Source organism: Triticum urartu, chromosome 3 (assembly GCF_003073215.2).
Source record: "Triticum urartu cultivar G1812 chromosome 3, Tu2.1, whole genome shotgun sequence".
In the NCBI taxonomy this organism is placed as follows: domain Eukaryota; kingdom Viridiplantae; phylum Streptophyta; class Magnoliopsida; order Poales; family Poaceae; genus Triticum; species Triticum urartu.
This window is the reverse complement of record NC_053024.1, coordinates 619,108,080-619,180,168: the sequence shown is the minus strand read 5'-3', so window position 1 is coordinate 619,180,168 and position 72,089 is coordinate 619,108,080.

The window sequence follows — 72,089 nt, the reverse complement described above, 5'->3', positions numbered from 1 at the left end:
ACAGAAACTGGCACTGGGCTCTGGGTTAATAGGTTAGTCCCAAAAATAATATAGAAGTGTATAATAAAGCCCATAAACATCCAAAACAGATAATATAATAGCATGGAACAATAAAAAATTATAGATACGTTGGAGACGTATCAGCATCCCCAAGCTTAATTCCTGCTCGTCCTCGAGTAGGTAAATGATAAAAACAAAATTTTTGATGTGGAATGCTACCTAACATATTTCTCTAAGTAATTCTCTTCATTTGGGCATGAATGTTCAGATCCATAAGATTCAAGACAAAATTTAATATTGACATAAAAATAATAATACTTCAAGCATACTAACTAAGCAATCATGTCTTCTCAAAATAACATGGCCAAACAAAGTTCATCCCTACAAAATCATATAGTTTGGTCATGCTCCATTTTCGTCACACAAGAATGCTCTCATCATGAACAACCCCGATGACAAGCCAAGCAATTGTTTCATACTTTAGTAATCTCAAACTTTTTAAACCTTCACGCAATACATGAGCGCGAGCCATGGATATAACACTATGGTGGAATAGAATATAATGAGGGGGTTATGTGGAGAAGACAAAAAGGAGAAAGTCTCACATCGACGCGACTAATCAATGGGCTAGGGAGATGCCCATCAATTGATGTCAATGCAAGGAGTAGGGACTGCCATGCAACGGATGCACTAGAGCTATAATGTATGAAAGCTCAACAAAAGAAACTAAGTGGGTGTGCATCCAACTTGCTTGCTCATGAAGACCTAGGGCACTTGAGGAGGCCCATTGTTGGAATATACAAGCCAAGTTCTATAATGCAAAATTCCCACTAGTATATGAAAGTGACAAAACAAGATACTCTCTTTCATAAAGATCATGGTGCTACTTTGAAGCACAAGTGTGGAAAAAGGATAGTAGCATTGTCCCTTTTATTTTTTTATTTTTTATTTGGCCTTTCCTTTTTTTATTTGGCCTTTCTTTTTTATTTGGCCTTTATTTGGCCTTTCTTTTTTTCTATTTTTTGGGACAATGCTCTATGAATGATGATCATCACACTTCTATTTACTTACAACTCAAGAATTACAACTCGATACTTAGAACAAAATATGACTCTATATGAATGCCTCTGACGGTGTACCGGGATTGCAATGAATCAAGTGTGACATGTATGAAAAATTATGAACGGTGGCTTTGCCACAAATACGATGTCAACTACATGATCATGCAAAGCAATATGACAATGATGATGCGTGTCATAATAAGCAGAACAGTGGAAAGTTGCATGGCAATATATCTCGGAATGGCTATGGAAATGCCATAATATGTAGGTATGGTGGCTGTTTTGAGGAAGATATAAGGAGGTTTATGTGTGATAGAGCATATCATATCACGGGGTTTGGATGCACTGGCAAAGTTTGCACCAACTCTCAATGTGAGAAAGGGCAATGCACGGTACCGAAGAGGCTAGCAATGATGGAAGGGTAAGAGTGCGTATAATCCATGGACTCAACATTAGTCATAAAGAACTCACATACTTATTGCAAAAATCTACAAGTCATCAAAAACCAAGCACTACGCGCATGCTCCTAGGGGGATAGATTGGTAGGAAAAGACCATCGCTCGTCCCCGACCGCCACTCATAAGGAGGACAATCAAAGAACACCTCATGTTTCAAATTTGTTACACAATGTTTACCATACGTGCATGCTACGGGACTTGCAAACTTCAACACAAGTATTCCTCAAATTCACAACTACCCAACTAGCACAACTTCGATATCACTATCTCCATATCTCAAAACAATCATCAAGTATCAAACTTCTCTTAGTATTCAATGCACTTATATGAAAGTTTTTATTATATCCCTCTTGGATGCCCATCATATTAGGACTAATTTCATAACCAAAGCAAATTACCATGCTGTTCTAAATACTCTCAAAATAATATAAGTGAAGCATGAGAGTTCACCTATTTCTACAAAATAAAACCACCACCATGCTCTAAAAAGATATAAGTGAAGCACTAGAGCAAATGACAAACTACTCCGAAAGATATAAGTGAAGATCAATGAGTAGTCGAACAATTATGCAACTATATGAAGACTCTCTAACATTTAATAATTTCATATCTTGGTATTTTATTCAAACAGCAAGCAAAAATAAAATGACGCTCCAAGCAAAACACATATCATGTGGCGAATAAAAATATAGCTCCAAGTAAAGTTACCGATGGACGAAGACGAAAGAGGGGATGCCTTCTGGGGCATCCCCAAGCTTAGGCTCTTGGTTGTCCTTGAATATTACCTTGGGGTGCCTTGGGAATCCCCAAGCTTAGGCTCTTGCCACTCCTTATTCCATAGTCCATCGAATCTTTACCCAAAACTTGAAAACTTCACAACACAAAACTTAACAGAAAACTCGTAAGCTCCGTTAGTATAAGAAAGAAAATCACCATCATAAGGTACTGTAATGAACTCATTATCAATTCATATTGGTGTAATATCTACTGTATTCCAACTTCTCTATGGTTCATACCCTCCGATACTACTCATAGATTCATCAAAATAAACAAACAACACGATGAAAACAGAATCTGTCAAAAACAGAACAGTCTGTAGTAATCTGTAGGTTTCGACCACTTCTGGAACTCATAAAATTCTCAAATAAATTGGTGGACCTGAGGAATTTGTCTATTAATCATCTGAAAAAATAATTAACTAAATATCACTTCCCAAATAAAATGGCAGCAATTCTCGTGAGCGCTAAAGTTTCTGTTTTTTACAGCAAAATCAAAAAGACTTCACCCAAGTCTTCCCAAAGGTTCTACTTGGCACAACCACTAATTAAAACATAAAACCACATCTAAACAGAATATAGATGAATTATTTATTACTAAACAGGAACAAAAAGCAAGGAACAAAAATAAAATTGGGTTGCCTCCCAACAAGCGCTATCGTTTAACGCCCCTAGCTAGGCATGATGATTTCAACGATGCTCACATAAAAGATAAGAACTGAAACATAAAGAGAGCATCATAAAGAATATGACTAGAATATTTAATTCTAACCCACTTTCTATGCATAGGGATTTTGTGAGCAAACAACTTGTGGGAACAAGAATCAACTTGCATAGGAAAGCAAAACAAGCATAACTTCAAAATTTTAAGCACATAGAGAGGAAACTTGATATTATTGCAATTCCTACAAGCATATATTCCTCCCTCATAATAATTTTCAGTAGCATCATGAGTGAATTCAACAATATAACTAGCACCTAAAGCATTCTTTTCATGATCTACAAGCATAGAAAATTTACTACTCTCCACATAAGCAAGATTCTTCTCATTCAGAATAGTGGAAGTATCATAAGAAACTCGAATACTATAAATTGTTTCCACATTAAAAGAGTAATGTTCAGAAAAAGGGTAATCATAATCATGACAAGTTTTATAAATATAATCATCACTACTTTTTATAGCATATGTATCATCACAATAATTATCATAAGTAGCAACTTTGTTCTCATCATAATCGATTGAAACCTCTTCCAAGATAGTGGAATCATTACTAAATAAAGTCATGACCTCTCCAAATCCACTTTCATAATTATCACAATGAGATTCAACATCCTCCAAAATAGTGGGATTACTACTTCCTAAAGTTGACACTCTTCCTGAGGGAGTCCTGGATTAGGGGGTCTCCGGACAGCCAGACTATATCCTTTGGCCGGACTGTTGGACTATGAAGATACAAGATTGAAGACTTCTTCTCGTGTCCGGATAGGACTCTACTTGGCGTGGAAGGCAAGCTAGGCAGTACGGATATGGATATATCCTCCTTTGTAACCGACCTTGTGTAACCCTAGCCCCCTCCGGTGTCTATATAAACCGAAGGGTTTTAGTCCGTAGGACAACAGACAATCATACCATAGGCTAGCTTCTAGGGTTTAGCCTCTCCGATATCGTGGTAGATCAACTCTTGTAATACTCATATCATCAATAATAAATCAAGCAGGACGTAGGGTTTTACCTCCATCAAGAGGGCCCGAACCTGGGTAAAACATCATGTTCCCTGCCTCCTGTTACCATCTGCCTTAGACGCACAGTTCGGGACCCCCTACCCGAGATCCGCCGGTTTTGACACCGACATTGGTGCTTTCATTGAGAGTTCCTCTATGTCGTCGCCATTAGGCTTGATGGCTCCTACGATCATCGATAGCGATGCAGTCTAAGGTGAGACTTTTCTCCCCGGACAGATCTTTGTGTTCGGTGGCTTCGCACTGCGGGCCAACTCGCTTGGCCATCTGGAGCAGATCGAAAGTTACGCCCCTGGCCACCAGGTCAGGTTTGGAAGCTTAAACTACATGGCCGATATCCGCGGAGACTTGATCTTCGACGGATTCGAGCCCCTGCCTTGTGTGTCACGCGGTCACGATGAGTACGATTTAGCTCTACCATCGGACCGTATTCAGGAGATCGCACCGGCAGCCGCTCTGAGCCTCAATTCGGAGCTAGTTGCGCCATCCATGGACGGGTGGATAGACCCCGTCACGGAGGCCGTATCCTCAGCGGCGATCGAGCCGAATATCGACCTTACCCTTCACGAGAGCCGTGTTGCCAAACTGCCGGATCCTTCTCCGGCCACAGACTCCGAACCGCCTACGCCTGTTCCTGTCGAATCCGATTGGGCGCCGATCATGGAGTTTACCTCCGCGGATATTTTTCAGCACTCGCCCTTTGGAGACATACTGAACTCATTAAGGTCTCTCTCCTTGTCAGGAGAGTCCTGGCCGAACTATGTCCGGCAGGATTGGGACGCGGATGACAAAGAAATTCGCCGCCCACCCACCACCCACTTAGTAGCCACTGTCGACGACTTAACCGACATGCTCGACTTCGACTCCGAAGACATCGACGGTATGGACAACGATGCGGGAGACGAAGAGGAACCACTGCCCACAGGGCACTGGACAACCACCTCATCATACGATATATACATGGTGGACACACCCAAAGAAGGCAATGGCGACGAGACAACGGAGGATGACCCCTCCAAAAAGCAACCCAAGCGCCAGTGTCAGCGGCGCCGCTCTAAGTACCGCCAAGGCAAAAGTGGTGATATCGGCACCGGAGATAATAGCACTCCGGACAGTGCCGAAGACAACAACAATCCCCTCCAGCAAGATTTAGAGCAGGAGGATGGATGAGCCAGCCCTCCTGAGAGAGCGGCAGATGGAGAGGCGGAGGATGATAATTACATGCCCCCCTCCGAAGATGAGGCAAGCCTCGAGGATGACGAATTCGTTGTGCCAGAGGATCCCGTCGAACAAGAGCGCTTCAAGTGCCGGCTTATAGCCACGGCAAATAGCCTTAAGAAAAAGCAGCAGCAGCTTCAAGCTGATCAAGATTTGCTAGCTGACGGATGGACTGAAGTCCTGGCGGCCGAGGAATATAAACTCGAACGCCCCTCCAAGAGTTACCCAAATTGCAGGTTGCTACTCCGACTGGAGGAGGAAGCACCATCCCCGGTGTATGACACGGCTGATCGGCCACCTCGTGGCCGCGACAGAGAGGCATTCCAGCCAAAAGCTCAGCCCGCACCCCGGCGCCATTCAAATAAAAAGGCATGGGGAAATACGCCAGACCTGCGGGACGTATTAGAGGACAAAGCAAAACACGCAAGATCGATCTACGGATCACGAGGGCGCGCCACTATGCGAGACGATAATCGTCACGCCAGATACAGTAAAAGTAAGTCCGGCCGGGCCAAACATAGCGGGCAAGACTCATTCGAGCTGCATCGCGACATAGCCCAGTACAGAGGCGCCGCACACCCCTTATGCTTCATAGACGAAGTAATGGATCATCAAATCTCAGAGGGTTTCAAACCTGTAAATATAGAATCATATGACGGCACAACAGATCCTGCGGTATGGATCGAGGATTTCCTCCTGCACATCCACATGGCCCGCGGTGATGACCTACACGACATCAAATACCTCCCACTCAAACTCAAAGGACCAGCTCGGCATTGGCTCAACAGCTTGCCAGCAGAGTCCATTGGCTGTTGGGAAGATCTGGAAGCTGCATTCCTCGACAACTTTCAGGGCACTTATGTGCGACCCCCAGATGCCGATGACTTGGGCCACATAATTCAGCAGCCAGAGGAATCAACCAGACAATTCTGGACACGGTTCCTAACAAAGAAAAATCAAATCATCGACTGTCCGGATGCAGAGGCCCTAGCAGCTTTTAAGCATAACATCCGCGACGAGTGGCTCGCCCGGCACCTTGGCCAGGAAAAGCCGAAATCTATGGCAGCCCTCACGACACTCATGACCCGCTTTTGTGCGGGAGAAGATAGCTGGCTGGCTCGCAGCAATAACATATCAAAGAACCATGGTACTTCGGATACCAAGGATGGCAATGGCAGGTCACGTCGCAGCAAACATAAGCGCCGCATTAACAGCGACAATACCGAGGATACGACAGTCAATGCCGGATTCAAAGGCTCTAAACCCGGTCAGCGAAAAAAGCCATTAAAAAGAAGCACTCCAGGCCCGTCCAGTTTGGACCGTATACTTGATCGCTCATGCCAAATACACGGCACCCTCGACAAGCCAGCCAACCACACCAACAGGGATTGTTGGGTGTTCAAGCAGGCTGGCAAGTTAAATGCCGAAAACAAAGATAAGGGGTCACATAGCGATGACGAGGAGGAGCCCCGGCAGCCGAACACCGGAGGACAGAAGAGGTTCCCCCCACAAGTGCAGACGGTGAACATGATATAAGCAACCCACATCCCCAAGAGGGAGCGGAAGCATGCGCTCAGGGACGTATATGCGTTGGAGCCAGTCGCCCCAAAGTTCAACCCATGGTCCTCCTGTCCGATCACCTTCAATCGAAGGGACCACCCCACTAGTATCCGTCATGGCGGATTCGCCGCACTGGTCCTAGACCCAATCATTGATGGATTTCACCTCACTCGAGTCCTTATGGATGGCGGCAGCAGCCTGAACCTGCTTTACCAGGACACAGTGCGCAAAATGGGCATAGACCCCTCAAGGATCAAACCCACAAAAACGACCTTTAAAGGCGTCATACCAGGTGTAGAGGCCCTATGAGAACCTGGAATTAACTTCCGGATCCTCCTGTGTATATTTGTCAACCCCAGGATCATTATTGACAACACAGTGAAATGATATCATTGCAGAATACGTAAATGTATTACAAGTAGTATATTTGTCACAAGACATACCTAGTGAAATGTCTCATGACATTTATTACAATCATAAAACAACGGAAAGTACAAATGCGCAGCGACTCCATCTCAGCCACAGGCAGTCGATGTAGTCCACGTGACCTCACTTCTACGGATCGCCATAGTAATCGTAGTCATCACCTTCGTCTTCATGCAACTCTGTTGTCAATAAAATTATTGCCATGAGTACATTACGTACTCAACATGCCTCCCACGGGGAAGGACCTAATAGCTACATGTGGCTTCAAAGGAAGGCTGTATGGCTCATTTGCATAAAGCTAATTTTGTTTGATAAATAAAGTAGTTGGATAAAAGCAGTTTTTGATGAAAACATGTTTTATCTCTAGAATAACTTTCTTCAAGTGAGGATCCTCGATCAACTCACACTCTTCATAGGTTTCAGGAATAGGGGTAAAGAGGGAATAAGCAAGACAGATCCTGTACGTCAAGAAAGATTCATGCGCTGTCCTTGACTGTGGACACGACTATTCGAATAGTTTTACACTCTGCAGAGGTTGTACACTTTACTCACATGACACAATCCCGACTTGTTGCCACTAGCCGTCGCTAGCGTAGTACACCATCTGGTATACCGGCAGGGAGATTGTGATGAGGTCTTTGGACTAGATCCCCCATAGATGTGACATGCCCACCGGGTCTGGCGCACGGAACTGAGAGTACGTCCTCAAACCGGTCCTCCCATCTGTGCCGAGGATACTCCTCACAAGGTAGCTATCCCATCTGCGGTACGGCAACATCGACACCTAAGGCTGACTAGCTTACTTGACCAAGCCAGTGCCCATATAGCATGTGGCTGTACTGTTATCACAATCTTCAAATCCAAGACTTATTATGCCTTAAGCAGCACGGACGACTGATTGCCCCCTTCAACTCATGAAGGGTGGCCAATCGCTCCTTCAATCCTTGATTCAGCTGTGGCCCGTGCCAGTATTCAGATGGTAAGTTTCACCCAGAGTAGAAGAGGATAGAGAAGGTCAACAAGGGCCAACAGGCCTAGCTCAGCGTTAAGTTTCAACTATCAATGACTCAGAGATCATTCAACAAGGCACCTATAGGGTGATAAGCATGGCTAAGCATTTCTACTCTACGGGAACCTTATATTTCTACTCAGGTGTCAAGTAAATAGGCGACAATCGGATCAAGGTAATGTGTCAATCGACACACTAGCTATGAGAATTAAAATAGCATGCACAATAGTAACAATAAAACTCAATGCAATTTCGTAAATCATAGGATAAGTATGATCAAAGAAGAAGGCATGCCTTCGTTGTTGAGTCCTTCAGTAACCTGTTATGTCCATGTCCAACATTGATATCGTCACTCCCTACTCATCGGAATGATAGCAAAAGACAAACAATAAATACCAAAGCAAAAGTAAATCCAAATAACATCCAAAGCAAATTAAGAGTGGATGGATAGCGAGATATCGATCAAATGGAGATTCTGAAATGAGATAGCATGATAGGGAGGTAAGTAGAGAATCAGCGTGTGACAAGGTTTAGGTTGACACAACTATGGAAGGCTTGGCGATCAAGACTAACGCTCTAGTATGAACTGGTAGCGCCCACTACACATCTTGAAAACTATATAACAAACACAATGGCATCAACACACATGAAAAGGAACCATCCCTTGCATAATACACAATCATAATCATGGCATGATAAAGGTAAAAGTTAATAATAAATATTTAGATAGAATCGGGATGTTACAGATCTACCCCCCTTAAAAGAAATCTCGTCCCCGAGATTCAGGCTGACTAAAGAAAATGGGTTTGGGTAAGCTTCGTCTTCGACGCAATTTCTTCACAAGTCCTTATGCATCCATGGTCAATTCTAAACTTCGTGATCGACAACTTTGAGGTCTGGAATTAACTTCTGTGAGAACCTGGAATTAACTTCCGGATCCTCCTGTGTAACATCCCGATTCTCAGAATGTTTAAGATTTTTTTCCAAAAATTAGGGTGAGAAAATTTCATTTGTTTTATTTGTTAAGAAAGCTTAAATTGAACTTTTATAATTTGGAGGATTTAATTTGACCTAATGCAAACTTAAATTTAAATTGAGTTTGTCCTTCTCTTTTAGTTGGGTTTTGCTTTTCTCCCTTCAGCATATTAAATTATGCACAGATGTATTTGGAACTTCTTTTGAATTTGTTAGCTTCTATTCCTTTTCTAGATTTTCCTAAGAAGGAAAATATATTTAATTTCTTTTCCCAAACGCTAGGCAATATCCAACGCCCAATCTACCTTCTCTTATTCCTCTCACCCATATGGACCCAGCCCATCTCTTTTATTTTTCTTTCTCCATATCTCTTGGACTATAGCGCAACAACTCCCTCTCTAATTCCCTCCTCCCTCATGGGCCTGGCCCGACCTGGCCCATCACTCCCAACCGAACGAACCTCTCTTCTCGTTTCTCTGTTCTCTGTACGTTCACAACTCAGGGAAAGAGGAAACATCAACAGCCAGGTACTTAAGAGACACATCCCTCAGTAATTCCCATCAATCCCATCTTTTCCAAAACTGAAGCCATCATATTCAGCGCCTCCACCTTCTCTTCCATTCCCGTAGCAACCCCTCCCCTCTTCCTTTCCCCTGTCTCCAAGGCAACTTCATGAACTTTGAAGCTCCATGGACACCGATGCTCGATCCCGATGACTCGGACCATCTCTACTCGAATCCTTGTGTCATAAACTCCTCCACGCCATGATTCCATTCAGGGAAGAAGGAACAAGATCCGTCAACCACACACGAAGAATTCTGCATGTCCGCGTACACTGTTCATCAAGTTCGTCGCACCGTTCTGTCAAACTCGGTGAGCCTCTATCAAATTCCTTTTGCACGCGTGCTTGTCATCACCTAGTGTATCCCATAGACATCATGATTCAACCTATCTCTATCGTTGGCCGCGTGTGTCCGAAACCAAGATCGATTGGTGGCAATGACATATCTTTTTTGTTTTCTGTTCGTCAGATGGTCTTGAGGTCAACATATGAAATGATAGTTTTGGTCATAGGAACTCGGCGGTATATTTAGATTGTCGTTGTAATAGGTGTGTTGTGGGGTGGTTTTAATCATAGTTGTTTTGGGTAAAATTCAAGTGAGTTTCTTGTTTGGTTAACTTTTGTGTTAATATGCTTTTTTATTGCATGTTCATGACATGTCTAGAAGTTACTCCTAAATATTTCATAATGTTAGGAGTGCATGCTAATCATCTCATATATTTTACAGAGAGTGTCATGTGATTTCTTAGACGTATTTGTAGGATTATTTAATTTGTCAAATATAGTATGATCTTGATGGTATTTTTCTTCGGTGCGTGCGTAGTCCTATGATGTCTCTTTACAATTCTTTGCAAATTCTTACCATGTGTGCGAGTTGATTGGTGTATCGGATTATTATTGTTCGTAAATGCTTGTCGGGTGTTACTATTTTAATTAGATTTGGAGCATTGATAGGTGATCGTATTGTTATCATTTAAATAATGCCTAGTACTGTTTATGGTTCTATGTTGAGAATGCGTACAGATTTTTGGTGAATTGTCTCCATGCTTAGGACTTTGTATGATTATTCTAAGCTTTGTATGATTTCTTTAATTATTAAAGACTTCATGTTTTCTTATTTTCTTATTGTTTAGCATGAAGATATCTTAGATATGGTTTACATTTTCATTTCCGTCCATGTCACATGTTCGTTTTATTGGTTTGAAAGCATGGCTGCCTCTGATAGTTATTAGGCATCATTTGTAGGTGTTTTGCATAGTTTTCTTTATACTAGATGTCAAATAAAATGACTTGTTGTTTGGAAATGAGTGCATTATAGTTTGTTGTGTAAAATATTTGGTGAACTTTTCATTAGAATGCAATTTTCATTGTTTTTTATATCCATAGGAGTCGCTCCTAATTATTTCTTAATGTTAGGATTAAAATACACTTTACTAGATTTATTTTACTTTTGTTAAATTGTTGAAATAGTTGTACATTGTTTTGGCTTCATAATTTGTGGCAGTATGTATTCTTTATTCTATGCATGCGCACTAATTTTGAGTTGTTGTAATGTTTATTCCTTGTATTTTTATCTAGATTTTGTATGAGTGACTAGATATTGTTGATGTGTTGTTTAATTATTGTAATTCTAATAGCATGCAAATATGTTAGCTATGGCTTCTAGAATCATTCTCATATATGTTGCATGTGTGATCTAGGGATTAAAGTCATGCCATGCTCTAGGATGATGTTCATGATGATATTTTTGTTTCGTGCGGTAGGAAGTCATATGTCATGCCAATATATATACTAGGTTGTTGCGATTTATTACCATATGTATGTAAGATTATTCTATGCTTTGCTTGATTTATTACGGAATAGTTCATGTTTGATCATTTTCATTTATTTTGTTTAGCATGGCGATGACTTAAATATGGTTTACGTTTTCATTTTCAATCATGTCACATGTTCGTTATATTGATTTGAGATCATGACACCTCTTGTTTTTTTTGTTATCCAAGATTATATGGATAGTTGATTTATGATATGGTTCATATATAGTTGTATTGCTATACATAATTTATTCTTATGGCATATAACCTTGTTTATTACTTTTGATAATTGTTTGGTGTGTGTTTATTTATCTTAGTTTATTGCCATGCCATGTTAACAATTGCTTCAAGTAGAATGCTTGTTTAATTGTCTCCTACCATGCATGTGTTATAGCATTGCTAGTATGGACTACCGTGTGATTGCACATATGGTTAGCCTTCATTGAGATGATTCACATGATACTAGTTTGTTGACCTCGTACTTTCTTTTATTAAATAACTTCTTGCTTGACCAGTACCGTGTCATGTTGTTGTGATTGCATAACTAGATTGCATAGCATGTGTGTACCAATTCACATTTAGTATGATGCCTAGTTGTTTATTTATGTATTGCAAGTGTTGGATGTGCTAAATAGAAATGCATGTTGTTTTGTTACTCATGCTAGTATGGTACAATGCCTGATGTTTGCGATGGCATGATCTAGTTGTTTACTTGCCTGCATGCTTGGTATGCTTCCTTAGTGTGCTTGTCCATCATAAATGTCATGCTAGTGTTGTGTGATAATATCATGCTTGATATTTAGGCTAGTTGTTATCAACCAAGTTGCGTTATTGTTGTACTTGTGTTGATCTTATATGTTTGACTTGTCTCACATTAGTATTATGAGTGTTGTATACTTGTTGCAATAGCTCATCTCATGTTTATGATAGTTTACCTTTCATGTTAGTTGAGATGTGTCTTCCTTGTATACTTAGATGCATAGTTTGCTCTATTATTTAAGCATGAAGTGGTAACCTTATTCTATTGGTTACTTGAGTATTACTTGTTCTTTAGTAGTAGTAAGACCATGTCCTAGTTTAGCATCTTCTCATGATAACTTGCATGTTTGATGCTTGTGTTGTTAGTTAAGAAATCTTTATAATTCTTCCCTCACATGCCTTGTATCGAACATGTCCTATTATTCAGTTGTTTAATAAGCTTTCGCCATAGTAATGGTTTAGCTATTGTTATAGAGATGCTTACTAATAGTTGTTATGATTGGGGGTTTAGTCTTTGCTTGTTGTTAACCATTATAAATATTTGGATCCATCCCAATATTTACTTGTGGTTGATTATTAATCTTAATCATATAATGTCTAGGATAGTTGTTCATCCTTTTGTTCTATTTGTTATATAGTTTCTTGCTAATTGTTTGATATAATTGATCCTATTATATTTTAATAATGTTTTAGGGCTAAACCTAGATCATTTCAAATCATGTTGTTGAATGATGTTTGAGTGCTTAACTAGTATGGCTTATAATGTTGGTTTGGTTGTCATATAGAATACTTCCTTTTGAGTTATTATAGTTGTTGTTGTTGTTTATATTTGCTTTCTAATTAATAACCATTGTAAATATTTAGATTCTATCTAAATATTTATTATGGTTAACTTTTACCTTTATCATGCCATGATTATGATTGTTTAGTATGCAAGGGATGGTTCCTTTTCATGTGTGTTGATGCCATTGTGTTTGTTATATAGTTTTCAAGATGTGTAGTGGGCACTACCAGTTCATACTAGAGCGTTAGTCTTGATCGCCAAGCCTTCCATAGTTGTGTCAACCTAAACCTTGTCACACGCTGATTCCTCTCTACTTACCTCCCTATCATGCTATCTCATTTCAGAATCTCCATCTGATCGATATCTCGTTATCCATCCACTCTTAATTTGCTTTGGATGTTATTTGGATTTACTTTTGCTTTGGTATTTATTGTTTGTCTTTTGCTATCGTTCCGACGAGTAGGGAGTGACAATATCGATGTTGGACATGGACATAACAGGTTACTGAAGGACTCAACAATGAAGGCATGCCTTCTTCTTTGATCATACTTATCCTATGATTTACGAAATTGCATTGAGTTTTATTGTTACTATTGTGCATGCTATTTTAATTCTCATAGCTAGCGTGTCGATTGACACATTACCTTGATCCGATTGTTGCCTATTTACTTGACACCCGAGTAGAAATATAAGGTTCCCGTAGAGTAGAAATGCTTAGCCATGCTTATCACCCTATAGGTGCCTTGTTGAATGATCTCTGATTCATTGACATTTGAAACTTAATGCTGAGCTAGGCCTGCTGGCCCTTGTTGACCTTCTCTATCCTCTTCTACTCTGGGTGAAACTTACCATCTGAATACTGGCACGTGCGACAGCTGAATCAAGGATTGAAGGAGCGATTGGCCGCCCTTCATGAGTTGAAGGGGGCAATCAGTTGTCCGTGCCGCTTAAGGCCTAATAAGTCTTGGATTTGAAGATTGTGATAACAGTATATCCACATGCTATATGGGCACTGGCTTGGTCAAGTAAGCTAGTCAGCCTTAGGTGTTGATGTCGCCGTACCGCAGATGGGATAGCTACCTTGCGAGGAGTATCCTCGGCACAGATGGGGGGACCGGTTTGAGGACGTACTCTCAGTTCCGTGCGCCAGACCCGATGGGCATGTCACATCTTTGGGGGATCTAGTCCAAAGACCTCGTCACAATCTCCCTGCCAGTATAACAGATGGTGTACTACGCTAGCGATGGCTAGTGGCAACAAGTCGGGATTGTGTTGTGTGGGTAAAGTGTACAACCTCTACAGAGTGTAAAACTATTCGAATAGCCGTGTCCACGATCAAGGACAGTGCATGAACGTACAGGATCTATCTTGCTTATTCCCTCTTTGCCCCTATCCTTGAAACCTATGAAGAGTGTGAGTTGATCGAGGATCCTCACTTGAAGAAAGTTATTCTGGAGATAAAACAGGTTTTCATCAAAAACTGCTTTTATCCAACTGCTTTATTTGTCAAACAAAATGCTTTATGCAAATGAGCCATACAGCCTTCCTTTGAAGCCACATGTAGCTATTAGGTCGTTCCCCGTGGGAGGCATGTTGAGTACATAATGTACTCATGGCAATAATTTTGTTGACAGCAGAGTTGCATGAAGACGAAGGTGATGACTATGATTACTATGGCGATCCGTAGAAGTGAGGTCACATGGACTACATCGACTGCCTGTGGCTGAGATGGAGTCGCTACGCATTTGTACTTTCCGTTGTTTTCTGATTGTAATAAATGTCATGAGACATTTCACTAGGTATGTCTTGTGACAAATATACTACTTGTAATACATTTACGTATTCTGCAATGATATCATTTCACTGTGTTGTCAACAATGATCCTGGGGTTGACAAATATACATAGGAGGATCCAGAAGTTAATTCTAGGTTCTCACAGAAGTGGTATCAGAGCCGATGTCGACCTAGTCGCATGGCCTTAGTTAGAAATGAAAAGCCTTAGAGACTATTTTCATAAGAAAAACTATTGTTAAAAATATTCTCGTAGTCTTCTCCTTCACTATTTCTCTTCTTGACTTATCTTATTCAAGAAAAGTTTAAAATCTACTTCTCTACCTTGTTCTTATAGTATGACACCCTTTCCAGCCCTTGGTGTTGAAAAGTCAGAAGTGTCTCAAGACATGCCAAGAATTTCATACTTCAACCCCTGAAGCTCTGAGTAGCAACATTTTTCCAAGAGAAGACACTTTGAGACCTCAAGAAGGCAACAATCGTCGATCATGCTCCAATTGTCAACATCAAAGATTTGCCCAAAGAATTATTGTGACCAACCATATAGGATTAGGTTGGTTAACACCCCTGTAGTGATAGAAATAGTAGTTTGTAGACTCAAAACCTTTCTTATGTGAGTATTGTCTGCATATTTTTGGTGTTTTCCTATGCAGTGATACTAAAACCCTATTTGCCAAAAGAGTTGCTTTTGAGTTTTATTTGGATAGCTTCAAGACTATATGGGTGTTATTTTTTATTTATCTTTTGGGGTATCTCTGCCTTGTGTAGGACTCTTCTACTCCTCTTATGCTCTTTTCCTCTTCTCTATAAACCCCGAAGGACATTTTGAGAGGAAAGAAGTTGCAACATCATGCTTAGAGGTCTACTATAAATGTGAACCCCATGGAAAACATCTTTTAAGGGGGGTAGTAGACGACGATGCGTGGTGAGATCAAAGAATTGAAGACCTTCATTTGTAAAGAAGACGAAGATTTGAAAACTTTCAATACATGTACTATAAGTTCAACCTGAAGGAAGAATGAGTGAGTCCGGACGCACCGAAGCTTGACAAAAAGAAGAAGGCCACGACCGAAGAATGTTCATCCACTCACAGAAGCTATGTGGTTACCATCACGAAGATCGAATGACTGTTTCTAAGGCTTGGAAAGCTAAAGATAGTATCAACAAGAGAAGTATCTCCACCCAAAGACCTCGTCACAATCTCCCTACCGGTATACCAGATGGTGTACTACGCTAGCGACGGCTAGTGGCAACAAGTCGGGATTGTGTCGTGTGGGTAAAGTGTACAACCTCTGCAGAGTGTGGAACTATTCGAATAGCCGTGTCCACGGTCAAGGACAACACATGAATCTTTCTTGACGTACAGGATCTGTCTTGCTTATTCCCTCTTTTCCCCTATTCTTGAAACCTATGAAGAGTGTGAGTTGATCGAGGATCCTCACTTGAAGAAAGTTATTCTGGAGATAAAACAGGTTTTCATCAAAAACTGCTTTTATCCAACTGCTTTATTTGTCAAACAAAATGCTTTATGCAAATGAGCCATACAACCTTCCTTTGAAGCCACATGTAGCTATTAGGTCCTTCCCCGTGGGAGGCATGTTGAGTACATAATGTACTCATGGCAATAATTTTGTTGACAACAGAGTTGCATGAAGACGAAGGTGATGACTATGATTACTATGGCGATCCGTAGAAGTGAGGTCACGTGGACTACATCGACTGCCTGTGGCTGAGATGGAGTCGCTACGCATTTGTACTTTCCGTTGTTTTCTGATTGTAATAAATGTCATGAGACATTTCACTAGGTATGTCTTGTGAAAAATATACTACTTGTAATACATTTACATATTCTGCAATGATATCATTTCACTGTGCTGTCAACAATGATCCCGGGGTTGACAAATATACACAGGAGGATCCGGAAGTTAATTCCAGGTTCTCACAGAAGTGGTATCAGAGCCTAGTCACACTGGAAGTGGTCTTCGGATCTCCGGATAACTTCCGAAGCGAAGAGTTAATCTTCGACATAGTCTCGTTCCACAGTGGCTATCATGCACTGCTCGGGGAACCGCATTTGCAAGATTCAATGCGGTACCGCATTATGCATATCTCAAGATCAAGATGCCAGGACCACGTGGGGTCATCACAGTCAATGGAAACACAGAGCGCTCTCTCCGCACGGAGGAGCATACTGCGGCCTTCGCAGCAGAACTCGCAAAGCAGCCTCTTAAGGCAATCCACTAGTTCGGTGATCAAGGACCCGGACACCTTCAAGCGCGCCTGGAGTAATCGACAACTAGACCGCCTAGCATGTTTCGAGCTCGCATAGCAATGTGGCCCCCACCTCGGTCCCAGCCAAACGGCGAAATCCATGCCACACGTACATAATTATGCATTAAAAATACCATGGGCACAGGCGGGGAGGGGGGCATGACTACCACACGCTCCAAGACGCGGCTTAAACCACACTAGGGGCTTCCCACTTTGTTATTTTTCTCTTTCAGGACTTTAATCTCCAGAAACCCTGTCCGGCAGCATGATTGTCGAACACATGATGCAGCAACCAAGGAGGCAGAGAGCTACGTCACACCACGGAACTCCTAGGTGGAATGATAACGGGTGAAATACTTGCTTTAATACTATTCCTCAGCTCGCCCTTGGAAGGGACATGTCAAATAGTCCTACTTTTTGCTTATCGCACTACTTGTATCATTCTGCTTTAACGCACCTTTTTGAATAAAACAATGCATAGCATTAAGACTATTATTGCATTCTTCCTTTACATATATATGTTCATTCATGACATCTAGCACCCGTACACTCTGGTACGGCCAATAGCCAGGGGCTTAAGCATACCCCATAATGCGGCGTGAGAAGTCCAAACACTTTCGACAGTGCGGCACCCCGAACTTATAGCATTATATGCATCAGCTCCGAATCATGTCTTGGGTCAATAGTTGGGTTTGCCCGGCTCCCATGTTTTGGTACCTTACGTTCCGCTATATCGGCTAAGGTAGCACTAGGAGAACTACTGCGATTGTGCCCCGGTTCTGCTGGGCTAAGCACCTTAGTAGAGAAAGCTAAAACTGACTGTCATGATAAGGCGAGAGACTGGTCGCTGTTCGAGAGGTTTCAAGTCCCTAAAGACTTATGCCGCTTAGAGCGAGGAGTCAGCCCTGTCCGGCTTAAAGCGTGTATCACGCCCTGAATTCGGCCTTCCGAATACTAGGGGCTTCGACGAAATTTAAAATTATAGAATTCTATGGCTAAGTGAGAGTGATAACGCATTATAGTCTGATTGCCTTGTTCGTTGTGCTGAGCACCTCCCTCGAAGGACCCAACAATGGGAACAAGAGTGCTCAGGTTTATCCCGAACACCCCAGCACTCATGGCGTGGGGGCATAAGCCGACGACTAGCCATGTCTCAGATTTGATAAACAGCCGAACAGAAGGCAATATTTTAAATTCAAACAAGCGTTGCATAACGCATATGAACAAGTTTTCATAATACAGGATTACACGAGCAAGTTTACTCAAATATTACATCTTTCGTACACTCGTCCGCTACGAGATGGGCACCCTTCAGGACACCCTCATAGTACATCTCGGGGTGGCGATGCTCCTTGCCCGCAGGCGGCCCTTCCTTCACCAGCTTCATGGCGTCCATCTTGGCCCATTGCACCTTGACACGGGCGAAAGCCCGGCGTGCGCCTTCGATGCAGACGGACCGCTTAATAACTTCCAGCCGTGGGCAGGCATCCACAAGCCGCCTCACCAGGCTGAAGTTGCTGTTGGGAAGGGCATCGCCAGGCCACATCCGGACTATAAAGCCCTTCATGGCCTGTTCGGCCGCCTTGTGTAGCTCGACCAGTTGCTTCAGCTGGTCGCTCAGAGGCATCGGGTGTTCGGTCCCAGTATATTGAGACCAGAATAGCTTCTCCGTTGAGCTTCCCTCCTCGGCCTGGTAAAACTGTGCGACATCTGACACGCTGCGGGGCAAATCTACGAATGCTCCTGGAGAGCTCCGAACTCGGGTAAGTAACAAGTAATTTACTTTCACATGCTTGCTTTGCATATTGAATGCCTTACCCGCTGCTATCTTCTTCATCGCATCAATCTCCTGAAGGGCCTTTTAGGCCTCAGCCTTGGCATTCTTTACGCTCTTGAGGGCCGCGGCAAGCTCGGACTCTCGCGTCTTCAAGTCAAGCTCCAACGCCTCGTGCTTCATCACGAGAGCGTGGAGCTCTTGCTGCACCTCGCCCACCCGTGCCTCCTGCCTTTCCCGCTTGGTGCACTCCTTAGCCGCTTTGTTTTCGGCCTTGGATAGCGCTTGCTTCAGGGTCGCCACCTTGGTCGTGGCCCCTAGCAAATTTACGATGATCCTGTCATTTTGCAATCGCATTCTTTTTATATATATATCCATAGACTAGGTACTACTTACCTTTGTTCTCCTCGAGCTGCCTCTTGGAAAGGCTGAGCTCTTCCTTGGACCCTTCGAGGTCCTGCTTCAATGAGGCAACCTCCGCAGTCAGTGCGGCAGAGGCCAGCAGCGAAGCCTGCATACACATATAGACATACTTATATTAGACTCCTGCGATATTGTTTGATCCTCTGTTCGGCTTTTCTTTGTGAACACCGAATAGAGCATCAGGGGCTACTGTCTATGCGGTAATATTTTTTCTATATTTCAAATACTTACCTCAAAGCCTGTTAGAAGGCTGGCACAGGCTTCAGTCAGTCCACTCTTGCGGACTGAACCTTCTGGATCACCGCACTCATAATAGTGCGATGCTCTTCATCGATGGAAGTGCTGCGAAGCGCTCCCAGCAGATTGTCCGGTGCCCCTGGATGGGCAGGGGGCACCGGCACAGGCGTCTTGCCCCTTTTAGAAGGAGGCCGCCTGCCCGATTCCGGAACCACTGGAGGTTCCGGCGCGGTGTTCGGCTGAGGGCCAAACTCGGAGCCCTCGGGAGCCTTTCTCCCTCTGCTCCTGGAGTCCGGAAGGTCGCCTTGAGGCGCCTCCGGGATTGTCTCCCCTCGACCCGGTGCCTCTTGAGACAATACCTCGGCATTGTCCGTAGGGCAAGGGGAGGTGGAGGTCGCAAGTGGATCGCTATCCATGTCCGACGAGTCCAAGGAGCCGCCCGACGAAGATGCGTCGATACGGGCTTGGGGCGGTCTGCATAATCATATTCGGCGTTAGGAGAAGCAGTGTGACAAAGGTATGCTATGAGTTACTTTGGTATCCGAATACTTATGACTTCACCAGGGGCTTGGCCCTGAGAAGCCACTCGTCTTCGCCTTCGGTGGCGGTGGTGGAGTAGTCCGGAAGGAGGGTTCCCCCCTTCTTGGACCCTTCAGCCCCCCCCGGTCGGGGCGGCCTTCCTTTTCTTGTCTCCCCCGACTGGAGGGGGAGCATCTTCATCTTCCTCCTCGTCTTCGGGGGAGGAGTGCGTCGCGGAGTTATCGGACGATGAGTCCGATAACACCTGGCGTCGGGAACTCTTTCGGGTTCCCTTGGCCTTCTTGGTCTTCTCCAGCACCTTGTAGGGAGCCGGAGTCAGCATCTCCGTCAGGAGAGCGTCCGTGGTGTCTTTGGGCAGAGGGGCCGGACAGTTAATCTGCCCCGACGTCTCCACCCAGTCCTGTCAAAGGCATGGAGCTCAGACCCCGCACATGGTTAAGCTAGGGGAAATAAATATCCTACCGGATGTATAGAACTCACCGAATGCGCTAGACGCTTCGTGCTTAGCCCGCGGTCCTCGGTGGGAGAGGGAGGGACCTCGGCGCCCTTGAACAACACCCTCCAGACGTCCTTGTGCGTCGTGTCGAAGAGCTCGCTCAGAGTCTGGTGCTGGGCCGGGTCGAACTCCCACAAGTTGAAATCCCATTGTTGACACGGGAGGATTCGGCGGATGAGCATGACCTGGACTATGTTGACAAGCTTGAGCTTCTTGCTTTCCATATTCCGGATACATTTCTGGAGTCCATCCAGCTCCACCGATGAACCCCAGGATAGGCCCTTCTCTTTCCAAGAGGTGAGCCGTGTGGGGATTCCAGATCAAAACTCAGGGGCCGCCACCCAGTTGGTGTCGCGCGGCTCGGTGATGTAGAACCACACCGATTGCCACCCCTTTATGGTCTCCACGAAGGAGCCTTCAAGCCATATAACATTGGGCATCTTGCCCACCATGGCTCCGCCGCATTCTGCTTGTTGGCCCCCCACCACCTTCGGCTTGATATTGAAGGTCTTCAGCCACATGCCGAAGTGGGGCCGGATGCGGAGGAAAGCCTCACACACGACGATGAACGCCGAAATGTTGAGGATGAAGTTCGGGGCCAGATAATGGAAGTCCAGCCCGTAGTAGAACATGAGACCGCAGACAAATGGATGGAGGGGAAACCCCAGTCCACGGAGGAAGTGGTGGAGGAAAACTACCCTCTCGTGAGGTTCCAGGGTAGGAATGGTCTGCCCCGCAGCGGGCAGCCGATGCGCGATATTCGCGGCTAAGTATCCGGCTCCGCGCAGCTTTTTGATGTGACCCTCCGTGACGGAGGAAGCCATCCACTTGCCTCCCGCTCCGGACATGTTTGGAGAAGGTTGAGGAGAAGTATGTGGACTTGGGCGTTAGAGCTCGAGTGCGCAAGAATGGATGAGCAAGGAGGAAGAAGGCGTGGGTAGAAAAACGTTAAACCTTATCCCTTTATAAGGGCGGCCGAAACTATGCGCCCCCACTAGCCTGGTAAAACTCGCTTATCCCCCAAGCGTCGTAATTGATGGCGCGGTTGGGTTACCCACGCCCGTATTGATGAGAATTCGTAATAAGGGGGACACGATCTGTGCTTTGACAAGACGTGTCAAGAAACTGCCACGCGTTATGTACGGGGCTAGTTAAAGGAAACGGTTTGAATAATCACCGGGCCATGGCATAATGTCATGTTGCCAAAACGTGTCAGCAGATTAAATTTATGGAAATATTATTCTCTCTACGGTGGTATGTGGAACTTATTTTGCAGGGTCAGACACTATCCTTGTATTCAGATTCTTCCGTGGTGTATTCGGAGGAGGAACCCGCCTTGCAATGCCGAAGACAACACTGCGCGCCGGACTCATCGTCATTGAAGCCTGGTTCAGGGGCTACTGAGGGAGTCCTGGATTAGGGGGTCTCCGGACAGCCGGACTATATCCTTTGGCCGGACTGTTGGACTATGAAGATACAAGATTGAAGACTTCGACTCGTGTCCGGATAGGACTCTACTTGGCGTGGAAGGCAAGCTAGGCAGTACGGATATGGATATCTCCTCCTTTGTAACCGACCTTGTGTAACCCTAGCCCCCTCCGGTGTCTATATAAACTGGAGGGTTTTAGTCCATAGGACAACAGACAATCATACCATAGGCTAGCTTCTAGGGTTTAGCCTCTCCGATCTCGTGGTAGATCAACTCTTGTAATATTCATATCATCAAGAATAAATCAAGCAGGACGTAGGGTTTTACCTCCGTCAAGAGGGCCTGAACCTAGGTAAAACATCGTGTTCCCTGCCTCCTGTTACCATATGCCTTAGACGCACAGTTCGGGACCCCCTACCTGAGATCCGCCGGTTTTGACACCGACACTTCCAAACCCACTTTCATCAATATAATCATCATAAGTAGGAGGCATGCTATCATTATAAAAAATTTGCATATCAAAACTTGGGAGACTACAAATATCATCTTCATTAAACATAGCTTCCCCAAGCTTGGGACTAGCATTAATTGCAGCAAATATATTCTCAAAAACATCATCTTCATCAAACATAGCATCCCCAAGCTTGGGCCTTTTCATATCATAAGCATAATCACTTTCATCATCAATAGTATGGATAACACAAATAGTATAGCAATTTTCATACTCTTTCAAGCAAGTGCCAAAAAGATTTTCAAGATCATAAGAAGTATCATTATCTTCCACAATTATATTTTCATGAGGCACAACTGTAATGGGAGCAGCATTATTTGGGAGAGATATCTTTTTACCTCCCTTCCTTTTTCTTTTCTTCTTCTTCTCCACACCATGTGTGGGTTCAATCCTCTTTTTGGAGCTCCTTATTAATGAGATTGGTTGAATAGAAGGCTCCTCCTTGTTACCTGATTCATCATAAGAAATAATAGGAGGATATTGGGAAGTCTCTTCCCTTTCATTAGTATTCTCTTCATCCTCTATTTGTTTTATTTTCTTTATGTAGTTGGCAATATAAGGATTTTCAATACAATTCACCGCACAATACATATAAATTTCTTCTAGATGAAAATTAAGAACTCTATAAAGGGCAAATTATGGAATAACCTTAGTTATACGTTTCATTTCTTCATAACCCAAGAGCAAACTAAGTTCATTATGATGTGCAAGAGAAATCAAGTCATCACAATTTTTGGACACGATACGATCATGAAACAATTTGCATTGGGTCCTGAAATGATCATGTTCATTGCAAAGTTCACAAGTACGGCTAAGAAAATTTAAATTTTCAGCACAAACATCTAGCCTTTCTTGCAACAATTTACTTTATAAATGCTTATGCCTCTTGCAATATCTATCTTCCCTATTTGGTGTGTACTTGCAAACCGAATGCACTCCACAAAAATTGACATGTTTATAGGAGACATTTTCATCATAAATAGTGCAATCATCATTAGTACCATGGATATTCAAGGAGTTCATACTAACAACATTGCAATCATGCTCATCATTCAAAGATTTAGTGCCAAACATTTTATAGACTTCTTCCTCTAGCACTTGAGCACAATTTTCCTTCCCATCATACTCACAAAAGATATTAAAAAGATGAAGCGTATGAGGCAAACTCAATTCCATATTTTTTTGTAGTTTTATTTTATAAACTAGACTAGTGCTAAAACAAGAAAGAAAAAGATTTGATTGCGAGATCTAAAGATATACCTTCAAGCGCTAACCTCCCCGGCAATGGCGCCAGAAAAGAGCTTGATGTCTACTACACAACCTTCTTCTTGTAGACGTTGTTGGGCCTCCAAGTGCAGAGGTTTGTAGGACAGTAGCAAATTTCCCTCAAGTGGATGACCTAAGGTTTATCAATCTGTAGGAGGCGTAGGATGAAGATGGTCTCTCTCAAGCAACCCTGCAACCAAATAACAAAGAGTCTCTTGTGTCCCCAACACACCCAATACAATGGTAAATTGTATAGGTGCACTAGTTCGGCGAAGAGATGGTGATACAAGTGGTATATGGATAGTAGATAAAGGTTTTTGTATTCTGAAAATACAAAAACAGCAAGGTAACTAATGATAAAAGTGAGCACAAACGGTATTGCAATGCGTTGAAACAAGGCCTAGGGTTCATACTTTCACTAGTGCAAGTTCTCTCAACAATAATAACATAGTTGGATCATATAACTATCCCTCAACATGCAACAAAGAGTCATTCCAAAGTCACTAATAGCGGAGAACAAACGAAGATATTATGGTAGGGTACGAAACCACCTCAAAGTTATTCTTTCCAATCAATCCGTTGGGCTATTCCTATAAGTGTCACAAACAGCCCTAGAGTTCGTACTAGAATAACACCTTAAGACACAAATCAACCAAAACCCTAATGTCACCTAGATACTCCAATGTCACCTCAAGTATCCGTGGGTATGATTATACGATAAGCATCACACAATCTCAGATTCATCTATTCAAACAACACACAGAACCTCAAAGAGTGCCACAAAGTTTCTACCGAAGAATCACGACGAAAACGTGTGCCAACCCCTATGCATAGGTTCATGGGCGGACCCGCAAGTTGATCACCAAAACATACATCAAGTGAATCACGTGATATCCCATTGTCACCACAGATACGCACGGCAAGACATACATCAAGTGTTCTCAAATCATTAAAGACTCAATCCGATAAGATAAATTCAAAGGGGAAAATCAATCCATTACAAGAGAGTAGAGGGGGAGGAGAAATATAAGATCCAACTATAATAGCAAAGCTCACGATACATCAAGATCGTGCCAAATCAAGAACACGAGAGAGAGAGAGATCAAACACATAGCTACTGGTACATACCCTCAGCCCCGAGGGAGAACTACTCCCTCCTTGTCATGGAGAGCACCGGGATGATGAAGAAGGCCATCGGAGAGGGAATCCCCCCTCCAGCAGGGTGCCGGAACGGGTCTAGACTGGTTTTCGGTGGCTACGGAGGCTTCTGGCGGCGGAACTCCCGATCTATTGTGCTCTCCGATAGTTTTAGGGTATATAGATATATATAGGCGGAAGAAATACATCAGGGGAGCCACGAGGGGCCCACGAGGGTGGATGGCACGCCCCCGGCCTCGTGGCTTCCTCGTTGATCCCCTGACGTGCACTCCAAGTCTCCTGTATTGCTTTGTTTCCAAAAATAACTTCTCCGGAGGTTTCATTCCATTTGGACTCCGTTTGATTTTCCTTTTCTGCGACACTCTAAAACAAGGAAAAAATAGAAACTGGAACTAGGCTATGGGTTAATAGGTTAGTCCCAAAAATAATATAAAAGTGTATAATAAAGCCCATAAACATCCAAAACGGATAATATAATAGCATGGAACAATCAAAAATTATAGATACGTTGGAGACGTATCCGTTTTGAGCAAGGTATTCTCTGCAAGCACTGAAATTATCGGTAATAGATAGTTTTGTGATAAGGTAATTTTAACGGGTAACAAGTAATAAAAGTAAATAAGGTGCAGCAATATGGCCCAATCCTTTTTGTAGCAAAGGACAAGCTTGGACAAACTCTTATATATAGGAAAGCGCTCCCGAGGACACATGGGAATTACCGTTGATACGTCCATTTTGCATCATGCTTTTATATCGATATTTATTGCATTATGGGTTGTTATTACACATTATGTCACAATACTTATGCCTATTCTCTCTTATTTTACAAGGTTTACATAAAGAGGGAGAATGCCGGCAGCTGGGATTCTGGGCTGGAAAAGGAGCAAATATTAGAGACCTATTCTGCACAACTCCAAAAGTCCTGAAACTTCACGGAAGTTATTTTCATAATATATAAAAATATTGAGCGCGAGAAGTACCATAGGGGGGCCACTCACCAGCCACGAGGGTGGGGGGGCGCCCTACCCCCCTGGGCGTGCCCCCTGCCTCGTGGGCCCCCTGGTGGCCCTCCGATGCCCATCTTCTGCTATATGGAGTCTTTCGTTGGGAAAAAATCATAAGCAAGCTTTCGGGATGAGACTCCGCCGCCACGAGGCGGAACCAATCTAGGGCTCTGGCGGAGCTGTTCTGCAAGGGAAACTTCCCTCTGAGAGGGGGAAATTATCACCATCGTCATCACCAACACTCCTCTCATCGGGAGGGGGCCAATCTCCATCAAAATCTTCACCAACACCATCTCCTCTCAAACCCTAATTCATCTCTTGTATCCAATTCTTGTCTCTAAGTCTGGGATTGGTACCTGTGGGTTGCTAGTAGTGTTGATTACTCCTTGTAGTTGATGCTAGTTGGTTTACTTGGTGGAAGATCATATGTTCAGATCCTATATGCACATTAATACCCCTCTGATTATGAACATGAATATGCTTTATGAGTAGTTACATTTGTTCCTGAGGACATGGGAGAAGTCTTGCTATTATTAGTCATGTGAATTTGGTATTCGTTCGATATTTTGATGAGATGTATGTTGTCTCTCCTCTAGTGGTGTTATGTGAACGTCGACTACATGATAATTCACCATTATTTGGGCCTAGAGGAAGGCATTGCGAAGTAATAAGTAGATGATGGGTTGCTAGAGTGACAGAAGCTTAAACCCTAGTTTATGTGTTGCTTCGTAAGGGGCTGATTTGGATCCATATGTTTCATGCTATGGTTAGGTTTACCTTAATACTTTTGTTGTAGTTGCGGATTGTAACATCCCAAATCTTCAATTTGGAATGTTATACATTAGGTCATCACTGCATATCATATTTTATTTGCTTTTGGCCTGATCCAGAAATTCTACACAACTCAAGGACCCACGGAGAGAGTTGGGGATTTCGTTATTTTCATATTTGGGTTTTTCTCAAATTTTGAAAATAGGATCATTGATTTTATTTATTCTATCTTCAATTATTTCTATAATAAAAATATGAGACAGGGAATAAAATGACTTTCCCAAAATAAAGAAATATTGAAGGTTTAATAAAAAATCAAGTAAGATTTTATTTTAGAGTTTTCTCGCTATTTTATTTGAATTTAGGAAAAATTACACGTTTTCAAAACTGCATTTTAGGGCCAAGAAAATGTTCATCCTGTTTCTAAATATTTTATTTAGACGGTGAAAATTTGTTTTGGCATTTTTAGATTTTTATTTATTTTTTCTAGGTTTTTTCTTAGTTCGGCAGGATTTTTTTTTTAAAAAAACCTCCCACGCGCCCGACTGGGCCGAAGCCCAGCCGAGCTAGGCCGGCCCTCCCGCGCCACCGCCTCCCCGTCCTGTGTCGCCGCCGGACTCGGGGGAGTCCGATCCGCCGCCGCCGCCCGACCCCCTCCCCAAATCGGAGCCCCCGCCGCCTCTCCCCCTTTAAATACCACCCCGGCCCCCCTAGAGCCCGGAGTCGTCGCCGCCGCAGCCCCTCGCCGCCCGCGCCGCCGCTTGCCGCCGCCCCGCCGCCTTGCGCCGCCACCACCAGGAGCCGCCGCCCCGCCACCCCATGCCGCCCACCGCCACCGGAGCCCCGCCGAAACCCCGCCGGACCTCGCCGGAGCCCGAGCTGAGGTAGCCGCCCGCCACCCCAGTTTTTCTAAAGAAACTGATCCGGTTTTTTAGAAAACCCTAGATTTGTTTTTTATAAATAGATCGGTTTTATTTTCCGGTTTATTTATTTAGCGAGCATTTGCCCGTTCGTTCATTTTAACAGACGAATTCGTCATTTAGTTTCAGTTAACGAACGTTCGTTCGTTAATCTGTTCGTCAGTTTTTCTTTTTCTCGGATTTTTCCGCGGTTATTTCTGATCGCGATTTTCGTTCTTATATAAATTTTCGTACTTATTGTATGCTTGTTTGTTTGCAATGGAGTACCCGGAGTGCATTGCTTGCTACTTCGAATCTCTAGGTTTGATGGATCATCAGCAAGGCAAGTAACACTTTGTTCATACCTCTTTACTACCCAGTTTTATTGCATTAGATCAATCCTCAAACAATTGCACGATTAGGACCTGCTTAATATGTGGGTTTGGGGAAGTATATGAGGTAGAACCTATTACCTATTTTATTATCAACCCTTGGGAGTTACTTCTACGTTTGCTTATTATGCCACGCTATGCTAGTAGACGTGGATTGGGAGAGAGTATCCATGACAGATGTGAGATTGATAAATTAATGGTTTATTTAAGGTGGCAACTTAAACACACATCTGGGTGGATTGAGGCACCTGGGTATCCCAGCGATTGCCTATTTTTCTTTATGGACCGCCACCCAGGCTCAAAGGGATCATGAGATTTATTCATATGAGAAACTTCCGTGTGCAGCCACAAGCTACTATGGGCTCTAGCATAGTCGATTAAGCCATGCGAACTCTTACAATGGTAGACTAGCCGATGTAGGGGATGTAGGTTGGTACTGTCTACCCGATCGTAAGGTGCTAGCGCTACTGAAAGACTATGTCTCGGTCATCCGTTTCTCAAACACCATGTAGTGCGAGAATCCCAACGGAGGAGATCGAGTCTTGTGGGGAAAAGTGCGTAAAACTCTGCAGAGTGTATAAACTAATCATGGTTAGCCGTGTCCCCGGTTATGGACGTCTTGAGTATCTAGTACTTGGATTATCATGTGAATCTCATCATGTTACTTTAAATTAATACTGTTGGGTTTTAATGATGATACTAAATTGGGATTGAGAGGGTGTCTACACTCTCAATGTTTAACAACTACCATGATAGTTAAATAAAATTTACTCCTTTGCAGTAGGGAAAAATTGGCTTTACGCAAAACTATAACCATAGAGCTTTCCACCAGCCATATATGCATGTAGTATAGCTTTATTCTTCCATTACTCTCTATGTGTTACATTGCCAGCATATTCCATGTGCTGACCCATTTTCGGGCTGCAACGTTCATGTTGCAGACTTTTCAGACAACGAGTAAGGTGCCTTTAGGTCGTGGTTCTATACTCAGTGATGCCGTTGGAGTTGATGGACTCACTTATCTTCCAAGCCTTCTGTTGTTATCGTTATTAGATGGCCTTAAGCCATATTTATTGTAATAAGTTCTCTTTTGAGACATTCACTGTAATAAGTGTGTGATTGCTACTCTGTTATAAATCCTTCAAGTACTATGCATGTCAGCATTACTGATCCAGGGATGACACTAAAGCACAGAGATCGAACTGTTTGAGGTCTGGTCGCTACAAGATGGTATCAAAGCACACGCTGACTGTAGGACACGACCACTAAGCTAAAGCCCTAGATCAATACTCCCTCTTCTCATTTCTGACTCCTCGTCTTTTCTACTCTTTTAGGATGGCGGATGCAAGGAACAAGTTCACGCAACCGGATGAAGATACACCCTTTGGACATCACTTGAAGGAAGTCACGAGATACCTGAACATCGGAGTACCAAGCTTCACCGGAACCTACAACACCACTTTACCTGAAGAGGAGCGCTGGATGATTCAAGTTCAAGTTCCAGGAAGGACGTTCATGCCCGTCACTGAGCCCATAGAGTTTTCCTTTGATGCACCAACCTGGAGTCTAGGAAAGAGCATGGCAGCCCACATCACTATGGGACGCATTGGAGAAGTCTACCACAAGGATCTCAAGGATACTATCTACCAGATTTGTGGACGCCGAGATGAGCAATGGGAGATGATCAGCACCAGGAAGGATAGATCAATTGCAACTTTCATCCAGGAGTTAAACCAGCACATTCGACGCCAGGAGAACCAGATGTGCACAGGCATGATAGACCTGAAGAAGGCCATGACCAAGATCACGGAGCTGGAAGAAGAACTCAAGTCTAAACGCGATGGATATGAGGAGGAAATAGCAACACTCGTGGACAAGAACGATGATCTGAAGAAGAAGCTAAAAATATTCATGGGATTTCCCGCAACAGGAGGAGAAGACGAAGATTGCACTTGTCCAGAGAACTACATCATCGTCGACGACACCGACTCGGACCCAGACGATAGCGATGATGACTATGTTGATGAAGCCGGAGCAGATATCATGGAGTCTTCATCGGAGCAGTTTTTCTAGTCGACCCCCATATCAATAGTAGTATTTCCCCATGTATCTAGTATAGCCCGAGCACTTTTGTAACGATAGATAGACTGTTGTATGCCCTTGTTTGATTGAATCAAGTGATTTTGTTTGCATTTGCCTCATGTGCATATGGGTAGTGTTTTCCCTCTAGACCTCATTCTATTCTATATTCTCCTCTTTTCTAAACCCCCCAGATGCCTCCCAGACGTGACAATGGATTTGCTTTCCTACCGGAGCTCACTCAGTTGATCCAACAGCAGAATACGTTGATGCAGTTGCTAGTCCAGAATCAGAATCAGGGGAACAACAACAACAACCCACCACTGCCACCACCTATGGATCACTTAACCCGTTTTCTTAGGCTGAATCCACCGGTGTTCTCTAGTAGCACCGAGCCTATAGTAGCAGATGATTGGCTCCGCAAGATTGGAAGGGAGTTAACCACTACATGATGTACTGATGCTGAGAAGGTGCGCTTTGCCGCACATCAGTTGGATGGACCAGCAACATCATGGTGGGAGAATTACACTGTCACCTACCCTATAGCCATGGTGACATGGGACCAATTTCAGCAGGCTTTCCGTACTGCCCATGTGTCAGCAGGAGCTATGGCCCTGAAGAAGTGTGAGTTTCGCAACTTGCGCCAAGGAGGACGGATAGTTGGCCAGTATGTGGATGACTTTAGTAAGCTAGCACGTTATGCCCCAGATGATGTTTCTACGGATGCAGCTAAGCAGGAGAAGTTTCTTGAAGGACTGAATGATGCGTTGAGCATGCATTTGATGGTAGCAAGCTTCAACAACTACCAGGAGTTGGTAGATCGCGCTCTTATGATTGAAGGAAAGCAGTAGCAGATTGAAAACCGCAAGAGGAAGTATGGACAAGGGAAGTACAATTCTGGAGCTCAGCAGAAGCCACGTTTTACCCCTAAACCAGGAGGACATTTTCAGCATACCCATGGAGGAGGCAGCTCACACAATCATAATGGCCCCAAGAATGGTAACGGGAATGGAGGAAGCAACGGCCAGAACCGTACCAACCCATCGACGCCAGCCAAGAGAGACCCGAGACAAGTCACTTGCTATAAGTGCCAGAAGACTGGACATTACGCCAATGAATGTCCTGAAGCTCAGAGTGGAAATGGCAATGTAAGCTCTAGGAAGAAGCCGAACCCTTTCAATAGGGGACAGGTGAACCACGTTAACGTGGAGGAGGTTGAAGCTCAGCCAGATGCAGTAATAGGTAAGTTTTTGGTTAAGTCATTTACTGCACTCGTTCTTTTTGATACTGGTGCATCGCATTCATACATCTCAAGGGGATTTTTGGATAAGTATAAACTGCCAACCCAAGCCCTTAGGTCACCCATGTTAGTAACCTCGCCTGGAGCAGAGTATATGGCTAGTCTATGGTGTGATCGGTTACCATTAAGGATTGGTAACTATGTATTTCCCTCGGACCTAATAGTATTGGAATCTCAAGGATTAGATGTGATATTAGGCATGGATTGGTTATCGAAGTATGGAGGGAACATTGAATGTGCTAGTAAGTCAATTTTGCTTACAACGCTAGAAGGAAGAAGGATCAAGTATGTATCCCGGCATGTGCCGAAGAGGACTCAAGTAAATTCCTTATCAGGAGTTGTGCAGGAGGAAGTACCAGTGGTGAAGGATTTCCCTGATGTATTTCCAGAGGAGTTGCCAGGCATGCCACCGGATAGAGATATTGAGTTTTTGATTGAGCTTTTGCCAGGCACAGGGTCCATATCTAAGAGACCATACAGGATGCCCGCAAAAGATTTGGAGGAGATTAAGAAGCAGATTAAGGAGTTACTGGATAAAGGTTATATTCGCCCAAGTTCTTCACCTTGGGGATCGCCAGTACTTCTAGTGGAGAAGAAGGATGAATCATTAAGGATGGTTGCTGATTATCAAGGATTGAACGAAGTAACAATCAAGAACAAGTACCCATGGCCGATGATCAATGATCCGTTTGATTGATTGCAAGGAGCTAAGGTATTTTCCAAGATCGATATGCGATCAGGATACCATCAGTTGAAGATTCGAGAGCAGGATATACCTAAGACGGCTTTTACCACCAGGTATGGGTTGTACGAGTATACCGTTATGTCATTTGGTTTGACTAATGCACCTGCATATTTCATGAACATGATGAACAAGGTGTTTATGGAGTTTTTGGATAAGTTTGTCGTGGTGTTCATTGATGATATTTTAGTCTACTCAAAGAACAAAGAGGAGCATAAGGAGCATTTGCGTTTGGTACTTGAGAAGCTCAGAGAACATCAGTTATATGCCAAGTTTAGTAAATGTGAGTTTTGGTTGAAGGAAGTTGGATTCCTCGGACACGTTATATCCGGAGAAGGTATAGTAGTAGATCCCACCAAGGTTGTCACTGTGACAAATTGGGAAGCACCAACAACAGTTGGAGAGATCCGGAATTTTCTTGGACTTGCAGGATACTACCAAAGATTCATTGAGAATTTCTCAAAAATTGCGAAGCCTATGACACAGTTGTTGAAGAAGGATACCAAGTTCAAATGGACTGAGGAATGTGAGACCAGTTTCCAGGAGTTGAAGAAACGTTTGGTTACATCACCAGTATTGATTCTACCAGATCAGAGCAAGGATTATGAGGTGTATTGCGATGCTTCACGTCGAGGACTTGGAGCAGTGCTTATGCAGGAGGGAAGAGTTGTTTCGTATGCTTCACGACAGCTGAAACCTCATGAGTTGAATTATGCCACGCATGATTTGGAGTTAGCAGCCGTAGTGCATGCATTGAAGACTTGGAGACATTTTCTCATTGGAAACCATTGTGAAGTATACACGGATCACAAGAGTTTGAAGTATATTTTCATGCAGAAGGAGCTAAATCTCAGGCAAAGGAGATGGTTGGAGCTCATCAAGGATTATGATATGAGATTGCATTATCATCCCAGAAAGGCTAACGTAGTAGCCGATGCGCTGAGCCGTAAGAGCCATGTCAACACATTAATGATGGGAGATTTACCGAAGGTGTTAGCCGAAGACCTTTGTGAGCTATGTTTGGAGATAGTTCCAAGAGGCTATGTAGCAGCATTGGAGATTCAGTCTACTTTGATGGATAAGATCAGAGAAGCTCAGAAAACTGACAAGGAGGTTGCCTCTATAAAGGAGAAGATGAGCAAAGGTAAAGTTAAAGGATTTCATGAGGATGAGCATGATACCCTATGGTTTGAAGACCGTGTTTATGTGCCTAACGACCTGGAGATCAGGAAGTTGATTCTGCAGGAGGCCCATGATTCACCATACTCGATTCACCCAGGAAATACCAAGATGTATTTGGGTTTGAAGGATACTTTCTGGTGGACCGGAATGAAGAAGGATATTGCGGAGTATGTAGCAGTTTGTGATATATGTCAGAGAGTAAAGGCAGAGCATCAGAAGCCAGCAGGATTGCTACAACCATTGTCGATACCCGAATGGAAGTGGGATAAGCTAGGCATGGATTTCATCACGGGATTACCCAGGACCCGTTTAGGCTATGACTCGATATGGGTTGTAGTCGATCGCTTGACGAAGGTAGCTCATTTCATCCCAGTAAAGACCACCTACACCAGTGCTAAGTTGGCAAAGATTTACATGACCAGGATCGTATGTCTGCATGGAGTTCCGAGGAGCATTGTATCAGATAGAGGAACCCAATTTACCTCAAAGTTCTGGAATCAATTGCATGAAACTTTGGGTACCAGGCTAGAGTTCAGTACAGCTTTTCATCCGCAGACAGATGGACAGACCGAGAGAGTCAATCAGATTTTGGAGGATATGCTCAGAGCTTGTGCGCTAGATTATGGATCTAGTTGGGACGACAATTTGCCATATGCAGAGTTCTTCTACAACAACAATTATCAATCCAGTTTGAAGATGGCCCCTTTCGAAGCCTTGTACGGAAGAAGGTGCAGAACACCATTGTCGTGGGATGAAGTTGGAGACCGCCAATTGTTTGGACCGGATTTGATTAAGGAGTCTGAACAAAAAGTGAAATTGATTCGCGATAGGCTCAAGGTAGCCCAGTCCAGGCAGAAGAGCTACACGGATTCTAAACGCAAGGAGACAGTTTACGAAGTCGGAGACCGACTTTATCTTCGAGTATCTTCACTTCAGGGAGTTAAGCGCTTTGGAGTTAAAGGAAAGTTAGCGCCATGTTTTGTGGGACCATACAAAGTTTTGGAGCGTATGGGAGAAGTTGCCTACAAGTTGGAGTTACCCGAAGGATTGTCGGGAGTTCACGACGTGTTCCACGTCTCCCAGTTGAAGAAGTGCCACGCAGAGATGGCAGACATACCACTGAGAGATACAGTGCCGCTGGAAGCAATTCGGTTGGATAGTGATTTGACCTATGAGGAGAAATCAGTCAAGATTCTTGAGTATGCCAGCCGAGTCACCCGCAACAAGGTTATCATGTTTTGCAAAGTTCAGTGGAGCCACCACACCAAGGATGAAGCCACGTGGGAGCGAGAGGAAGAACTGCTAAAGGACCACCCTCACCTATTTTCTAGCCAACCCGAATCTCGAGGGCGAGATTCATCTTAAGGGGGGTAGGCTTATAACATCCCAAATTTTCAATTTGGAATGTTATACATTAGGTCATCACTGCATATCATATTTTATTTGCTTTTGGCCTGATCCAGAAATTCTACGCAACTCAAGGACCCACGGAGAGAGTTGGGGATTTCGTTATTTTCATATTTGGGTTTTTCTCAAATTTTGAAAATAGGATCATCGATTTTATTTATTCTATCTTCAATTATTTCTATAATAAAAATATGAGAGAGGGAATAAAATGACTTTCCCAAAATAAAGAAATACTGAAGGTTTAATAAAAAAATCAAGTAAGATTTTATTTCGGAGTTTTCTCGCTATTTTATTTGAATTTAGGAAAAATTGCACGTTTTCAAAACTGTATTTTAGGGCCAAGAAAATGTTCATCCTGTTCTAAATATTTTATTTAGACGGTGAAAATTTGTTTTGGCATTTTTAGATTTTTATTTTGTTTTTTTCTAGGTTTTTTATTAGTTTGGCGGGATTTTTTTTTAAAAAAAAACCTCCCGCGCGCCCGATAGGGCCGAAGCCCAGCCGAGCTAGGCCGGCCCTCCCGCGCCACCGCCTCCCCGTCCCGTGCCGCCGCCGGACTCGGGAGAGTCCGAGCCGCCGCCACCGCCCGACCCCCTCCCCAAGTCGGAGCCGCCGCCGCCTCTTCCCCTTTAAATACCACCCTGGGGCCCCCCTGGAGCCCTGAGTCGCCGCCGCCGCAGCCCCTCGCCGCCCGCGCCGCCGCCCTGCCGCCTTGCGCCGCCGCCGCAAGCCACCGCCGCCCCGCCGCCTTGTGCCGCCGCCGCCAGGAACCGCCGCCCCGCCATCCACGCCGCCCACCGACACCGGAGCCCCGACGGAACCCCGCCGGACCTCGCCGGAGCCCGAGCCGAGGTTGCCGCCCGTCGCCCCGGTTTTTCTAAAGAAACCAATCCGGTTTTTTAGAAAACCCTAGATTTGTTTTTTTATAAATAGATCGGTTTTATTTTCCGGTTTATTTATTTAGCGAGCGTTCACCCGTTCGTTCGTTTTAACGGACGAATTCATCATTTAGTTTCAGTTAACGAACGTTCGTTCGTTAATCAGTTTGTAAGTTTTTCTTTTTCTCAGATTTTTCCGCGGTTATTTCTGATCGCGATTTCTGATCCGATTTTTGTTCTAGTATGACTTTTCGCTCGTTTATCAGAATCAGGCGATTCAAGCGCCTGGAGTTTCGTCTCGAAACCCTCTTTCCGTTTAACCAACTCAAACAAGATTTTGAATCTGTAAAATTTGACTTAGATCCAGATTAGTAAACGAAGTTTGTTTCTTTCACCGTTTGACTTTCATTGCTTCGTTTGATTTGATTCTTTTTGCAAACCGGAGTTCTTAAGCTGAACTTTCTGGTTAGTTTTCTTATTTGAGTTTTACCCATGCATTAGATGAGTACTTATTGTATGCTTGTTTGTTTGTGATAGAGTACTCGGAGTGCGCCGCTTGCTACTTCGAATCTCTAGGTTTCACGGATCATCAGCAAGGCAAGTATCACTTTGATCATACCTCTTTACTACCCAGTTTTATTGCATTAGATCAATCCTCAAACAATTGCACGATTAGGACCTGCTTAATATGTGGGTTTTGGGAAGTATATGAGGTAGAACCTATTACCTGTTTTATTACCAACCCTTGGGAGTTACTTCTACGTTTGCTTATTATGCCATGCTATGTTAGTAGACGTGGATTGGGAGAGAGTATCCATGACAGATGTGAGATTGATAAATTAATGGTTTATTTAAGGTGGCAACTTAAACACACATCTGGGTGGATTGAGGCACCTGGGTATTCCAGCGATTACCTGTTTTTCTTTATGGACCGCCACCCAGGCTCAAAGGGATCATGAGATTTATTCATACTAGAAACTTCCGTGTGCAGCCACAAGCTACTATGGGCTCTAGCATAGTCGATTAAGCCGTGCGAACTCTTACAATGGTAGACTAGCAGATGTAGGGGATGTAGGTTGGTACTGTCTACCCGATCGTAAGGTGCTAGCGCTACTGAAAGACTATGTCTCGGTCATCCGTTTCTCAAACACCATGTAGTGCGAGAATCCCAACGGAGGAGATCGAGTCTTGTGGGGAAAAGTGCGCAAAACTCTACAGAGTGTATAAACTAATCATGGTTAGCCGTGTCCCTAGTTATGGACGTCTTGAGTATCTAGTACTTGGATTATCATGTGAATCTCATCATGTTACTTTAAATTAATACTATTGGGTTTTAATGATGATACTAAATTGGGATTGAGAGGGTGTCTACACTCTCAATGTTTAACAACTACCATGATAGTTAAATAAAATTTACTCCTTTGTAGTAGGGAAAAATTGGCTTTACGCAAAACTGTAACCATAGAGCTTTCCACCAGCCATATATGGATGTAGTATAGCTTTATTCTTCCATTACTCTCTATGTGTTACATTGCCAGCATATTCCATGTGTTGAACCGTTTTCGGGCTGCAACGTTCATGTTGCAGACTTTTCAGACGACGAGGTGCCTTTAGGTCGTGGTTCTATACTCAGTGATGCCGTTGGAGTTGATGGACTCACTTATCTTCCAAGCCTTCCGCTGTTATCGTTATTAGATGGCCTTAAGCCATATTTATTGTAATAAGTTCTCTTTTGAGACATTCGATGTAATAAGTGTGTGATTGCTACTCTGTTATAAATCCTTCAAGTACTGTGCGTGTCAGCATTACTCATCCAGGGATGACACTAAAGCATAGAGATCGGACTGTTTGAGGTTTGGTCGCTACACGGATGCTTGCAATAGAGGTTAATCATAAGTGGGATGCTTGTCCAAGTAAGGGCAGTACCCAAGCACCGGTCCACCCACATACCAAATTATCAAAGTACCGAATGCGAATCATATAAACGTGATGAAAACTAGCTTGACGATAATTCCCATGTGTCATCGGGACCGCTTTTCTCTATATAAGAGTTTGTCTAGGCTTGTCCTTTGCTACAAAAAGGATTGGGCCACCTTGCTGCACTTTATTTAATTTTGTTACTTGTTGCTCGTTACAAATTATCTTATCACAAAACTATCTATTACCTATAATTTCAGTGCTTGCAGAGAATACCTTGCTAAAAACCGCTTATCATTTCCTTCTGCTCCTTGTTGGGTTCGACACTCTTACTTATCGAAAGGACTACGATAGATCCCCTATACTTGTGGGTCATCAAGACTCTTTTCTGGCGTCGTTGCCGGGGAGTGAAGCGCCTTTGGTAGGTGGAATTTGGTAAGGAAAAATTTATATAGTGTGCTGAAATTTACTATCACTTGTTACTATGGAAAGTAATCCTTTGAGGGGCTTGTTCGGGGTATCTTCACCCCGACTAGTAGAGCAAAGAGTTGCTCCTCAACCTACTGAGCCTACTGAACCTACTGAAAATGAAAATGTCTACTTTGAAATTCCTTCGGGTATGATAGAAAAACTTCGAGTTAATCCTTTTGCAGGAGATGGAACATTACATCCTGATGAGCACCTAGTATATGTGGATGAAAAATGGTACAAGGGGTAAGAACAATTTCAAACAACACTCCGGTTGAGAAGGGATGGAAAACTTGATAAGATGAGAGGACTTGAATAGAGGGCACGACACTCCGGTTAAATGGATAAGCACGAAAAGAACATGGTCCTCACAATCCGAGATGATGAGTGAAAAGAGCAAGATCACAATGCCTCCGGGAGAAATAATATAGATCATTGAAATGAAAGGATGGAGAAGAAAAGGTCAACTTATGCCACAAATGAGCTTGAAGATCAACCTTCCAAGAAAGGTAAAACGGAGTTGTTGGAAAATCAACAACGAAAAAAACAAAAGGCTGCTTGTGGGCTTATGAAAACATCTCAAAACTTAAGGTGAAATTCTGCCACTAACGAAAACAAGATTGGATTGATAAGAACAAGGAGACGAGAAACTTATCTCACCGGAAGGATAAATGAATGACTTGGATCATTGGTAAGCACCGTAAATAGCAACCATCCTTAGGGAAAGCTTTAGGTGAAACATGACACAAGATAGCTCCAACGAAGAGGTTGATGGATTTAAAATACCTCATTCTTAACAACATGTGAATCATGAAACATGAACTCAAATTATCAAGAATAACATAATACCACCTCCGATGATACGGTAGAGAGAATTGCACTCTGGATTGCAAGATGAAGAAACACTTGAGCTCCTTAGAAAAGAATCTCAATGAACACTTTGAGAAGGAATTAAATCCTTAAAGAACCATCATGTAGAGCCTCCATGAAGAACTCCGGTAACAAAAGGATGATCAAACGGAAGGAAAGAAAGGTTTAAAACACAAGGTGAATCCTTGCAATGATTGGATGGAACTTTGCGATGAGATAAAGTGGAAACTTGGAACTCCGGAAGCAAAGATAAAGCATCTCAAATCGAGAGTGTGATGAGATGAACCTCCGGAATAAGGAATTGAATTCACTCGATGAAACAAGAATAAGAATTACATTATGCTTATCCTTCACCAATTAAATTGATGACCAACAATGGATTTGGCATACTACTTATTCTCGTTGAAAAAGGATTAAGATAGATATGGAGCAAACTTAAGAAGGTCTTCAACGATCCACCGGTAGGATTGGGAAGAATGAATGAATTGATAAGATAAAGAAGGAAGAGAAAAATCTTGAACGAACCACCATAAGAATTAAAAAGAATGAATAAAACATGAAGAAACACCGGGAAGGATTAGCAAATAAACGAAGATGCATGAGAGAATTTAGATCCATGAGAACAAAGAGATCACGAGCTGATAGGCGAATACTTGAATGAAGCACCGGTATGATTTGGAGAATGATAACTGAAATCTGAGAATGAATAATTTCTAAGATGATGGACTCCGGAGAATCAAACTGAAAATACTCCTGGATTGCTCCGGATGGGTGAAAAGAATTCTCACAATCGAATACAATTATGAGAGGATGGCATCAAACTAGAACCACGAATCTTCGAGGGAAGGCACAAGATTTAGAGGAAACACTCTTCTTTGGTCTTCAAATGTTGAGAATGACGATGAGAAACACCAACATGAGTTGTTGAGATACTCCGGGATGGCGAATAGAAAGGTTGAGCCAATGGTGAAAATAATTTGAAAGATCTTGGTGAAAGACATATGACTGATGACAAATCATTCTTACGTCAAACTTTAGAACATTTGAGAATAACTCCGGAAGAATAAGAAGAGTCAGGTAAGATCCTGGGAAAGACCTGTGGGTTAGGGCCCACTCAAAAGAAATACCGTTGAACGATTACTTGAAAAAGAGATTGCACCAGTTGAATTAAATGGCTTGGATGAGATAAGAACCTCGAGATATCTTGAACAGATTAGGAATGAAAATACAAATCTTCAGCACTCCAAAACAATTGAATAGCGAGAAGTGAATGATTATTAGGTGCAACGGCATGGGAAAGCGTTCAAAACAAGGAGAGGATATGCTCGACAAAGCTTCAATTAAAACCACCGAAGAAGAAAAGAATTAAGAATGATGAACTTGTAGAACATCTTCATGAGAACCGCCGGGTAAGAATATTGACGGAAAAGAATGGAGAGGCTTCACATCCATAAGATGGATACTTGACTAAGAAATCTGAGTCTTTGAAGAAAAGGGGGGGGGGGGGGGGTGAGGGAGTCCTGGATTAGGGGGTGTCCGGATGGCCGGACTATACCTTCAGCCGGACTCCTGGACTATGAAGATACAAGATTGAAGACTCTGTCCCGTGTCCGGAAGGGACTTTCCTTGGCGTGGAAGGCAAGCTTGGCGATACGGATATGAAGATCTCCTACCATTGTAACCGACTTTGTGTAACCCTAACCCTCTCCGGTGTCTATATAAACCGGAGGGTTTTTAGTCCGTAGGACAACATAGACATCAACAATCATACCATAGGCTAGCTTCTAGGGTTTAGCCTCCTCGATCTCATGGTAGATCTACTCTTGTACTACCCATATCATCAATATTAATCAAGCAGGACGTAGAGTTTTACCTCCATCGAGAGGGCCCGAACCTGGGTAAAGCTTCGTGTCCCTTGCCTCCTGTTACCATCTGGCCTAGACACACAGTTCGGGACCCCCTACCCGAGATCCGCCGGTTTTGACACCGACATTGGTTCTTTCATTGAGAGTTCCTCTGTGTCGTCGCCGTCAGGCTCGATGGCTCCAACGATCATCGATAGCGATGCAGTCCAGGGTGAGACCTTCCTCCCCGGACAGATCTTCGTCTTCGGCGGCTTCGCACTGTGGGCCAATTCGCTTGGCCGTCTGGATCAGATCGAAAGCTACGCCCCTGGTCGTCAGGTCAGATTTGGAAGTTTAAACTACACGACTGACATCCGCGGGGACTTGATCTTCGACGGATTCGAGCCACTGCCGAGCGCGCCGCACTGCCACGACGAGCATGATCTAGCTCTGCTGCCGAACAGTGCCCTGGAGGCCGCACCCGCATCGGCTCTGACCCTTAATTTGGAGCCAACCGCGCCGATCGAGGATGGGCGGTTGGACGCCACCTCGGGGGCTGTGACCCCAACGGCGATTGAGCCGAACACCAATCCCGTACTCTACGAGACTCGTGACTCCAAGGAGCCGGACTCCTCTCCGGACTCCGAACCCTCCGCGCCCTTGCCGATCGAATCCGATTGGGCACCGATCATGAAGTTCACTGCCGCGGACATCTTTCAGCACTCGCCTCTCGGCGATATCCTGAAGTCACTGAAGTCTCTCTCTTTATCAGGAGAGCCCTGGCCGGACTACGGTCAGCAAGGTTGGGGTACGGACAATGAAGAAATTCAAAGCCCACCCACCACCCACTTTGTAGCCACTGTCGACGACTTAACCGACATGCTCGACCTCGACTCCGAAGACATCGACGGCATGGACGCCGATGAAGGACACGATGAAGAACCAGCGCCTATTAGGCCCTGGAACGCCACCTCGTCACATGACGTATACATGGTGGACGCACCAAAAGACGACGACGAGGAGCGGAAGGACGCACCGAAGGCTTGTTCCCTCGAAAAGCAGTTAAAGCGGCGACGCAAGCGCCGCCCCAATTCCCGCCCTGATAGAAATAGCGATCACACAGACCCAGCGCTGGAGCAGGGCGAACCGCTGCCGGACAACGACAATCCGGATAATCAAACCGAACAAACAAATCAAATCCTATCAAGGATCATGGTTCGGACGACATAACGCCGGGCAGGCATCCGGAGCAGCAGACTGCCCGTAAAAGGCTTGTTGCCACCGCGAGGATTCTGAGAAAGCAGAAGCGAAGGCTCAAGGCCGTGCAAGACACACTCCAAATCAGATGGAGTAAAATACTCAACACAGCAGCAAGGTACGGCAACAATCGCCCCTACAAGAGCTACCCAAAGCGGAAGCTGCTACCCGAATTTGATGAGGAGGCCTCAGACCCCCCACAACCAAATATCAAAGCAGCCACCTGGTCGGATGGACGACCCCTCTACCAACACAGAGCGCCATACAATGCCGCTCACCATACAACACGCAACCAATGCGAGGGCTCGCACCCAAAGAACGGTGCAACAAGATCCATCTATGGACCACGCAAGCGCGCCCCAGCATACAATGCAACACAACAAACATCCGAACAACGCGGCACACCCAGCTACAGGGGTGCCGCACACCCCCTATGTTTCACCGATGAGGTGCTGGACCACGAATTTCCGGAGGGATTCAAGCCCGTAAACATAGAGGCATACGACGAAACAACAGACCCTGGGGTCTGGATTGAGGACTACATCCTTCATATCCATATGGCTCGAGGAGATGATCTCCACGCCATCAAGTACCTACCCCTCAAGCTCAAAGGGCCAGCTCGTCACTGGCTCAAAGGCCTCCCCGAAAGCTCCATTCAAAGTTGGGAAGAGCTCGAAGACACCTTTCAGGCAAATTTTCAAGGGACTTATGTCCGACCTCCGGATGCGGACGATTTGAGTCATATAACTCAACAGCCCGGAGAGTCAGCCCAAAAGCTTTGGAACAGGTTTCTTACTAAAAAGAACCAGATTGTCGACTGTCCGGACGCTGAAGCCTTGGCAGCTTTCAGGCATAGCGTCCGTGACGAATGGCTCGCCAGACACCTCGGCCAAAATAAGCCGAGAATGATGACCGCACTAACAAACCTCATGACCCGCTTTTGCGTGGGTGAGGACAGCTGGATAGCCAGATGCAGCACCAGCGACCCCAGTACATCTGAAGTTAGAGATGGAAACGGGAAATCGCGGTGCAACAACAATAACAAACGCCGGAATAAAGAAGACAACACGAAGGGCATGACAGTAAATGCCGGATTCAAAAGCTCTCGGCCAGGCCAAAAACCGCCCCTAAAGGCACCATGGACGAACTGTCCAACCTCAATAAAATTCTGGACCAAGTATGTCAAATTCATAGTACCCCTGGTAAACCTGCTAATCATCCCCACCGAGAATGTTGGGTCTTCAAGCAGTCCGGCAAGCTCAATGCTGCACACAAGGGGGAGGATACACCAAGTGAAGACGAGGACGAGCCCCCCATGCAAGACGCGGGGGAACAAAAGCAATTTCCACCAGAAGTCAAAACAGTAAACATGTTACACGTAATCAAAGAAAAAAGAAATGCGGCACTCCCAGGAAAGTATACCCAAGTGCCTATCACCACGAAGCCCTGCCACTCGTCATCTCAACCGATCACTTTCGACCATCGCGATTACTCAGCAGGAATCTGACATGCAGGATGGGCTGCCCTGGTATTAGACCTAGTAATTGGCGGATATCACTTCACAAGGGTCTTGATGGACGGCGGCAGTAGCCTAAACCTAATATATCAGGATACAATCCGCGGGATGGGGCTAGACCCAACTCAAATTCGCCATAGCAATACTACCTTTAAAGGAGTAACGCCAGGCCCAGGGGCTCGTTGTACGGGCTCCCTCCTACTACAAGTTACATTCGGCTCCCCCGATAACTTCCGTCACGAGCATTTAGCTTTCCACATCGCTCCGTTTCAAAGTGGCTATCAAGCACTGCTCGGATGCGAAGCTTTAGCTCGCTTTAATGCAATACCACACTACGCCTCCCTCACAATCAAGATGCCCGGTCCACGTGGCATCATTACAGTGCACGGAAATATCAAGCGATCTCTGTGCGCCGAAGAAAGTGAGGCTGCCTTGGCCGCCGCACACTAAAGGCGCCCGGACAAACAAAAGCGTCCAATAGGTCGTCAGGACCTCAGTTACAACTAAACAAGTCCAGCGCCGGTATTTATACGGAAATAAGTGGTCACACCCCTATTTGTCAATACAAGGGGCTCAACGCGCGCAGACAAGTGGCAATTTCTTATCATCTTGAATTATACATGGTTTCTTTAAAAAATATCCTTTTGCACGGCAACTTTTTCACTTAACTTCCTCTCTTTTACAGACGATCATCGTGCTACACCCGTCTAGGATACGGCACAATGGAGACACAGGCGCAGACGTGCAGCAGGGACCTGCTCCAAGGATTCTTTTTAGATTAAGACCCTGCGTAAACCTTTTTTACTGTCTCTTGTTGATACATATCCACCGTTGAGAAGGATGTTGACGTCTTGGCATGTGGCCACGCCAGAACAATGCACGTACCTGGACACTCGGGGCTTCTTACAAAGGCCACTATTTAGGCCCGGTTTATACCACAAAGACCGAATACCTTAGGGAGTATTCGGCGTCGCGAGTTTGGCCCTATATGCATCAGCTCCGAATCATTGTCTTTGGTCAAATGTTGGGTTTGCCCGGCTCCTGTGTTTTGGTGCCTTACGTTCTGCCTTGCCGGCTAAGGTAGCACTAGGAGAACTACTATGATTGTGCCCTGGTTCATCCGGACGAGCACCTCAGTAGAGAAAGCCGAAAACTGACTGTCATGATATAGCGTGAGACTGGTCAACCACTCGATGACCTGTGGGAATGTTAGAATTCCTCCGCCTTAACGAAGGGCCGTTTCCCGGCCAGGCATGTACGCACCCCGATATCAGGAGAGTGCGGAGCCACCAGGGGCTATCTAGTAGCCCCACTATCAAACTCCTATGGCTAAGTGAAAGTGCTAAAGCATTATAGTCCGGTTGCCTCGCTCGCTCCGCTATCACCTCCTTAATAGGACCAAGACATTGGGTTAAGTGTGAATGTGTGTTTTTGCGAGCACCTCCGCATTATATGCGTGAGGGTTGAAGCCGACGGCTGCAATCTTTCAGGTTATACACATGTATACATAAACAGCCGTCCAGGAGGCATCATATTACTTTCAGGCAAAAGTATAAAAATAGCCTTATAAAAATTTATAAAAGCATTTCGCTTACAATGAGATTACATATCACTCAAATATAATATTTTTTGAGCACTGTGTCTCTATCAAACGGGCACCCTCAAGAACTTCTTCAAAGTAGTGCTCGGCAGCCTTTCGACCTATAGCCGAATCCCGTGTTGCAACATTGGTAGCATCCATCTCCGCCCAATATGCCTTAACACGGGCAAAGGCCATCCGTGCGCCCTCTATGCACGCCGACCTCCTCATCGCATTAATGCGCGGCACCACATCAAGGACCTGCTGCACCAAGCTGAAATAGTTGTTCGGTTTTGACCTTCCCGGCCACAGCTGATCCACAACAGACCTCATAGAGAGTCCGGACAACCTGTTTAGTTCGGCCCATTCAGCTAATTGGTCAGTCAATGAAAGTGGACGCTCGGGAGAATGGAATTGTCTCCAAAACAGCTGGTCTACTCCACGGTCTGTCTGACCCTGGAAGTACTTGGCCGCATCGGCAGCGCTCGCCGCCAAAAACATATACACATCCTCTGAACTCCATAGCCGATCCAGAGGGGCATACCGTGGATCTCCGGATTTCCTCCGCAACATAAAGGATTTCCTAGCTACAATATCACCGGCTTCCCGCAGCTCCTCCTTCTTTGCCCTCATAGCAAAGCGGAGATCCTTTTTCGTCGCAGCAGCCTTCTCAAGGTCCGATGCCTTCGCTTGGTTTTCCTTTTCAAGAACCCGGCAACGGTCAGCGGCGGCCTTTAATTCCACAGCCATCTTGGCCATCTTGTCTCGGGTCTCGCCATGCGCGGCCTTCTCGGCTTGCAACTCTTCGGCCGCCTTCACAGCAGCCGCATTACCTAACCTCGCTTGTTCCTTGGCTCGGGCAAGTTCTGCCCTAAAGGCTTCAACAGTGGCAGCTCCATCTGCAGTCACAATATATTTAAGATACTGGCATCATGCTGCTCTTCCTATGTGGCGTTTATCAGATATTGACACTTACCCTGTGCCTCGTCAAGCCTTTTGTTAACAAGCTCGATGTCGGCGTCTGCCGCATCCAATTGCCGTTCTAAATGGGCAAACTCGCTAGTCTGGCTAGCCACCGAAGCTTCCATCACCTGCACATAAAGGCAGTATGGTCATTTCCTGGGAATATGATCCTCTGTTCGTCGTCGTTTTTGACGACAACCAGAGTCTCACGGGCTACTATCTACACAGGGCACACCTAACATGTGCAGGGTCATCATACATTCTTTTACGTACCTCAAAGCCTGTCAGTAGACTCATAAAAGCTTCATGCAATCCGCTTTCGGCGGACGATATTCTCTCCATCACTGTATTCATCATCACACGGTGTTCATCTGAGATGGCCGCTCGCCCCACCAACTCCCTCAGAACATCCGACCGCACACTAGATGGGGCCGGACTCTTTTGTCTGCTTCCTTCGGGAGCCGGACACTGGGAGCTTCGGGGGTCGATGGGATTATCTTCTGGCCTCACCAGACTCGGAGACGCCCTCTGCGATGACACTTCAGGGTCGCCCGCTTCTGGAGCAGAGGAGTCCGGAGTAGGCGTTTCGCTCTCCATCATCTCTGGAAGAAGATCCCCCGAATATGAGCTCATTTGAGAGGGGCTAAGGCCCGAACTGCAAAATATATGCGGTGGTTATTTTCTCAGAAGAAAAATGGCATATCTATACTATTAAAGGTATTTCGGGTCACTTACGACTCGTAGGAGAATTGATCCGCCCGCGGACTTTGTGCGGCAACAGCGCCCCCCGAAGTAGGACCCTCTGTGGGAGACTTCTTCTCCCGTTTGGAAGCTTCGGCTTCTGAATCCCTGGATGCAGTCCTTTTCCTCTTCTGGTCGCCTTCCCTCATGGAAACGCTCGCTCCCTCGGCTAGAATGGGCAGTGTTGGGGGCCCGCGTCCGCCCGCATTATCCTCCACGGTATCTTCCTTCAGGGGCTCCAGGCAAGGTGCGGTCTGGAGCATCTTTTCCAATACCGGATTTTCCAAACCCTCAGGGAGGGGGCCAAACACCGAATCAACTTCGCCTTTGTTAGCCAGTCCTGGTCAAAAAGCAAACTCTCAGAAATAACTTCGTAACAAAGTAGAGAAAGTATGTTCGGCCGGAAGATGGCTTACCTGTTCGGCGGTGCGGTTACTACTCAGGCCCACGTCCTCGGTGATATCCGGACACTCCGTCTGAGGTCCGAAGAATGACTTGTACATCTCCTCGTGCGTCAGGCCGAGAAAATTCTGAATGGCACGCGGTCCCTCGGGGTTGAACTCCCACAGGCGAAGAGGCCAGCGTTTGCAAGGCTGGACTTGACGAACCAGCATAACCTGTATCACCGCAACCAAACTGAAATCTCCATTGAAGAGATCTTGAATGCAGCCTTGCAGTATAGGCACGTCCTTGGCTGGCCCCCAGCTCAGACCTCTGCTAATCCATGACATCAGTTGTGGTGGGGGGGCCGAGCGGAAAACAGGGGGGCCGCCCACTTGGCACTTCTAGGAGCCGTAATGTAGAACCACTCCTGTTGCCACAATTCAGACACCTCTGGGATGGAACCTTTGGGCCACGGAGCTCCCGTCATCTTGCGTATTGAGGCACCTCCACACGCTGCATGCTCCCCCTCGACCAGCTTCGGCTTCACTTCAAAGGTCTTGAGCCATAGGCCAAAGTGAGGGGTAACCCGGAGGAAGGCCTTGCACACGATAATAAATGTCGTGATATGAAGAAAGGAGTCCAGAGCTAGATCATGAAAATCTAGCCCGTAGTAGAACATCAAACCCCTGACGAAAGGATCCGGTGCAAGGCCTAGACCTCAGAGGAAGTGGGAAACGAACACGACGTTCTCGTGGGGTTTGGGGGTGGGGACGGCCTGCCCTCGGGGAGGCAACCGATGCAAAATCTCGGCGGTCAGATATCTGGCCTCCCTCAACTTCTTGATGTCTTCTTCCTTGACGGAAGAGGGCAACCATCGGCCTTGAAGGCTAGATCCGGACATGACTGAAGGTTCAGGGCGCCTGACCTGAACTTCGGGTGTTTGAGCTTGAGGTGGGGGAAGGATTCGATTGAGCACGGGAGAGAAAAATAAAAGCCTTGTCCCCTTTATAAAGAGGGTGAATATCAAGCGTCCTCTTCGTGCCCGTTTGGACTTGCCTATAATCTAGGAGTCCTAGAAGCGGTTGGGTTACCCATGCCCGTATTGATGAGAATCCCGGGATAAGGGGACACGATCTCTGCTTTAACAAGACGTGCCAAGGAAACCGCCTCGCATGACGCGCTGAGGTGGGATAATGAAACGACTCGGATAAAGGCTTGGCCGTGGTGTGACACGCTGCGGAACACGTCAGCAGATTAGATTGGTGTAAATATTATTCTCTCTATGGCAATATGTGGAAACTTATTTTGCAAAGCCGTACACTATCTTTGTGTTCAAAATCTTCTATGAACTACTTGGAGGAGGAACCCGCCTTGCAATGCCGAAGACAATCTGCGCGCCGGACTCGTCGTCCTTGAAGCCTGGTTCAGGGGCTACTGAGGGAGTCCTGGATTAGGGGGTGTCCGGATGGCCGGACTATACCTTCAGCCGGACTCCTGGACTATGAAGATACAAGATTGAAGACTCCGTCCCGTGTCCGGAAGGGACTTTCCTTGGCGTGGAAGGCAAGCTTGGTGATACGGATATGAAGATCTCCTACCATTGTAACCGACTTTGTGTAACCCTAACCCTCTCCGGTGTCTATATAAACCGGAGGGTTTTTAGTCTGTAGGACTACATAGACATCAACAATCATACCATAGGCTAGCTTCTAGGGTTTAGCCTCCTCGATCTCGTGGTAGATCTACTCTTGTACTACCCATATCATCAATATTAATCAAGCAGGACGTAGGGTTTTACCTCCATCGAGAGGGCCCGAACCTGGGTAAAACTTCGTGTCCCTTGCCTCCTGTTACCATCCAGCCTAGACGCACAGTTCGGGACCCCCTACCCGAGATCCGCCGGTTTTGACACCGATAGCAGGAAAACAAAGGCAATTTGGGACAGATGAAACAAACAACGTTGAGAAGAACTGATAATTGATCTTGCTGATGTTGAAATGATCGGATCCACTTGAGGAGGAAAACACAACGGTTGAATAGAAATTGAAATGACAAACTTGAAGATTGAGATGGCTTAGTATTCACATAGAGGTATGAGAACACCGCTTAGGAAAAATATGGAATCAACACTTGACATTGAAGCAACTCGAATACCACAACTGAAAACAAAACAAAGGATTGGCTTGCAAAATAAGCCAGAACAAACATATGATAGAGATTTCGTCCGAAGTTTTTGTGGTGGGGCCTACACGGGCTAAATCGTACATCACCATCATGTACAAGGCAGTGCACATGACATATGAAGTGTCCCCGAGTCATCATAGCCAAGGACTCTTTAAGACACAACGAGACCACTGTAAAACCAACCGTGGATAGGTGGACCACTAGACGTCGAACCCCAATTTCATATCATACATCTGTCGGAAAGATATCCTAAGAGCTACTTGAACTCCCACTTATAAACTCCCGAAACATTCCGGTTATGCAATCAGGTGTTGGGGATACAGGGGAAGCATAATATCTCACCCAAAACTAACAAATCCTACATCCAGCTGTATCCATCCTTCAACACATAACCAAGAAACCTTCGGAAATCGTTTACCTCAACCTTCGAAAAGCATTCGTTATACGAGTTATGGCAATACTCCCGAACTCCCGCCCCAGTACTGGGTGGCGTCGAGGTTATCTCACCAACAACTGTATAAAAGAGATTTTCGATGTCGGGGAAACTCGGGTATTCCAGAACTGCAACGATAAAATTGTGACGACAACACCTCGGAGCTCAACTCCCCGGGACACTGCCACAACCCCTAAATGTCAGGAGGCACCAAGAACAATGTTCTCGTCACAAAACCATCGGAACGATTCCAAGATACCCGTGTGATCCTAAAAAATAATTTAGTGAAATTTGAGAAGAGAAGAGTCAAAACTCTACGTCAGGATGCCTCACCAGACGACGAAGGGACTGAGGAGTAAAAAGAATCCTACTCTCCGATATATATAATCCTATAAGAACTCAAAACATTTTTAGACTCAACAACACCAGCGATTCGATCAAGCAGGGGGCTCCTATGTCGGGGAAGGCTCTGATTACCAACTTGTAATGCCCACGATGCGGCTATGTCTCCCACGTGTCGGAGCACGACTTAGAGGCATAACCGCATTGTAAGAAATGTCGCAAGAGGGTAATCTTTACACATCCCATGTATTGAATAAGGAAAGAGGTACATAGTTGGCCTACAATCGCCACTTCACACAATACATGAGTAAAGCATTACAATATCCGGATACAATCAAGGTCCGACTACGGAACCAAAATAAAAGAAGACCACCCCTAATGCTACAGATGCCCGATCGCACCGACTGGGCTCCACTACTGATCAACTGGAAACGAAACAACATAACGAACACGAACTTCATCGAGCTTCTCCTTGAGCTTGGTTGCGTCACCTGCACGATATCATCGGCACCTACAAGCTGGTTTTGGAAGTATCTATGAGTCGCGGGGACTCAGCAATCTCACACCCTCGCGATCAAGACTATTTAAGCTTATGGGTAGGTAAAAGGTATGAGGTGAAGCTGCTGCAAGCACTAGCATTTATGGTGGCTAACATATGCAAATGAGAGCGAGAAGAGAAGGCTTAGCACATTAAAGAATCTATGAGCAAGAAGTGATCCTAGAGCAACCTACGTCAAGCATAACTCCAACACTGTGTTCACTTCCCGAACTCCGCCGGAAGAGACCATCACGGCTACACACGTTGTTGATCCATTTTAATTAAGTTAAGTTTCAGGTTTTCTACAACCAGACATTAACAAATTCCCATCTGCCCATAACCGCGGGCACGGCTTTCGAAAGTTCAAATCCCTCCAGGGGTGTCCCAACTTAGACCATCACAAGCTCTCACGGTCAACGAAGGATATTCCTTCTCCCAGGAAGACCCGATCAGGCTCGGAATCCCGGTTACAAGACATTTCGACAATGGTAAAACAAGACCAGCAAAGCCGCCCGATGTGCCGACAAATCCCGATAGGAGTCGCACGTATCTCGTTCTCAGGGCACACCGGATAGGTCAAGCTACGAGTAAAACCAACCCTCGAGTTGCCCCGAGGTGGCCCCGCAGGCTGCCCGTTTCGGACCAACACTCAGAGGAGCACTGGCCCGGGGGGGTTAAAATAAAGATGACCCTCGGGAGCGTGACTCCCAAGGGAAAAGTAGGTGGTGGTGAGGCAAATGGTAAAAGCAAGGTTGGGCCTTGCTGGAGGAGTTTTATTCAAAGTGAACTGTCAAGGGGTTCCCATTATAACCCAACCGTTCAAGGAACGCAAAATCAAGGAACATAACACCAGTATGATGGAAACTAGGGCGGCAAGAGTGGAACAAAACACCAGGCATAAGGTCGAGCCTTCCACCCTTTACCAAGTATATAGATGCATTAATTAAATAAGAGATATTGTGATATCCCAACAAAATATCCATGTTCCAACAAGGAACAAACTCCATTCTTCACCTGCAACTAGCAACGATATAAGAGGGGCTGAGCAAAGAGGTAACATAGCCAAACAACGGTTTGCTAGGACAAGGTGGGTTAGAGGTTTGACATGGCAATATGGGAGGCATGATAAGCAAGTGGTAGGTATCGCAGCATAGGCATAGCAATAGAGTGAGCATCTAGCAAGCAAAGATAGAAGTGATTTCGAGGGTATGGTCTTCTTGCCTGAGATCCCAAAAGGAAGAAGAACGAGTCCATGAAGAAGACAGACGGACGTAGTCGAACGAATCCTCACAATGCGACGTTATCGGAATTAACCCGAAGAAGCAACACCGGAAAGAAGCAAACAACATAGTAAACAACCATCACATAATCTTGGCATGATGCACAATCAAGTATGATGCATGTCTGGTTTAATGAAGCATGGCATGGCAAAGTGCACAAACAATCCTACAAATTAAGTGGAGCTCAATATGCAACTCCGTTGCATATTGAGAAACACCACGTGACTTATTTAGTTCGATCTTGTTTATGTACCCAACAATATTAAATGTTGTTAAACATGGCAAGAGGGTGAAGCAAAAGAAAACTACCTATCTAGGCAAGTTTAAATGAGGCCGGAAGCAATGAACAACAATTCCGGTAAATCCCCATATGCATATATTAGGTTTGGTACTGTTCTGTCCTAAACACAATTTCAGAATTATTAAACATGCAAAACAAGTACACCATGTTAAACTAGGCATTTTTCCACCCCATTTACATATAGTTTGTTACAAACCGAGTTACGGTTAAATAGTTATGAATTAAAACATTTTAACATGGCATAGGAGCAAATTTAGACAAACTACATTTTAAACATTTTAAACATAGATGAAAGTGGTTTATTATGAAACTAGATGAAAAACTAAGTATATTTCATATATAAATTGTTTTAATCCGGTGCACGGATGATGAGTTATTAAATGCATGAAACTAGGGTTTTTTTTTTGTAAAACTGCCATTCTCCTTTGGAAAAATAGACAAAATCGCAGCAATAGGAAAAAAATATCATGCCGAAACTGGTGGATCTGGGCTGGATGGAAGCTGCTCACATTGGGCCCCTTGAGGCCTGCTGTTGGAGACGCTGGGCCTTGGCGCGATCGAACCAGGAGGCAGGGCGTGGTCAACGCGCTTGTGGCAGGTCATCCTGCTCACGGGCACATGAGCAGGGCACTCGTCCTCCTCTGCAACTGAAGCAGGGACGCAGAGGACGGCGACGCACAAACGGGAGGCAGCAGCAGGGATGGGGCTCTGGCGACGGGATCCGAAGGGGAACGCCGGTGAATGGACGGAGGGCCTCGGGCCCGGTCGGACCTAGCGGCGACCGGCGCTTCAGAGCTCCTAGCGACGGGGATGAGGTACCTGACAAAGAGGGACAGAGAGAGATCAGAGCGGGAGAGAGAGACGGGGAAAAGAGAGAAGGAGGAAGAGACGGGGCAGCGGGATCCTAGCGGCGTGTTGACGAAGCTCGTCGGCGGCAGGGTCAGCGAGGCGGTGCGGCAACCGGAGATGGGTCCTAGAGGTGAGGCTCGGGCGAGCTACGGGACGAGGCGCAGAGGGCATCGGGGCTCCCCTGCTCGAGCTCCTGGGCGCGTGCTCGTGCACGAGAGCAAGAGGAGGCTGGGGCTCGGTTGACTGGATCGGGGCCAGGGGCGCAGCTACGCAGGGAGGCCGCCGGTTGGCTTGGTGATGAAATTGAGGGGAGGAGCTGGTTGGTTCCCTGCAGATATGAGGAGGAGAAGGAGGTGGCTTCGGTTGGCTGGAGGTTTGGATCGAGAGGGATGCAGGGCTTGGTTCGGCGTGGAATCCGAGGAAGTGAGTGGCGGCGGCGGAGACGAGAGGGATTTGGTGGATGGGACAATGTCCCTAGATTTTAGGGTTTGCCCTGTATATATAGCAAGCCGATTAGGTTTAGGGGTAAAAGGTCCCTCCGATCTTAATCGGACGGCCCGGATAAATAGGCTAGGGAGATCAAATAATAAAACGGAGATGTTTTGTAGATGTTTGGGGATGATCCGGACCCAATGGTGACGACTGCCCGGGTCGGGTCCGGGGAAGTTTCGAACGCGCACGTGAGGGGTTCAATGCACTATGCAGAGAGGGTTTCGGGGCCTGTCGGTTGTCAGCGGACTGTGCAGAAAGCTTTGGGCTGAGAGAAGAGAAGAGAGAGAGAGACCTGGCGACTGTTTGCGGAGACCGAAAATGTCCGACATTTGACTGACTATAATGTCGCTATAGTTATCTGTTGGGCTATCAAACGAACTTCGAATGTGATGAAACTTGGCAGGCGGCCTACCTACAACATAACAACACCGCATGCCAACATTCAACCCATTCCGAGAACATTTTCCGGTCACTTATAAAATTATATTTTGGACATTCTGCGGGCGCGTGCAAGTGTGGCTGGGCTCAGAACGGACAACGGACGGAACTGGGGGAACCCGGACGGATGCAAGTTTTGAAAACATGATGATGCAATGCACGTGATGACATGGCAAGAATGCAACACGCAAACAAATGACAAGGCAACAACAGCGAATAACTGGAAGACACCTGGCACAACGGTCTCGGGGCGTCACAACACTCCACCACTACGAGAGGATCTCGTCCCGAGATCTAGGATGGCATCGGAGGGAAAAGGAAGAGGAAGATAAGAGGTAAAACTATGTTGCTTCTTTGACAAATGAGTGAAACCAAAGAACCTTGAGAGGTTAAACCATTTCGAGAAAAGAATAGAATGAAGATGAACAAGGTTGAGAACACTCTGTTAGGAAAGAGGAACGAAGAAGAACAAATTCGGATAGCACTCTGGTTGAAAGAGATGCAAGACTTGATAAGGCGAAAAGAACCTGAGCAGAGGACACAACACTCCGGTTAAAACAAGATAGAGAAGGAATAAGAATGATATAATTTGGATAGCACTCCGACTGTAATTGGAAGGAATAGAACATGATCTTGACAAGATGAGAGGATACTTGATGAAATCCACAACACACTACCTCCAGAACTATTGAAAGAATGGTACAAGGGGTAAGAACAATTTCAAACAGCACTCCGGTTGAGAAGGGATGGAAAACTTGATAAGATGAGAGGACTTGAATAGAGGGCACGACACTCCGGTTAAATGGATAAGCACGAAAAGAACATGGTCCTCACAATCCGAGATTATGAGTGAAAAGAGCAAGATCACAATGCCTCCGGGAGAAATAATATAGATCATTGAAATGAAAGGATGGAGAAGAAAAGGTCAACTTATGCCACAAATGAGCTTGAAGGTCAACCTTCCAAGAAAGGTAAAACGGAGTTGTTGGAAAATCAACAACGAAAAAAACAAAAGGCTGCTTGTGGGCTTATGAAAACATCTCAAAACTTAAGGTGAAATTCTGCCACTAACGAAAACAAGATTGGATTGATAAGAACAAGGAGACGAGAAACTTATCTCACCGGAAGGATAAATGAATGACTTGGATCATTGGTAAGCACCGTAAATAGCAACCATCCTTAGGGAAAGCTTTAGGTGAGACATGACACAAGATAGCTCCAACGAAGAGGTTGATGGATTTAAAATACCTCATTCTTAACAACATGTGAATCATGAAACATGAACTCAAATTATCAAGAATGACATAATAACACCTCTGATGATACGGTAGAGAGAATTGCACTCTGGATTGCAAGATGAAGAAACACTTGAGCTCCTTAGAAAAGAATCTCAATGAACACTTTGAGAAGGAATTAAATCCTTAAAGAACCATCATGTAGAGCCTCCATGAAGAACTCCGGTAACAAAAGGATGATCAAACGGAAGGAAAGAAAGGTTTAAAACACAAGGTGAATCCTTGCAATGATTGGATGGAACTTTGCAATGAGATAAAGTGGAAACTTGGAACTCCGGAAGCAAAGATAAAGCATCTCGAATCGAGAGTGTGATGAGATGAACCTCCGGAATAAGGAATTGAATTCACTCGATGAAACAAGAATAAGAATTACATTATGCTTATCCTTCACCAATTAAATTGATGACCAACAATGGATTTGGCATACTACTTATTTTCATTGAAAAAGGATTAAGATAGATATGGAGCAAACTTAAGAAGGTCTTCAACGATCCACCGGTAGGATTGGGAAGAACGAATGAATTGATAAGATAAAGAAGGAAGAGAAAAATCTTGAACAAACCACCGTAAGAATTAAAAAGAATGAATAAAACATGAAGAAACACCTGGAAGGATTAGCAAATAAACGAAGATGCATGAGAGAATTTAGATCCATGAGAACAAAGAGATCACGAGCTGATAAGCGAATACTTGAATGAAGCACCGGTATGATTTGGAGAATGATAACTGAAAGCTGAGAATGAATAAATTCTGAGATGATGGACTCCGGAGAATCAAACTGAAAATACTCCTCGATTGCTCTAGATGGGTGAAAAGAATTCTCACAATCGAATACAATTATGAGAGGATGGCATCAAACTAGAACCATGAATCTTCGAGAGAAGGCACAAGATTTAGAGGAAACACTCTTCTTTGGTCTTCAAATGTTGAGAATGACGACGAGAAACACCAACATGAGTTGTTGAGATACTCCGGGATGGCGAATAGAAAGGTTGAGCCAACGGTGAAAAGAATTTGAAAGATCTTGGTGAAAGACATATGACTGATGACAAATCATTCTTACGTCAAACTTTAGAAGATTTGAGAATAACTCTGGAAGAATAAGAAGAGTCAGGTAAGATCCTGGGAAAGACCTGTGGGTTAGGGCCCACTCAAAAGAAATACCATTGAACTATTACTTGAAAAAGAGATTGCACCAGTTGAATTAAATTGCTTGGATGAGATAACAACCTCGAGATATCTTGAACGGATTAGGAATGAAAATACAAATCTTCAGCACTCCGGAACAATTGAATAGCGAGAAGTGAATGATTATTAGGTGCAAAGGCATGGGAAAGCATTCGAAAAAAGGAGAGGATATGCTCGACAAAGCTTGAATTAAAATCACTGGAGAAGAAATGAATGGAGAATGATGAACTTGTAGAACATCTTCATGAGAACCACCGGGTAAGAATATTGACGGAAAAGAATGGAGAGGCTTCACATCCATAAGATGGATACTTGACTAAGAAATCCTAGTCTTCAAAGAAAAGGGGTGGGTGGTCGGGAAAACAAAGGCAATTTGGGGCGGATGAAACAAACAACGTTGAGAAGAACTGATAATTGATCTTGCTGATGTTGAAATGATCGGATCCACTTGAAGAGGAAAACACGCCGGTTGAATAGAAATTGAAATGACAAACTCGAAGATCGAGATGGCTTAGTATTCACATAGAGGTATCAGAACACCGCTTAGGAAAAATATGGAATCAACACTTGACATTGAAGCAACTTGAATACCACAACTGAAAACAAAACAAAGGATTGGCTTGCAAAATAAGCCAGAACAAACATATGATAGAGATTTCGTCCGAAGTTTTTGTGGTGGGGCCTACACGGGCTCGATCGTACATCACCATCATGTACAAGGCAGTGCACATGACATACGAATTGTCCCCGAGTCAGCATAGCCAAGGACTCTTTAAGACACAATGAGACCACTGTAAGACCAACCGTGGATAGGCGGACCACTAGACGTCGAACCCAAATTTCATATCATACATCTGTCGGAAAGATATCCTAAGAGCTACTTGAACTCCCACTTATAAACTCCCGAAACATTCCGGTTATGCAATCAGGTGCTGGGGATACAGGGGAAGCATAATATCTCACCCAAAACTAACAAATCCTACATCCAGCTGTATCCATCCTTCAACACATAACCAAGAGATTTTCGATGTCGGGGAAACTCGGGTATTCCAGAACTGCAACGATAAAATTGTGACGACAACACCTCGGAGCTCAACTCCCCGGGACACTGCCACAACCCCTAAATGTCAGGAGGCACCAAGAACAATGTTCTCGTCACAAAACCATCGGAACGATTCCAAGATACCCGTGTGATCCTAAAAAATAATTTAGTGAAATTTGAGAAGAGAAGAGTCAAAACTCTACGTCAGGATGCCTCACCAGAGCGACGACGAAGGGACTGAGGAGTAAAAAGAATCCTTACTCTCCGATATATTAAATCCTAATAACTCAAAACATTTTTCTAGACTCAACAACACCAGCGATTCGATCAAGCAGGGGCTCCTAAGTCGGGGAAGGCTCTGATACCAACTTGTAACGCCCACGATGCGGATATATCTCCCATGTGTCGGAGCACGACTTAGAGGCATAACCGCATTGTAGACAATGTCGCAAGAGGGGTAATCATTACACATCCCATGTACTGAATAAGGAAAGAGATACATAGTTGGCTTACAATCGCCACTTCACACAATACATGAATATAGCATTACAACATCCAGATACAATCAAGGTTCGACTATGGTACCAAAATAAAAGAAGACCACCCCTAATGCTACAGATCCCCGATTGACCCAACTGGGCTCCACTACTGATCAACTGAAATGAAACAAGACAATGAACAAGATCTCCATCGAGCTCCTCCTTGAGCTTGGTTGCGTCACCTGCACGATATCATCGGCACCTGCAAGCTGGTTATGGAAGTATCTGTGAGTCACGGGGACTTAGCAATCTCACACCCTCGCGATCAAGACTATTTAAGCTTATGGGTAGGATAAGGTATGAGGTGGAGCTGCAGCAAGCACTAGCATATATGGTGGCTAACATATACGCCAATGAGAGCGAGAAGAGAAGGCAAAGCACGTTCGAGAATCTATGATCAAGAAGTGATCCTAGAGCAACCTACGTCAAGCATAACTCCAACACTGTGTTCACTTCCCGAACTCCGCCGGAAGAGACCATCACGGCTACACACGTTGTTGATCCATTTTAATTAAGTTAAGTTTCAGGTTTTCTACAACCAGACATTAACAAATTCCCATATGCCCATAACCGTGGGCACGGCTTTCGAAAGTTCAAATCCCTGCAGGGGTGTCCCAACTTAGCCCATCACAAGCTCTCACGGTCAACGAAGGATATTCCTTCTCCCAGGAAGACCCGATCAGGCTCGGAATCCCGGTTACAAGACATTTCGACAATGGTAAAACAAGACCAGCAAAGCCGCCCGATGTGCCGACAAATCCCGATAGGAGTCGCACGTATCTCATTCTCAGGGCACACCGGATAGGTCATGCTACGAGTAAAACCAACCCTCGAGTTGCCCCGAGGTGGCCCCGCAGGCTGCCCGTTTCGGACCAACACTCAGAGGAGCACTGGCCCGGGGGGTTAAAATAAAGATGACCCTCGGGAGCGTGACTCCCAAGGGAAAAGTAGGTGGTGGTGAGGCAAATGGTAAAAGCAAGGTTGGGCCTTGCTGGAGGAGTTTTATTCAAAGTGAACTGTCAAGGGGTCCCATTATAACCCAACCGTGCAAGGAACACAAAATCAAGGAACATAACACCGGTATGACGGAAACTAGGGCGGCAAGAGTGGAACAAAACACCAGGCATAAGGTCGAGCCTTCCACCCTTTACCAAGTATATAGATGCATTAATTAAATAAGAGATATTGTGATATCCCAACAAAATATCCATGTTCCAACAAGGAACAAACTGCATTCTTCACCTGCAACTAGCAACGCTATAAGAGGGGCTGAGCAAAGAGGTAACATAGCCAAACAACGGTTTGCTAGGACAAGGTGGGTTAGAGGTTTGACATGGCAATATGGGAGGCATGACAAGCAAGTGGCAGGTATCGCAGCATAGGCATAGCAATAGAGCGGGCATCTAGCAAGAAAAGATAGAAGTGATTTCGAGGGTATGGTCATCTTGCCTGAGATCCCAAAAGGAAGAAGAACGAGTCCATGAAGAAGACAGACGGACGTAGTCGAACGAATCCTCACAACGCGACGTTATCGGAACTAACCCGAAGAAGCAACACCGGAAAGAAGCAAACAACATAGTAAACAACCATCACATAATCTTGGCATGATGCACAATCAAGTATGATGCATGTCCGGTTTAATGAAGCATGGCATGGCAAAGTGCACAAACAATCCTACAAATTAAGTGGAGCTCAATATGCAACTCCGTTGCATATTGACGAAACACCACGTGACTTATTTAGTTCGATCTTGTTTATGCACCCAACAATATTAAATGTTGTTAAACATGGCAAGAGGGTGAAGCAAAAGAAAACTACCTATCTAGGCAAGTCTAAATGAGGCCGGAAGCAACGAACAACAATTCCGGTAAATCCCCATATGCATATATTAGGTTTGGTACTGTTCTGTCCTAAACACAATATTAGAATTATTAAACATGTAAAACAAGTACACCATGTTAAACTAGGCATTTTTCCACCCCATTTACATATAAAGTTTATTACAAACCGAGTTATGGTTAAATAGTTATGAATTAAAACATTTTAACATGGCATAGGAGCAAATTTAAACAAACAGCATTTTAAACATTTTAAACATAGATGAAAGTGGCATATTATGAAACTAGATGAAAAACTAAGCATATTTCATATATAAATTGTTCTAATCCGCTGCACGGATGATGAATTATTAAATGCATGAAACTAGGGGGTTTTCTGTAAAACTGCCGTTCTCCTTCGGAAAAATAGACAAAATCGCAGCAACAGGAAAAAAACATATCGGGCTGAATCTGGTGGATCTGGGCTGGATGGAAGCTGCTCACATTGGGCCCCTTGAGGCCTGCTGTTGGAGAGGCTGGAAGGGGGCGCTGGGCCTTGGCGCGATCGAACCAGGAGGCAGGGCGTGGTCAACGTGCTCGTGGCAGGTCATCCTGCTCGCGGGCACGGGAGCAGGGCACTCGTCCTCCTCTGCAACTGAAGCAGGGACGCAGAGGACGGCGACGCAGAAATGGGAGGCAGCAGCGGGGATGGGGCTCTGGCGACGGGATCCAAAGGGGAACGCCGATGAATGGACGGAGGGCCTCAGGCCCGGTCGGACCTAGCGGCGGCCGGCGCTTCAGAGCTCCTAGCGACGGGGATGAGGTACCTGAAGAAGAGGGACAGAGAGAGATCAGAGCGGGAGAGAGAGACAGGGAAAAGAGAGAAGGAGGAAGAGATGGGGCAGCGGGATCCTAGCGGCGTGTTGACGAAGCTCGTCAGTGGCGGGGTCAGCGAGGCGGTGCAGCAACCGGAGACGGGTCCTGGAGGTGAGGCTCGGGCGAGCTGCGGGACGAGGTGCAGAGGGCATCGGGGCTCCCCTGCTCGAGCTCCTGGGCATGTGCTCGCGCACGAGAGCGAGAGGAGGCTGGGCCTTGGTTGACTGGATCTAGGCCAGGGGCGCGGCTACGCAGGGAGGCCGCCGGTTGGCTTGGTGATGAAATTGAGGGGAGGAGCTGGTTGGTTCGCTGCAGATATGAGGAGGAGAAGGAGGTGGCTTCGGTTGGCTAGAGGTTTGGATCGAGAGGGATGCAGGGATTGGTTCGGCATGGAATCCGAGGAAGTGAGTGGCGGCGGCGGAGACGAGAGGGATTTGGTGGATGGGACAATGTCCCTAGATTTTTGGGTTTGCCCTGTATATATAGCAAGCCGATTAGGTTTAGGGGTAAAAGGTCCCTCCGATCTTAATTGGACGGTCCTAGATAAATAGGCTAGGGAGATCAAATAATAAAATGGAGATGTTTTGTAGATGTTTGGGGATGATCCGGACCCAACGGTGACGACTGCCCGGGTCGGGTCTGGGGAAGTTTCGGACGCGCACGTGAGGGGTTCGATGCACTGTGCAGAGAGGGTTTCAGGGCCTGGCGGTTGTCAGCGGACTGTGCAGAAAGCTTTGGGCTGAAGAAGAGAAGAGAGAGAGAGACCCGGCGACTGTTTCCGGAGACCGAAAACGTCCAACGTTTGACCGACTATAATGTCGCTATAGTTATCCATTGGGCTATCAAACAAACTCCGAATGCGATGAAACTTGGCAGGCGGCCTACCTACAACATAACAACACCGCATGCCAACATTCAACCCATTCCGAGAACATTTTCCGGCCACTTATAAAATAATATTTTGGACATGCCGCGGGCGCGTGCAAGTGTGTCTGGGCTCAGAATGGACAACGGACGGAACTGGGGGAACCCGGACAGATGCAAGTTTTGAAAACATGATGATGCAATGCACATGATGACATGGCAATAATGCAACACGCAAACAAATGACAAGGCAACAACAGCGAATAACTGGAAGACACCTGGCGCAACGGTCTCGGGGCGTCATAGAGATGCATTGACATGGTATAGGCTATGTGATGATATGGGATCATGGAACTACAAACGATTGAAATTGGAATTTCATCAGAAGTTTTATCCTATGCATCTTGTTCATCATGATCGTAATTATATATATAATTTTTGGCCTCGTGAAGGAGAAAGCATCACTCAAGCTTGGGGGAGGCTTAAATCAATGTTATATTCATGCCCCAATCATGAGCTCTCAAGGGAAATGATTATTCATTTTTTTATGCTTGGCTTTCTGACAACAATCGCACCATGCTCGATACTTCTTGTGCTCGCTCTTTTATGATGAAGACTATTGAATTCAAATGGGATTTATTGGAAAGAATTAAATGCAACTCTGAAGATTGGGATCTCGACGAAGGTAAGGAGTCAGGTATGACACCTAAGTTTGATTGTGTTAAATCTTTTATGGATACCGATGTTTTTCGTAAATTTAGCACTAAATATGGACTTGACTCTGAGATAGTAGCTTCTTTCTGTGAATCCTTTGCTACTCATGTTGATCTCCCTAAAGAGAAGTGGTTTAAATATCATCCTCCCATAAAAGTAAAAGTAGTTGCACCTATTAAAGTTGAAGAAAATACTATCACTTATAATGATCCTATTGTTCCTACTGCTTATGTTGAGAAACCACCTTTTCCTGTTAGGATAAAAGATCATGCTAAAGCTTCAACTGTGGTTCATAAAAGCAATATTAGAACCTATACACCTCCTGAGCAAGTTAAAGTTGAACCTAATATTGCTATTGTTAAGGATCTCTTGGCTGATAATATTGATGGGCATGTTATTTATTTCTGTGATGAAACTGCTAGAATTGCTAAACCTTGTGCAAAAATATAAACATAGACATGTGGTAGGTATGCCTGTTATTTCTGTTAAAATAGGAGATCATTGTTATCATGGCTTGTGTGATATGGGTGCCAGTGCTAGTGCAATACCTATTGACTTATACAAAGAAATTATGCATGATATTGCACCTGCTGAGTTAGAAGATATTGATGTCACAATTAAACCTGCCAATAGAGACACTATTTCACCAATGGGGATTGCTAGAGATGTTGAAGTCTTGTGTGGGAAAACTAAATATCATGCTGATTTTCTTGTTCTTGGTTCCCCACAAGATAGCTTTTGTCCCATTATATTTGGTAGACCCTTCTTAAACACTGTTAATGCTAGGATAGAGTGCAAAAAGGATGTTGTTACTATTGGTTTAGGTGATATGTCTCATGAGTTCAACTTCTCTAAATTTCGTAGACAACACCGTGAAGAGGAATTTCCTAGTAAAGATGAAATTATTGGTCTTGCTTCTATTGCCGTACCTCCTAGTGATCCTTTAGAACAATATTTGCTAGACCATGAAAATGATATGTTTATGAATGAAAGAAGGGAAATGGATGAAGTGTTCTTTAAACAGGGACCTATTCTTAAACACAACCTGCCTGTTGAAATCTTAGGGGATCCTCCTCCACCCAAGGGTGATCCCGTGTTTGAGCTTAAACCATTGCCTGATACTCTTAAATATGCTTATCTTGATGAAAAGAAGTTATATCCTGTTATTATTAGTGCTAACCTTTCAGAGAAGGAGGAACAAAAATTATTGAAAACTTTGAAGAAGCACCGTGCTGCTATTGGATATACTCTTGATGATCTTAAGGGCATTAGTCCCACTCTATGTCAACACAAAATAAATTTGGAAAAAGATGCCAAACCAGTTATTGATCACGAACGACGAAAGAATCCTAAGATGAAAGAAGTGGTAAGAAAAGAAATACTAAAGCTCCTTGTGGTAGGTATAATTTATCCCGTTGCTGATAGTCAGTGGGTAAGTCATGTCCATTGTGTTCCTAAGAAGGGAGGTATTACTGTCGTTCCTAATGATAAAGATGAATTGATTCCGCAAAGAATTATTATAGGTTATAGGATGGTAATTGATTTCCGCAAATTAAATAAGGCTACTAAAAAAGATCATTACCCCTTACCTTTCATTGATCAAATGCTAGAAAGATTATCCAAACTTACACATTTTTGCTTTCTAGATGGTTATTGTGGTTTCTCTCAAATACCTGTATCAGCTGATGATCAATCTAAGACCACTTTTACTTGCCCTTTAGGTACTTTTGCTTATAGACGTATTCCTTTTGGTTTATGTAATGCACCTGCTACCTTTCAAAGATGCATGATGGCTATATTTTCTGATTTTTGTGAAAAGATATGTGAGGTATTCATGGACGATTTCTCCGTTTATGGATCCTCTTTTGATGATTGCTTAAGCAACCTTGATTGAGTTTTGCAGAGATGTGAAGAAACTAACCTTGTCTTGAATTGGGAGAAATGTCACTTTATGGTTAATGAAGGTACTGTTTTGGGGCACAAAATTTCTGAAAGAGGCATTGAAGTTGATAAAGCTAAAGTTGATGCTATTGAAAAGATGTTGTGTACCAAGGACATCAAAGGTATAAGAAGTTTCCTTGGTCATGCCGGTTTTTATAGGAGGTTCATTAAGGACTTCTCAAAAATTTCTCGGCCTCTGACTAATTTATTACAAAAAGATATACCGTTCGTCTTTGATGATGATTGTGTAGAAGCATTTGAAATACTTAAGAGAGTATTAATCTCTGCACCTATCGTTCAGCCACCTGATTGGAATTTACCTTTTGAAATTATGTGTGTTGCTAGTGATTATGCTGTAGGTGTTGTTCTAGGGCAAAGAGTTGGTAATAAATTAAATGTTATTCAATATGCTAGTAAAACTCTAGACAATGCCCAGAGAAATTATGCTACTACTGAAAAAGAATTCTTAGCGGTTGTATTTGCTTATGATAAGTTCAGACCTTATATTGTTGATTCTAAAGTAACTATTCACACGGATCATGCTGCTATTAAAGATCTTATGGAAAAGAAAGATGCTAAACCTAGACTTATTAGATGAGTCCTCTTGCTACAAGAATTTGATTTGCATATTATTGATAGAAAGGGAGCCGAGAACCCCGTTGCAGATAACTTGTCTAGGTTGGAAAATGTTCTTGATGACCCACTACCTATTGATGATAGCTTTCCTGATGAACAATTAAATGTCATAAATGCTTCTCATCTGCTCCATGGTATGCTGATTATGCTAATTACATTGTTGCTAAATTTATACCATCTAGTTTCACATACCAGCAAAAGAAAAAGTTCTTCTATGATTTAATACATTACTTCTGGGATGATCCACATCTTTATAAAGGAGTAGATGGTGTTATTAGACGTTGTGTACCTGAGCATGAACAGGAACAGATCCTACGCAAGTGTCACTCCGAGGCTTATGGAGGACACCATGCTGCAGATAGAACTGCACACAAGGTATTGCAATCCGGTTTTTATTGGCCTACTCTCTTCAAGGATGCCTGTAAGTTTGTCTTGTCTTGTGATGAATGTCAAAGAATTGGTAATATTAGTAGACGTCAAGAAATGCCTATGAATTATTCACTTGTTATTGAACCATTTGATGTTTGGGGCTTTGATTATATGGGACCTTTTCCTGCCTCTAATGGATATACACATATTTTAGTTGCTGTTGATTACGTCACTAAGTGGGTAGAAGCTATTCCAACTAGTAGTGCTGATCATAACACCTCTATTAAGATGATTAAAGAAGTTATTTTTATGAGGTTTGGAGTCCCTAGATATTTAATGACTGATGGTGGTTCACATGTTATTCATGGTGCTTTTCGTAAAATGCTTGCTAAGTATGGCGTTAATCATAGAATTGCATCTCCTTATCACCCACAGTCTAGTGGTCAAGTAGAATTGAGCAACAGAGAGCTTAAATTAATTTTGCAAAAGACTGTTAATAGATATAGAAAGAATTGGTCCAAGAAACTTGATAATGCATTATGGGCATATAGAACCACATATAAAAATCCTATGGGCATGTCTCCGTATAAAATGGTTTATGGAAAAACATGTCACTTACCTCTTGAACTAGAACATAAGGCATATTGGGCTATTAAATAGCTCAACTATGATTTCAAACTTGCCGGTGAGAAGAGGTTATTTGACATTAGCTCACTTGATGAATGGAGAACCCAAGCCTATGAGAATGCCAAATTGTTTAAAGAAAAAGTTAATAGATGGCATCACAAAAGGATACAGAAGCGTGAGTTCAATGTAGGTGATTATGTATTGCTATACAAATCTCGTTTAAGATTTTTTGCAGGAAAACTTCTCTCTAAATGGGAAGGTCCTTCCGTTATCAAGGAGGTCTACCGTTCCGGCGCCATAAAAATCAACAACTTCGAAGGCACAAATCCGAAGGTGGTGAACGGTCAAAGATTCAAACATTATATCTCAGGTAATCCTATAAATGTTGAAACCAATGTTATTGAAACCGTAACCCCGAAGGAATACATAAGGGATACTTTCCGGAACGTATTATTGAAACCGACTCCAAAACAGTTCCAATGGAAATTTTTCTCCGCTTTGGAATATTTAGAAAAATAGAAAAATAAGAAGCAGTCTGGGAAGGACACGAGGGCTCCACGAGGGTGGAGGGCGCGCCCTACCCCCTGGGTGCGCCCCCTGCCTCGTGGGCACCTCGTGCACTCTTCGGACTCCGTTTTCTTGCACGTTACGTATTTTGGTCGGTAAAAATTCATTATATAATCTCCTGGAGGTTTTGACTCATGTATCACGCAATTGTCCTCTGTTCTTGTTTCAAGCTATTTACTGTCAGGGTTGTCAAGGCCAGGCATCATGTCATCCCCCTCCAACAATGGTGACAACGATGCTTGGTTAATGAAGATAGAGCTGAAGAGGGAAGAACCCGTGGAGATCAACAAGGATGAAGGGATCAAGAAGGCCACGGAGGACCAAGCTCCAGCAACAGAAGACATCCTTCAACCTAATCACAATCTTCTTACCCCGACTGAGATCGAAGCTTTCAAGATGATTGAATTAGCTCGTATACAAAACAAGTATCTCACACATGAAAATATTTTGTTGAAGGAGCATATAGTTGCACTCAAGGGCATTATCCGCAAGTTGGAGGATCTCTTACACTCAATGTGCGACTACCCATCATCGCCACCATCTTCTTCACCAACAAAGGAGACATAATCACATGGGTATGGGCACTCCCCTTGGCAACTGCCAAGCTTGGGGGAGTGCCCGGTATCGTATCACCATCACTTTTATCTTTACCATTTTTCTTAGTTCGATCCTTTTGATAATATTTTGATCTAGTAGAATAAAAGTTTTTAGTATGATCTAGTTTTGAGTTTTGCTCTATGATCCCTCTATGTAATCGAGTCCGTGAGCTATATAATAAAGATTAGTGTTGAGTCAAGGGCTTGATGATTTTGCTATGATCTTGAGGGAATAAAATAAAAGAGAAAGAAATAAAAGAGATCATATGGATCTTATGGAGAGTAATGAGCTCACATATAAAGAGTATGATGAATAAAAGTTGTTGAGAGTTGACAAACATAGTTTTGGTCATCGTTGCAATTAATAGGAAGTAATAAAGAAAGAGAGGTCTTCACATATAAATATACTATATTGGACATCTTTTATGATTGTGAGCACTCATTAAAATATGACATGCTAAAGAGTTGATGTTGGACAAGGAAGAGAACATAATGGGTTATGTTTTCTTGCATCTAAGATAAATTATATTGCCATGGATCATCCAATATGGTTGAGCTTGCCTTTCCCCCTCATGCTAGCCAAATTCTTTGCACCAAGTAGAGATACTACTTGTGCTTCCAAATACCCTTAAATCGAGTTTTGCCATGAGAATCCACCATATCTACCTATGGATTGAGTAAGATCCGTAAACTAAGTTGTCATCGGTGCAAGCAATAAAAATTGCTCTCTAAATATGTATGATTGATTGGTGTGGAGGAAATAAGCTTTATATGATCTTGTGATGTGGAAGAAATAAAAGCGACAGACTGCATAATAAAGGTATATCACAAGTGGCAATATAAAGTTGCGTTCTTTCACATTAAGATTTTGTGCATCCAACCTTAAAAGTGCATGACAACCTCTGCTTCCCTCTGTGAAGGGTCTATCTTTTACTTTTATCTCCTACCTTACATAAGAGTCATGGTGATCCTCACCTTTCCTTTTTACATTTTATCTTTTGGCAAGCACAATATGTTGGAAAGATCATGGTATATATGGCTAATTGGATGTGAGTTTTCATGAACTATTATTGTTGACATTATCCTTGAGGTAAAATGTTGGGAGGCAAAACTATAAGCCCCTATCTTTCTCTGTGTCCGATTAAAACTCCATACCCATAAGTATTGCGTGAGTGTTTGCAATTGTGAAAGACTATATGATAGTTGAGTATGTGGACTTGCTGAAAAGCTCTTATATTGACTCTTTCTTATGTTATGATAAATTGCAATTGCTTCAGTGACTGAGATTATAATTTGTTAGTTTTCAATGAAGTTTATGATTCATACTTGAAATTGTGATTTAATTGTTACTTTAGCATAAGAGATCATATGACAATAATTATATAAGCTGTTGTTCTAAGAATAATCATGATGCCCTCATGTCCGTATTTTATTTTTATCGACACCTCTATCACTAAACATGTGGACATATTTTTCGATTTCGGCTTTCGCTTGAGGACAAGCGAGGTCTAAGCTTGGGGGAGTTGATACGTCCATTTTGCATCATGCTTTTATATTGATATTTATTGCATTATGGGTTGTTATTACACATTATGTCACAATACTTATGCTTATTCTCTCTTATTTTACAAGGTTTACATAAAGAGGGAGAATGCCGACAGCTGGGATTCTGGGCTGGAAAAGGAGCAAATATTAGAGACCTATTCTGCACAGCTTCAAAAGTCCTGAAACTTCACGGAAGTTATTTTCAGAATATATAAAAAATACTGAGCGCAATAAGTACCAGAGGGGGGCCACTCACCAGCCACGAGGGTGGGGGGCGCGCCCCCTGCCTCGTGGGCTCCCTGGTGGCCCTCCGATGCCCATCTTCTGCTATATGGAGTCTTTCATTGAGAAAAAAAATCTTAAGCAAGCTTTCGGGACGAGACTCCGCCGCCACGAGGCGGAACCAATCTAGGGCTCTGGCGGAGCTGTTCTGCCAGGGAAACTTCCCTCCGGGAGGGGGAAATCATCACCATCGTCATCACCAACACTCCTCTCATCGGGAGGGGGCCAATCTCCATCAACATCTTCACCAGCACCATCTCTTCTCAAACCCTAGTTCATCTCTTGTATCCAATTCTTGTCTCTAAGTCTGGGATTGGTACTTGTGGGTTGCTAGTAGTGTTGATTACTCCTTGTAGTTGATGCTAGTTGGTTTACTTGGTGGAAGATCATATGTTCAGATCCTATATGCACATTAATACCCCTCTGATTATGAACATGAATATGCTTTGTGAGTAGTTACGTTTGTTCCTAAGGACATGGGAGAAGTCTTGATATTAGTAGTCATGTGAATTTGGTATTCGTTCGATATTTTGATGAAATGTATGTTGTCTCTCCTCTAGTGGTCTTATGTGAACGTCGACTACATGATACTTCACCATTATTTGGGCCTAGAGGAAGGCATTGCGAAGTAATAAGTAGATGATGGGTTGCTAGAGTGACAGAAGCTTAAACCCTAGTTTATGCGTTGCTTCGTAAGGGGCTGATTTGGATCCATATGTTTCATGCTATGGTTAGGTTTACCTTAATACTTTTGTTGTAGTTGCAGATGCTTTCAATAGAGGTTAATCATAAGTGGGATGCTTGTCCAAGTAAGGGCAGTACCCAAGCACCGGTCCACCCACATACCAAATTATAAAAGTACCGAACGCGAATCATATGAACGTGATGAAAACTAGCTTGACGATAATTCCCATGTGTCCTCGGGGGCGCTTTTCTCTATATAAGAGTTTGTCCAGGCTTGTCCTTTGCTACAAAAAGGATTGGGCCACCTTGCTGCACTTTATTTACTTTTGTTACTTGTTGCTCGTTACAAATTATCTTATCACAAAACTATCTATTACCTATAATTTCAGTGCTTGCAGAGAATACATTGCTGAAAACTGCTTATCATTTCCTTCTGATCCTCGTTGGGTTCGACACTCTTACTTATCGAAAGGACTACGATAGATCCCCTATACTTGTGGGTCATCAATCGTCAAGCTACTTTTCATCACGCTCATATGATTCACGTTCGGTACTTTGATAATTTGATATGTGGGTGGACCGGTGCTTGGGTACTGTCCTTCCTTGGACAAGCATCCCACTTATGATTAACCCCTATTACAAGCATCCGCAACTACAACAGAAGTATTAAGGTAAACCTAACCATAGCATGAAACATATGGATCCAAATCAGCCCCTTACGAAGCAACGCATAAACTGGGGTTTAAGCTTCTGTTACTCTAGCAACCCATCATCTACTTATTACTTCCCAATGCCTTCCTCTAGGCCCAAACAATGGTGAAGTGTCATGTAGTCGATGTTCACATGACACCACTAGAGGAAAGACAACATACATCTCATCATAATATTGAACGAATACCAAATTCACATGACTACTTATAGCAAGACTTCTCCCATGTCCTCAGGAACAAATGTAACTACTCACAAAGCATATTCATGTTCATAATCAGAGGGGTATTAATATGCATAATGGATCTGAACATATGATCTTCCACCGGATAAACCAACTATCATCAACTACAAGGACTAATGAACACTACTAGCAACCCACACGTACCAATCTGAGGTTTGGATACAAAGATTGGATACAAGAGATCAACTAGGGTTTGAGATGAGATGGTGCTGGTGAAGATGTTGATGGAGATTGACCCCCTCCCAGTGAGAGGATCATTGATGATGACGATGGTGATGATTTCCCCCTCCCGGAGGGAAGTTTCCCTGGCAGAACAGCTCCGCTGGAGCCCTAGATTGGTTCCGCCTCGTGGCGGCGGAGTTTCGTCCCGTGAGCTTGCTTATGATTTTTCCTCGACGAAAGACTCCTTATAGCCAAAGATGGGCATCAGAGGGCCACCGGGGGGCCCACGAGGCAGGGGGCGCACCTAGGGGGGTAGGGCGCGCCCCCACCCTCGTGGACGGTGGGTGGCCCCCCTCTGGTACTTTCTTCACTCAGTATTTTTTATATATTCTGAAAATAATTCCCGTGGAGTTTCAGGACTTCTAGAGATGTGCAGAATAGGTCTCTAATATTTGCTCCTTTTCCAGCTGCCGGCATTCCCCCTCTTCATGTAAACCGTGTAAAATAAGAGAGAAAAGGCATAAGTATTGTGACATAATGTGTAATAGCAGCCCATAATGCAATAATTATTGATATAAAAGCATGATGCAAAATGGACGTATCAACACCCCCAAGCTTAGACCTCGCTTGTCCTCAAGCGAAAGCCGAAACCGAAAAATATGTCCACATGTTTAGAGATAGAGGTGTAGATAAAATAAAATACGGACATGAGGGCATCATGATCATTCTTAGAACAGCAACATATATACATATTGTCATATGATCTCTTATGCTAAAGTAATAATTCATTCACATACTCAAGTATGAATCAAAAACTTCATTGAAAACTAACAAACTATAATCTCAGTCATTGAAGCAATTGCAATTTATCATAACATAGGAAAGAGTCAATAAAAGAGCTTCTCAGCAAGTCCACATACTCAACCATCATTTAGTCTTTCACAATTGCTAACACTCACGCGATATTTATGGTTATGAACTTTTAATCAGACACAGAGAAAGATAGGGGCTTAAAGTTTTGCCTCCCAACTTTTTACCTCAAGGGTAATGTCAACAATAATAGTTCATGAAAACTCACATCCAATTAGCTATATATACCTGGATCTTTCCAACACATTGTGCTTGCCAAAGGATAAAATGTAAAAAGGAAAGGTGAAGATCACTATGACTCTTGCATGAAGTATAAGACAAGAATAAAAGATAGGCCCTTCGTAGAGGGAAGCAGAGGTTGTCATGTTCTTTTATGGTTGGATGCACAAAATCTTAATGCGAAAGAATGTCACTTTATATTGCCACTTGTGATAT